Source organism: Nesoenas mayeri (assembly GCF_963082525.1).
Source record: "Nesoenas mayeri genome assembly, chromosome: 2".
NCBI lineage: Eukaryota > Metazoa > Chordata > Aves > Columbiformes > Columbidae > Nesoenas > Nesoenas mayeri.
Window position 1 is genome coordinate 72918185 of NC_137543.1, and position 72089 is coordinate 72990273.

The following is a 72089-nucleotide window of genomic DNA, read 5'->3' on the forward strand; positions in this document are numbered from 1 at the left end:
TGAATGAGATTGCTCAGATTCAGCTTCAGTCATGCCAGAGACAGTGGCAGCAGCCAACTCAGGCATGACCTGTCCATCCATGCTAAGCTCATTCACCTATACATATCCATTTCAAGAAAGATTGATTTATCTTAGAAATAACAGTTCTATTGACAGAAAGGACTGGGAAGTCATTAGTTCACAATACTTTTTTAGTGTTACTAAATAATGTCTGACTGCTGGATTATTTTCTCTTTCAATTTTTAATTAATGCTTGTAATTTCAGCATTACTTACTCATTTCAGATTTATGCAGTGCCTTGTCAAAGAACCTATTGCATATCAGTAAAGAAATACTGTTTATATTTGTATCCCAGATAAATCTACCACCTGGCAGGGGATCAGTTCTTACAGTTTCTTTAACATATATATCTTTTTTTCCCATGACTGACTGACTGATTAGCTATGCTTCCTATCTTCCTGCTGTGCAGCAGCATACCATCTGTGCATATAGACACATATGGATACTCCTGGATTAATGAAAGATTGCAGACTAGGTGATTTGGATAGATTACATGGATACATCAGAGACTCTGAGAAACTAACAAAGGGTTATAACCACATTATCCTACCCACTGCCACAGTCCAGGATCCCTGCAATATTTAACCTGGCAGACAAAATATTGGCATGGTGGTGGCCAGAAATACATGCTGAATTCAGAGAAGTTTGATTTAATCACATACAGTCCCTTGTTTTGTTTCCCATTATTTTAATGCAGAGTTCCACAACATCAAGTTGCCCTCTCTAGCTTTTTAAACCCCTAGAAGACATGAGGCCATTTATAGGGCAGCTTGATCCAATGCCTGACAATACTTTCCATGAAGAAATTTTTCCTAATACCAAATCTGAACCTTCCCTGGCACAATTTGAGGCCATTTCCTCTTGCCCTATCACTTGCTACTTGGGAGACCAACACCCTCCATGCTATAACTTCCTTTCAGGTAGTTGTAGACAGCAATAAGGTCTCCCCTCAGCCTTCTTTTCTTCAGGCTAAACAGCCCCAGTTCCCTCAGCTGCTCTTCATCAGACGTGTTTCAGGCCCCCCACCAGCTTCATAGCGCTCCTTTGAACTCTCTCCAGCACCTCAATGTATTTCTTGTAGTGAAGGGCCCAAAACTGAGCACAATATTTGAGGTGGAGCCTCACCAGCACTGGAGTATAGGGAGACGATCACTGCCGTGGTACTGCTGGCCACACTCCAAGATGCTGTTGGCCTTTTTGGCCACCTGGACACACTGTTGGATCATATTCAGCCAGTTGTCAACCAACAGCCCCAGGTTCTTTTCCACTGGGCATGTTTCCAGACACTCTTCCCCAAACCTGTAGCGTTGCCTGTGGTTGTTGTGACCCAAGCACAGGACCCAGCACTTGGCCTTGTTGAATCAAGCACATATATAATGACATATACAGTGATATTTTAATCTTTCTCTGTCTCTGAATATTGAAAAAGCTAAGATATTTGATGTAAATGTACCTTGGTGTGAGCTGGTGTGTATTCCCATTGCTAGTAACTTTTAATCAGAAAGCTTGATTTTTCATGCAGCTCTTCAAACACTTATTTCTACCTGGAAGCATGAAAATGTTACTTTAAAACTTCAATTGCATCAGTGTGTAGCAAGTTAGTCTTCCTAAATTTGTTTATTTCATCCTTGCTTTCCATTTCCATTTCTTTCTCACTGAATTGCTGTCACTGGCATGTTTATGATGTTTAATATGATTACGTAGAGATTGTAAGAAAATAAATTATGTGCATGACAGTGTATATCACTGTCATGCAACAGTGTTAATATGTGGTTTATCACTGATGCAGTTCCTAGAGGAAGAGAAGTTGCAAAAACAAAGAACCAGTGAATTATCATCTTTCATTCCTTTTTCTCCCAATTTATGTAAGATACTTTTGCCTATTGTCTACCCATGATGTCCAGTAATGTATTTCAACAATCATGTTAAATTAAGCACAAGAAATTGATTAAATTTCAGAGCTACTGGATTCAGACCTTCAGCGTACCAAGCATGTTTTGGAGCTTACTGAAAATTCAAGGGAAAAACAGTATCTTGTTTTGCAGTAATATTACTTTTTTGCCATCATCCTGCTTGGGTTGTGTAATCATCTAGCTTTTATTCATGACTCACATTTAGTTCGTTATTTTGTGGAATGCTTGAGGTTGGATGTTCTAGCCTGAAAAATAACAAAATCAAAATTTCTTACAAGTCTTGTATCACTGTTATGTGTGAAATGACATTATGAATATATGTCACTTGTTAGAGATTCTAATTTTCCAAAGAATTGTGTAGACGTGTACTAGACTTCACTTATTTTTGGGGTCCATATAAGACATGGTTGTACCTATCTATCAACATACATGTATAGCACCAATTACCTGCAGAGAAGACTGGAGAATATAGTTTTGTTTTGTGACAAACCTGAGGTTTAAAAATGTCCTCTGGTGCAGAAGAATTAAAACTCTTTTGTTTTGAAATATCCCTTTTCAACACATGAAGAAGCAGCAATATTTTACTTCATTCTGGAAGGGACAAGAGATTTTTATGAAAACAGGTTCAGTTTCAGTCCAGGTGAGGCACAATTACAACTGTCACATTATAAACAACATGCAGGACCAGACAGTGTTCGTGGAAAGTTTGAAGAGTTCTACTTCTGGGAGAGTACCCTAGTGGGAAATCTGTTCCTGTCTTCCTGAGTGGTTTGCTGACTAGAAAGCTGATGTTAGAGATTCAAGTTCACTCTATGTAGTTGAAAGCAGATCTTTTTTTCAGCTCAGTGCCCTCTCAAGCCAGACCAGTGACTTTGCATTCCATAGGTCCTCTCTAACCCTGGGGAATTTTCTAAAGGACCAACTGGAGAAGGGTTTCTCAAGATAACAAAAGGTATGATGAAGCAGGTTTCACTTCTCAGGCAACCACATGAACCGCTTGACAACTCCTTGCACTCAGACTCCCCTCTGGCACATTTTGGTTCCAAGACCAAACACAGATCCTTTTGGTAATAAATCTTAGAATCATAGAATAGTTTGACTGGGAAGGGACCTTCAAAGGTCCTCTAGTCTAGCCTCCTGCCATGAACAGGGACATTTTCAACTAGATCAGGTTGCTCAAAGCCCTGTCCAGCCTGGCCTTGAGTGTTTCCAGGGATGGGGCATTTACCACCTGTCTGGGCAACCTGTTCCAGTATTTTACCACTCTCATTGTAAAATTTTTTTTCCTTATGTCTAGCCTAAATATCCCCTCTTTCGGTTTAAAATCATTACCCATTGTCCTGTGACAACAGGCCCTGCTAAGAAGTCTGTCTTATAGGCCCCTTTTAATTACTGAAAAGCCACAACAAGGTCTTCCTGGAGCTTTTTCCAGGTTGAACAACCTCAACTCTCTCAGCCTGTCCTCATAGGAGAAGTGTTCCCTCCCTCTGATCACCTTGGTGGCCCTCCTGTGGACCCTCTCAAAACAGGTCTATGTCTTTCCTGTTCTGATGGCTCCAGAGCTAGAGACAGTACTCCAGGTGTGGTGTCATCAGAGCAGACGTGTAGAATCACCTCCCTTGACCTACTGGCCACGCTTCTTTTGTTGCAGCTCAGGATACAGTTTACTTTCTGGGCTGCAGGTGCACACTAACAGCTCATGTCAGATCTTTCATCCACCAATGCCCTCAAGTCCTTCTCTTCAGGGCTGGTCTCAATCCCTTCATCCTCCAGCCTGTATTGATACCAAGGGTTGCCCCAACCCAGATGCAGGACCTTGCACTTGGCCTTGTTGAACGTCATGAGGTTCACATGGGCCCACTCCTCAAGCTTGTCCAGGTCCATCTGGCTGGCATTCCATCCCTCAGGTGTGTCAACTGCACCACTCAGCTTGCTGTCATGCAGAAACTTCCTGAGGGTGCACACGATCCCACTGTCTATGTCATTGACGAAGATGTTAAACAGTCCCAGTATGGACCCCTGAGGGACACCACTTGTCACTGGTGTCCATCCAGACACTGTGCCATTGACCACCACTCCCTGGGTGCAACAATCCAGCCAAATCCTCATCCACCAAATAGTCCACTCATCAAATCTATAGCTCTCCAATTTAGAGAGAAGGATGTCGTGGGGTACCATGTCAAAGACTAAAACCGTTTCTTGGCAAAGATCAGTGCACAAAGTAAGTTCTGACCCTGGAAGTGAAAGGTATGTTTCTTCTCAAGCAATAGTTTTACCTTTTAGTTACAGAATTTATTTTTACAGATTCCAGAAATAAACTATTTCTTCTTCATGGCCATTATTCAGTTAATTTGTCATACAATATCTTTTTCTAGACTCTGAGGCCAAAAAAGACCACTACCAAAAAAAACACAAAGAAAAAAAAAAAAACAACCAAGAATTAAGAAAGAAAAATTTTATATCAGCAGAAGGATTTTTTTTTTCTCTAGTAGATTTACGCACCTGATTATCAATACATCACTATGATTTTGAAGAGAGTTAACCTTCTGCTCTGGTTATTCATGGATGTTCTGTTCTATCCCATGGGTTTACCATGTTAATTGTTTTCTCGTCATCATATTTCTATTTAGCATTAAAGCACTTCATGTTGCCTAGCTACCTGTTTGGACTTCATTGTACACTGTCATTGGATTTGGGGCTTCTTACAATCTGTCTTGTAGTGTCTGGTGGTTGCAATGTCATCTGAAGCTCTGGGCAAAGTGAAATTACAATTGCTAGAATAGTATGTAACATTTTATCTCACTTTGGAAAGAGAAACTGTTGAAAATAATGAGAATCTCCTCATTTACAAAGAGTCTTAACCTCTAGAAAGAGATGTATTAGAGACTTCTTGCTGCTTGACAGATAGCAGCCTCTAATTCCACTGAGATCAGTGACATTACTTGAGGTAAACATGATAGTGTCCAACTTTCTCCATTCTTTCTCAAGCTAGTCATCTTGTCAGTGGCCAGACTGAGAAAACATATTAGCCCCTCACTCCTGCTTTATAATGCAGAATATATTTCTAGGAGTGTGGTAAATAGATACCTTGTTTGGATCTTGTCACAAGTGACCAATCCAGACTATTTAATGTATCAATTTATGAAAATAAACTTAGATTTTGAAATGTATCTTTATAAAGAAAGAAAGAAAATGGTTAAAATAATTTTTAAAAAAATAAACATGGAAAAATTTTAACCTACATTATTGCACTTTGTGTGGTTGTGCAGGGGCTGATTCATATGCTTAAACATAGATGTCCAGTGCATTGAGAAGCTGAGATGTCTCCACAGGGAATGACAGACATGATATCTGGAAACTCTGCAGACTTCTGGAAAGGTACTTGAAAAACAGAAGCCTCAAATGGCAGTTAGACTTCTTCTTGTACGCACCCAAGATGCTCCTACCTCTCCTCCCTCCAACAATTCATTTAAGCACATAGGTGGAATGTGTACTTATGTTGTTACCTTCAAACCAGCCTGAGATTGTGAAATGGACCTTCAGCCTCATGTTTCTGTGATCCAAGTCCTGGTTTTGTGCACCTAAGCTGGGTAATCTTGGCAGTTTTACTTAGCAATTTTTTATGAAGATGTGAAAAGTAGTAACACATAAGTGTAATTGTTGAGACTGTCATAGGCAGCAGCTGACGATTCAGGAGGAAAAATACTGACATGGATAAAACATAAAATCAGAAGACTACAACTCAGCAACATAGAGGATCAGCCAACTGCAAAGCAAAACAAAAGTCACCCTTTTTGCCCGCCCTGAGGACTGCCTGACCAACTAAGACTTGAGGAGGGGTGAGAATATTTATGCTTCAACTCATAGCTTATCAGTCCTAGTACCTTCCTGTGTACTAGCCAAAACCACAACTGCTTTGCAGTGTTAAATTATATCTCTCTTACTTGTAGAACCTCTGTCTACACAGTGAAAGTCGCCAGGGAGGGAGGTTATTTTAACAGCCTAAAACTGTATTTCAACATTTGGAAAGCCTGCATTTCAGGTGAGTCAAATATTTGTACTTCCTATTGACTTCAGTCAATACAAAAACACATTAGTTTTTCAGCTTTGCAGTGAAAAAGGATGAGAGTAAAAGGTCAAGATATGCATCTGTGAAAATATTTATCCTGAAACCTGAGTTAATAATTCAGATAAGCCACATCTTGATGCTCTGAAAACTTAAGAATAGACTTTCTATAGGTAGAATTTCTCCCAAAGCTTTCTCCAGTAATCTGACTCTAGAATAAAAGTAAACTTAAGAAGGTGCATCACAAAAAGTAATTTTGCTGTAAAAAATAGTAAGTAATTTCCAAAGTAAATAAATGGAAAATGTAATCAAAACTCATATGTTGTCAATATAACATTAATTTACAAACTTTACCTTTGTTTCACATATGAAAGCGAAAGTGGTTATACGAAAAAGGTTCATAGAGAGCATGGAGGCCATTTGTGGTAAGACACTGCAGCAGGGTCATGTTTCAAATGCTGAATTAGTCATTTAATAAGGAAAGTGGACATGATGATTCACTGTTTCCACAAGATAATTGTTTGGTCAATACTGTTATATCCCAAAATAATATCCATTCACTTTAATGTCACCTATAAGAGTCTAGTACAATTGGAAATATTGATTAGAGCAGAGGCCATTTTGCCAACATATAGGCTATGAAATTTAGCAAGAATTGATTTATATTCTACTGTTTGGCTTTGTATGAATAATGGTCAAATACTCTCTAACCCAGCACATGCACACTACCCCTGATAGCTGCTCAGTACCAATAGTTTACACCTGGCAGCTACTGACTTTTTTTCAGTCTGTGCAACAATGGAAATCAGAGTAAGATATATACAGGAATTTATTAAGTAATATAAATATAATTAACTTCGAGGAAAAAAAAAAAGATAAGATCAATTTGAAAAGTTTGTGTAGCATTCAGTTATTGTGCCACATAGCTCCTGGTTAAATAGGTTCCTATTTCATGGCACCTGAAGTGTTTCAGAGAGTGTATTTCAGCTCAGTAATGCATGTATGGGCAAAGTAACAACAGCTAGAAACACTCAGAAGGTAAACTATTATCAACACATATTCATAGTTATATGCCCAGCTTTCTTTTAGTCATTTGCAAAAGAAATATAAAATACCTGCTGAAAAATATCTTCATTTTAGTAATTTATTGATAGCATATTGATAGCACTTTATATTGTTTAGCTTTTGTGTTTGTGTTTGTTTTTTTGGTTAGTTGGTTGGTTGGTTGATTTCTGGGAGTGGTTTGGGTTTTTTTTCTTTTCTTGTCTCCGGGTTATGCTTTAGGTATTGCCTTCCATGTGAAAAAAAAATTTGATATGTATAAAATACATCAACTAGTCAATAAAACAGGGCATGGATAAAGTCTACAGTGATTTTTCTATCCACAACTGTCCATATATGTATAAAAACACATATCGAAAAAAAAAAAAAAACCTTCATCTTTTGACCTATATGCACCCCATCTTTTACTTTTCCTCTTTTCTCTTTCTGATTGTATAAGAGAGTCTGAGTATCTTTGACTAGTATGCACTTTCGATGAGTTTCATCAGATCAACACATTTCATTAATTTTAACTTTAAATGAGCTTGACAAGATAGGGGAATCTTAAAAAGAATACTGCTGGTTTAAATTTTATTTAATCACTTGTGAATTGATGTTTCTGTTTTAATTTTATTGTATAGAACTCTTCATTGATTTGAGAGTTTTAGCAATCATTTCTGCAATATAAATGCATTGATAAGAAGCCTTAGCTTAGGTTCTAGCCTACAGCTATATTTCTCAGTAATTATATACTGAAAAAGAAATACATTATGTATTCCTCCTACTGTATGTTCATGACTAGTAATCTTTTCCCTTGTACCTGAAAGAAAGAGATCATTCAGAACTAATATTCTCTTCATTAGGGGAGAGTAACTATCCACAGTAAATGAGAAATCCCAGATGTGCTTTAGTGGGATATGTACAAGTTCTGACTGCGCAGTTCAACAGAGCTGTAAATCTGTATCACAGAATCATCACTGATGACTTGTTGCAGTGCTTCTTATAAGGATAATTTGATTATTAGACTGTGATGATGTCTCTCTTCTGACTCCTTTAGAATGATCTTCATGTATTTTTTCTGTATATGAAGGTACAAATAAAGATGAAAACAGAATTTTAATGCTATTTCTTATTATGCTGTTATATCTCCAGGAAACCAGTTGTACTCTAATTACCAGTCTGTATTTTAGGATGAAATTAATTGCATATTGTGGTTGATTTTTCTGTAATTAGCATGATCGTTGTTCAGTAGAGTTCAAATTGTCATTAGGATAGGATTTTCTTCTGGTGTTCATCTGTTACAATATATTCTGCACACTATGTATAATTATAGTATTGACACATTTGGTAATGCAGGAAGAGAAATATGCAGGCAAAGTGGAACATACTGATGATGTAAAGAATAAAGGATTTTAAAAAAGCTTAAAACTATATTTATAATATTGATGTGGTAGCCATGGTGATTAAGAAATGTGAAAGCTGTTTTCTGGGTGAATTAGTACTCTTAATTAAAGGATTGTTTCGTGAGTCTGTAATTGTTCAGCTCTGTCAGCTGACCACGTGATTACTACCTTTCCTAATAGAGTTTGTTTCTGTTTCATGGTTTGCAAAAACCTATTAATTACATCATAATGCTTCCATTATAACTGCTATCATGTGTATGATTTTTACTGTACATTAAACATATCAGGTTAGTTTGGCAAGAAGATAGCCTTCATGTCTGCAAAATAGTTGATATTTATTTCCCTTGAATAAAGCAATACTTATCTATGTGTATGTGTGTCTGTGTTTGCGTGTGAACTGATTCGCGAATTTCCTTGTTTCTTCCTTTTTTATGGACTGTTTGAATCCAGGCCAACTTAATTTCTTTCTTGAATCGAATTTCATATATTTCTTTACTAAGAATAAATTATTGGAATGTATGATAAACATTCAGGTGGGGTTTGAGAGTGTGTGTTTTTTGGCTTCGATTTGGATCTAGAGTATTTTCATGTTACAGAAGAGGGCAAATGTTTATCAACTTAGTATAAATGTCCACTTCTTGGGCAAAAGCCAGACTGAGAACATTACAAATCTTGTCATGAGTAAAAATTTAGAACCAAATCCTTACGTGGCACGCATGAGTACTGGGTGGATGAAATTAATCTCTTCTAACCTAAAAACTCAGTATCGTCTAGTCTGCTTCAGATGTCTTTTCTCAAGACAACTCCACAAGTGGTGAAGCACTGGAACAGGCTCCCCAGGGAGGCAGTCACAACCCCAAGCCTGACAGTGTACAAGAAGTGATTGGACAACACCCTCAGACACATGGTGTGAATTTCGGGGTTGTCATATGCAGGGGCAGGAGTTGGACTTGATGATTCTTCCAACTCAGGGCATTCTATGCTTTTATGACTCTATGAATAGAGGGAAAAAACAAATCTCCAATGGGTGACTCTGTGTTTCTACATGAAGACTTCTTTGAGGCTGAGAGGATGTGCCACTTTGGAAGGCCTGGTTTTCTGTACTGACTTCAGCAGTTTGTCTCATAATGACACAGCTCTGATATTTTACTTTTAGACACTTTTAAATAACAGACACAGTGAATGCTTACTTTGATGTTCATCTTCAAAAATAAGTCCATTAGAATGTACAATCTATCTTCCAATATCTGCCTTGAACATACTTAATCAGTTGGATTCTGCCTATAAATTTGGGATAGTCATTTCTTAAAAAGCATGTTAGAGGAACTTTTATGCAGTAATTTTGTATTTAGAAGCCAATATATAAAAGTCTCAGGTAGAGAGAGCTTTAAAAATGGTAACAGAAGAAGTAAATCACTCCCCCCCAACCCCAGCACTTTTATATTTCATTTAAGGAACAGCTGATATAAACATCTCCAAAGTCAGAAATCTTGGCTTCACTCTCAGAGGTGTTTATTTTGTCATGACTTTTCCATGCATTAAATTAATTTCAGAACCTTTAAAAAATATCTGATGGATTAATCTTCCTCGAGATAAGCTATAACCACAATAATCAGCTTCACAAAAAAACAGCAAAATATGTACAGAGGGATAATACTTATAAAAAACAGATTGGATTTGAGAATGCTTGTCATTAACTTGTAAGACAAGCTATAAAATCTTGCCAAAATTCAATTAATTGTGTTACAAGAACTTTAATTTTCATGGAATGAGCAAAGATGACATTGGCATTAGGCTCAAAGCACATCCCTCTGAAACCTGAATCCTTTAGTGTGAGGTAATGGTCATAAAAAAGAAAATAACTAGAGGATGTAAAAAAAATTATTAAAAATGAACCACCGAGAAAGTATATTTTACCTGAAGATGCCAAACTAAAATACTTTATATTGATTTGGTTCAATGCAGAAGTTGTCATTGTATGTTTCTACATAAACATACAAAGATTTATATGTGGGGATATACATTACTCACTCACCCATTCCCTACAGATGCAAACACACAGACACGTGTACCTGTACACATTTTGACTATACCTGAAAACAAACATTGCATATAAGTTCACTTCACCAATTCAAAATTAGAGAAAAGTGTCTTTTTCTCAGGGGAAAATAAAAGTTCACAGAAGTGACAGTTATAATACTACTTGGCTGCTTTTCATCTTCTCAGAATGGCTTGCAAGTATTTGTTGAGAACTGAGAGATGACATTATGCAAAACAGTCTTGATAAAGGTTAAAGCCCTATTACTTTCTCCGTTTCTTTTCTGCATGACTTCTGGACTGAGATCATAATTATCTGAAACTGCCCCTGAATCCAGTTTTGATTGAAACTCACCAGCCTCTACTCTGCTTTTTACATTAAAGAGATGTAGTATTTGAAGTGAACTTGTCAGTATGATGCTACAAACCTTTTTTGGCGATCACACTTATAGGAGCACAGTACATATTTAAAGAGATCTGCCATTCAGATACCTGCCAACCTCTCCTTGTATTCTGGCTTCCTTGAAACCTACATACCACTAGAAAAAAATATTCTTTATAGCTTTTCATGACATCATCAGAGGTATACATTGTTTTTTGACAGGTGCTACAAAATAAAACTTATAACTGTTCAAATCAGAAAAAGCGCACATACAAGTCACATCAGCAGGCTACAACTTTGTCAAAGGTGCATAGGACTACAAAAAGAAGACTGTGAAATAGATCTAATAATGTTTTAATCATCTCCACTGGAATGCTCAGTAAGGGTAAGTCCATCAACTGAAAGATTTCCAAATGTCGAAGTTATCCAACCAGTAGCTTATTATGAGAGCAGATGCTATAAGTTAGCAAGAGCAATGGAAAGTTTATGACCCATTTTTACCTTGTTCACCAAAATAAATATAATCATGGACGGTGAGGCAGTAAAGTGTTCATGCAAATCAGTTTGTAAGAGACTTAAGCCAGAGCTTTATGAAAACAAACAAAAAGCACCTTTACTCACTAGGAAGCTGAATATGCAAACCACATATCTTTGTAAAACTGCTTTATGTGACTGCACAGAAAATACTTGTGTGAATTGAGTCAACTGTATGTTGTATGTAAATAAACATATTATTGACACAATTTACTGAACTATTTGAAGCTATATCCAGGACAGGCAAGTCTCAAAAATAAAAACTGAACAGAAAGATGTATTAATATAAAAGCAGTCAGCATCTTGTAAACATTTTCCAGAAGAGAGAGATGAGTGGATCAAAACTAAAATTTGCAATGCAAATGCAAGTTGCAATGAATTATCACAATTAAGAGAAGCTTCTTACTAAGTGAGAGAAAAAAACTTCCTAACTCTTGAATTGTTCTTGGCATTCAACTTAATATAATAATTTATGAAAAATATGAGCCTATGCTATTTTACCCTTCTAAAACCATTAATACAAAACCAGCTATGATTACTTCCTAAATCTGGTAAAGTGTCTTGCTACTTTCTAAAGAACTGACATCCCAAGAGAAAAATATAAAACCAGCCAGTATAAGAATAATTTCAAGGATTTGTTTCATGATTTCTGGGGAGTGCTGCACAGGACTGGCAATATTGTTAGGAGACTTTTGAATTGGGCCCAGTGAAGCAGATAAGTTCACTGAAAACTTTCATAGTGTCTACGTTTATTTTGTCTCAGACTTTCAGTTGAAGAAACTATCTGCAACAAAATAGGGAAAAAAATATCTCATCTTTGCTATTCATCACCATTATATAAACAAACTACTCAGTACACAGATATCAAATAAACTTAAATGCTTCTGAAAACATGAAAAGATAAATGTTTCCATGTGTAACCATTATACATTTTAGTTGTACTTTTGAAAGCAAACTACTTATAGCTACAGAAAAGAAAATATTTGTACAATTTTATAATACTGCATTTAAACTACCCCTTTGAACGGTCATTGAGAGGAAAGAAGATGTCTGTTGCTAGGACATGGGCTTAACCACTGTAATTCTTTAGTGAACTATAATGTTGTATAGTATGTTGAAGTAGTATGTCTTGTCTTTTCTTAGATCACCCAGCAAGGAACTTTCAAGGTTTGCACATTCTCCTGTTTACAAATATGACTGTGGAGTCTTTGCAGCAATTTGCAAACATGCAATGTTAGTCTTCTATCTGAGTGTGCTTACCTGTCAAGCCAAGAAGTTTGTTGGTATTCTGTTCCTTTTTGTTTTGACAGCTAATAAAATTGTATATTTCTGAATTTCCACACAAAAGTCAGCAGTCATGAGATTTATCAGAAAAAGCAAAAATTTCAAGAAATATTATTATCTTGTTAATCAGAATGTTATACTCAAGAATAGCTTTAAAACAGGTGAAAATACATTTAGTTGTTCTTTTTACTTACTGTTAATTCTAGTTTTTCAAAACTTCCAGTAGAGTAAAACTATGCTGTGTGCATGAGTAGTTCTTTTTCAGTGGTTAGTGATACAAATACATTAAATAAGATTAATTTTTCTTTGGAAGAAAACATCATCATTCATCTTTGGATGAATACATCAGTGTAATTTTAACACATTTTAAACTGTAATAGGCTGTAAAATTGATTTGACACTAATATACCTTACATTAAAAATGGGGATGTATACACCTCACATACCAAAGAAAAAAAAAATATTGCATACAGGATGTTAATATATATCCTTTACCTGCTTACGTAGCAAATTCAATAGGAAAAATATGTTTTGCACATATGAATACTGGTAGAGGATGCTATAACAGAAGTATTAAACAATGTAAGTGGAACAGACTGTTTTGCCACAGAATTAGTGAAAGGGCATTCAATGGCTTTGAATTCTTTTATGAAAGCGTATATTCTGTTTCCCTACTTATGTTTTGTTCTCAGCTGTGCATATTTAAACTCAATATGTCTGAAGTACTCTTTGCAAAACAAGCTCTTTATAGATGTGGAAAATACTATCTTTTTCTACCATCTGAATGGTCCAATACAGCATATGTCAGTTGCTCTGCCTCTGAGCAAAGCCAACAGCTTTTAATCAACTGAAAAACAAAAGTCTTCTTCAGGAGCTGGTAGCAATGCATGAATGCAATGTGATATAATGAAGTGGAGCAAAATGAAAACTGTACAAATACTGCAGGAAAATTCACAACTGAAAATAAGGTTATTGCCATTCACTCAGGTCTGCTGCCAGCTATTCAATCCTCTGATATGAGAGAGACAGTTTCTCTTTTCTGTAACAGTTATCTTGACCTGATCCACAGCAGAGCTGCAGAAACAACACAAGGAAATGCCTTAAGGAAAAATAAAATCCAAGGGAAAAAAAAAACCTGCCTAATCACAACAGTAATGTCTCTCCTATATTAACACCATTACATTACTCACAGCTGGAGTTTTAAACGAAGTTAATTCTTTCCCTCATTTCCATCTATTTACAAGACACAGAGAATGACCATTAGCTTTTCAATTGCTTTGCACAAATATTGCTTATGTGCTCTCCCCTTCTTTCTGCCTTCATCATATTACCCAAGCAAATACGTATTCTTGCTCACAAGAACTACATTCTCTGGTTTACTCTGCCATTTCATACTTTATTTTGTTGCAATTTTTTGCATGAGATAAAAGAATTAATATTTTTTTGTTCTATTTCTTCTTTGCCCTCACTTGAATGCTTGAAAGTGAGTTTGCCATTATGTTGAATGATTTAGTTCGCAGAAAGAAAAACAATTATCTGCTAAATATGCTCAGCTAATATACTCACCATTTCTAAGTTCAAAACAAATGGCTGAAAATATGTCTGTCCTTCAAGGAACTCACTACTGACATTATCAGAGTCACAGAAATTTTCACATCAAGTTTCAACCTCCTCCTTTCAAGCATAGGTAGATAAATAAACATACATTATCCCTGCTGCAATTAGCATACAATATCTTTGCTGCTGTCCACATGCTTACACATGTGACAATATATAAAACAGAATTTTGGGGAAAGCTTCATTGGAAAACAAAACAAAACAAAACAAAACAAAAAACTCATTTAAATTGAAATCTGTGATAACAGCTTCCAAAAGGGGTGTTTTTCTAGCCATAGAGTATTATGTTCCCTCCAAAAAATATCAGAGAAATTGTTTTAAAAGTATACGTACTAAGACATGTTGTTATATTAACAAATAAAGTTATTTGCTAAAAGAAGTGTAGCTCTTAGACCACAGAAAAATTACTTTGACCAGGAAGGACATAGCTCCTCTACTCAGAAGTTGTGTTAAAATACCATCTTTGTTCTTCTGCACTGAAAACAAAAAAGTGAACCAGCTTGTACTTCATCATATGATATAAGAGACTATTGTAAAAAAAATCTATAATATTAAAAAATCAGTCTTTTTTTAATTTTTTTTTTTTAAAGGGCAGTTAGCAATGGATTGGGCCTTATGTGGGGTAAATGTCTATAAAGTATGTTTTTAAAAGATTTGGATTTGTCAACACTTATCCCAGTAGTGTTTATTATACCCATCCTCTATTATGTATCTGTAGTAAACTAGGAAAAAAATTCTCCACTCTTTGCAAAATGCTATAAATGCTAGTGGAAAGACTAAACTGTCACTATACAATGTATGCAATATCCACAGAGAGAGAAATTTTTTATCCTAAAAGAGTTTTCAATCTAAACTGACTTAGATGCCCAAAAAACATCGGAAAATATTCATCATTATTACTTCTTCCTAGTAATGGAATTGAGGCACAGATAGAGTAGGTCCCACATTCATAAAAGGATGTCTCATGCTGGAGTTTTGCAAACAATTTCCTGATCTCTTTAAAGACTTAGGATGCCTACCAGAGCATTGCAAAATGGGTGTGTTTGCAAATACAGAGGCAGTAGTGAATATACCACAATGACTGTACTTAAGAACACTGTCCAAAGTATAACATGTGGCATAACTGAAAAGTTAAGAGGCAAGTGGCATGGATGAACTGATGTACTGGAAAAGAAAGACACCAGCTGGTCCACACATGTGTCAACTCATGAGATGCAAACAATAATGCAGTGTACCCGCTTTACATTTTGGCAGGCTGTGTATTTATGTACTGTATGCTCAGTCTGAATATGGCCAGCTCATACTCTGCATCAGAAAATTATTGTTCTCTTGAATGTCATTTGTATAGCTTATGCACAAAAGATAGGCCAAAAAATAAGGGCGGACTACCATGATATTAACTAACAGGTACTGAAATTGTCACCCTGGTATTTCTTGCATTAAATGGCACTGAAGAAATGATAAAAAACAGTTGATACTACTCACAAACAACACTCACAAAGACTGCATCACAACAGAATGGAAGTTTGTGTTGAGTAAGTCACACTGATCACCTAGTAGAAACAGGAGGCCTCAGACTTGACCTGAGTGAAGTAAAACATCCAAGCAATTTAAAACATTTTCTCTAAAAGCATTACAATCCATGCCAGATGTGATTTAGCCAGGGAGTTTAATACTGAGATTAATAAAATTACATTATGTTTATAAGAGCTTAAGAAACAGGAGAAAAATGTGTAGTATTTGGATAAAATTTGGATAAAACTCTTTCCCCAAGCAGGAACTGTCACCTCAGGAACAAATGACAATAAAACAACACAAATTTTTTGCAGGAAAGAAACCCACTGATCTCAGAATCAATTATAGTAATGAAGTAAAATTAAATCAAGGAAAAAAAAAAAAAAAAGGAATGTTATTTGCTACTGCTGCAGAATTCTCATGGGTACAGTATGCACCTTGCTTGGATGCCAGGTACTAGCTGGAACAGTTCACAGCTCCTTAGAGAACATTCTTGACCTTCTGCCTTCTGAACTGGCAAGTCTACAGCACAAGATTGCAAAATTACAAAGGTTTGCTGTGAAAGTAATACAGAATCCCAGAAGAGAGGTTCCTGTAGCAGTTTCTCTTGCACCATTTCACAGAAGAGCAAAATATGAAAAATATTTCAGATGCCTGTGATATTAAGACATTTGCCAAGCATTTAACCACTATAAAAACCTTCTCTGAACAAGACTAACAAAGTACAGAAAGCCTGTGGAAAAGGTTAGTCCCTGGACTACTAGAAGCTACTGGGGTAAAAGAGCTGTATGTGAAGAACAAATCAGTTCTAAAAGAAGATGAATTGCTGATTCTAAAGATTATGTTTGCTGTCATTCAGAATAACACAGTAAAACAGTGCAACAGATGGGCACAATTCCTATGCTCTCATGGAAGCATAGAAAGAGAAAATGGACATGTTATTCTAAAGGTCAAGAACAAAACTGAGTGTACCCTGTTCATGATAGACCAAGCAAGGCTGGCTGCAGATCCCAACATGATTATCACCAACCCAGGTACTATCACAAGGTAAGACTGTGACTGTAGCTACAAAAAGTAAAATTCTGGGTGTCAAATTTAGCATGAAACAAGGAAACACAAACATCTTAAAGGAGTTACTCAGCAGGAACATAGCAATAACTACTCCAAACAACCTGTATTTACAGGAGGGATATGTTGCATCTCTTGGCAGCTAAATGGCAAAAACACTGTTCCTTTAAAAAGACTAATGAGAAATGCCTCAGATATAGCCTTACTGTCAGTCTCTGTGCTGCAAAATTAGATATATTGTGCTGAGACTGCTGACATCATCATTTATCTTTGAAAAACCTACTACTTAACCCACTTTAGTTTACCTGATGTAGTGTGGAATTCAATTGTGTCAAGTTATACAAACAAAACAGAATAAGTAGTAAGAGAAAAAAAAAAATAACACAAATTCTTTGACCTTACTCTTGAGGAACATAAATGGCAATAGGATTTTTTGAATAGAAGATCTATTTTTCTTCAATGTTTATAAAGAAACCTCCAAAACAAAAGCCACTCTCCAGTCCCTAGGAAAATGTAAAAAATGTCCAAGAAACATTTGGACAAACCAGTAAATGAAATGTAAGTACTTCCAAATGCAGGTAAGGTCAACAGATATCAATCTGATTATGTCGTAAAGACATGTGAAAAGCAGGAGGCCTTTAAAAATTATAATCTTCTGAGGTCTCAAAGATCTATAAAATCAGAGCAAATTAACTATCTGTTCAGTAGAGTTAAAAGAAAATCCTATTCAATATGAATTTCACGGGACAGTTCAACAAATATTAAGGAGTTCTTCAAATTTCTGAGCAGTAAAATGGCAAATAAAAGGCCATTTGTCTACTAACGAGATACTTGGGAACTGATGCTTGAAGATGTTAATTGATGTGCAATATCAAGCTAATTGTACAAATAAAGAGTATTTTCTGTTTTGAGTATTTTGCAAAATACTCTTTTTAAAATACAAGAGTGTTTTAAACAATAGTGTATTATTCAGTGATGACTCTAGTAGGTATCATATTACTACAACTCAAATATCTGTAATTCTCTACTGTAGTGGCTTCTCATAAATGTGTTATACCTGTTAAACATGGTGAAACAGATGATTCAAACTAATAAATATCCCTCTAATGACAGATTTTATTCCAACCAAGCTTCAAAAATGTTGGACAACTAGTGCTAGTTTCTTTTGGATGCAGCTTATTCATGAATTCGTGCTTTCCTGTGCCTGTGTTTCTAGGAGACTGGAAATTCAGTACAAGGAGGTTACCTCTGTTTTCACATGAAATTCTATTTCATTCACCTCATTTTTTTCTTCTAATGCAGATATTAGACTTGTGATTCACATGCATAAGAGAATAATCTGTCAGTGCCTATGCACTCAAATTCCTCCTAGACAGATTAATAGATTATCATGAGTGAGGCATCAGCTGGAAAGTTACAAACCCTACATTATAGCTATGAGATTAAAAAAACAAACAAACAAACAAACAAACAAACAAAAACTCCATTTAATTGTTAATGTGAAATGCACTGACGCTGCTTATAGCCAAAGGGTGTGAGCCCTTCCTGAACACTGCATCTTTTCACCATCTTTGCTCAAGGCTAAAAACCATATAGGTCATAGTGATGTAGATGTAACTTCACATTGAAGACATTTTCAGATGAGATGTTCATAACTATGAAGTATATTAGCATGTATCTCTTCTAATTTCAACATTTTGGATTTTCTGTAATATTTGGTTTCTACTTCGTGTATTTGTACCTCATCAAAATTTTTATGTGTCTTGATATTTTAATAAAAAGTAGGACTACAAAAACTACAACTCAATTTTCCATCAGGAAAAAGAAAAAGAACCAAAACAAAACAAAATTGTCATTGGATATTGCATTTACATAATCCAGGTAATTATTTCTGAAATGACACCATACAGTGGTGAATGTTTGACAAAGACCAGAATTGAATGGAAATCTCATCTAAGAATCCCTTGATTTCAAGAGCTTTTCTGATAGGATTAACCATACTTCATTATTACTGAGGTTAAGTACTTCTCAGCAGTCAAGAATGATTTGCTGGAACCATGTCCTGCTTCCTGTTCTCAGTGTCCCTTCCAAACAGGTGCCCCTCTCCTATGGTGAAAAACAAATGGTCATCCAACATGTTCTACTGGGTTCCAGTAAGTGCTCCTGATCATGAGAGCTGCTGAATACATTGGACCAGAAAACTGAGCAAATTTTGTAATCACTTGTAAATCACTAGAGAATATTAAATCTGGCTTTCCCATTTTGTCTGTACTCCTGACCTGTGTTTGGTACCTTCCTAGGATTTAGTCTGTATCCTTGTTTTCCATTGTGATGCTAAATGCAGCAGTGATATTTGCTGTATGAAATAGACACAAATACAGCCTGAAATAGATCGCAAAGACAGGAAAACTGAAAAAAATTCAATCACTGCAACAAAACATACTATCGTACTCTTTAACCATGATGGACTAGATGGCTGTTAATATTCATAAATTCTCAAAGTAAGAGGGGTAATGTACAAGAAGTATTAATGTTCTCTTTTGTACTTTATTAAAGAGAATTTTCCTCTAAGTTTCTGTTAATGCAATCTCTTTCTACTATTTTCTAAACGAAGATTTTTGTCGTATAAACAACAATATAGTTCAGAAGTGATTTTTGATTTTTGTCGTATAAACAACAATATAGTTCAGAAGTGATTTTTGTAATGAAGGACAGGAGTTATACATGCTTTTGCTGTTCTTCATCTAGGCAGTTCTCTCTACACAGTTTCCCTATTCTGACCCCAGAGATTCCTAGCTTAATATAATTTACTGAATTTCAGAAGATTATTGTAAGCTATTTACAATTTACTGTGTTCAGCTTATAGACACATACGAAGATAGATTCAGACTACTTTGAGAAGCTTTTGGTTCTTAATGTTTAGGCAAAAGATAACTGAAAATTAATCAGAATTAGATAAAAAATATCAAGCTTTGATCTAACCACTAATGTAGCCTCAACAACACATTAAGTTTGTGTGCTAAATTGTGTCTGAAAATTCTTATTTACTCTTTCACAGATGCCAGAATATGACTGACTGATGACCACATGGACTGAATTACCATGAGGTAAGACAATCCATAGGCACAGCCTTATGGTAAGTGAAACAATGAGGGTTTTCAGTCTGTGGCAGTTGCACATCCGCCTGAGATCCAGAGCCTTCAATAGAGCAGTGGATGGTTCCTTAGCCCCTTTTGTGCCCCATTGTGCCTGCCCCAGCCTACACATCTAGGGTGGCGCCAAGGAGCTGAGAGTCACATCCTCCCCTAACCCCTGCAAGGGTGACTTCACCTCCACCCAGCTGGGGGTGCAGGAGGGGTGGGACCCTCAGTTGATTGACAAGGTCCTCAACAAAGGAGGTGCTCAGAGAAGCAGAGAAGCTTCTAGGCCATGTTGTAATGCCCACAGCCAGATCTGACCAGGCTATAAAATGGGGTCTCCACTGAAGATCCTCTTCTCAGAGCAGAGTGAACTGTGAACTGGAGCCCTTGCCTTAGAATGGGACACCATCTAAGGAAATTTCCCAGGATTGAGAGTGATGGATTGCTGTGGTGAGTGGTTATTTACTGGATATATCCTTGAATGAGTCCTTGCCTAACCCAGGTGAGTGATTATTTCTTTTGAGTACTCTGGAGTGAGAGGCCTCTGGTTTTGTTTCTTGTGAGTGTGTGCCTGCACATTGTGGATCCTCATTATTCTTATGTTATTGTACCCCAGGAATCTCCTCAACTGATATCCAAACCTGTATTTTACGTTGTTGGAGCGCTAAATAATTGTATAAACCCTGTTTCTAGTCAGTTTATTGGCTACACTTTTCCAGCTAGAATAAAGTCTGTTTTGGAACTTGTTGTCTGGCTAAAATTGGCTTTTAGGGTGCCTCTGTGACACAGTCAGTGAGAGCTGAGTAAACTCAACATTAACACATACACTATTGTTAGAGCTAAGGCTCTCTAAATCTCTAATTGAACTTGCATTAGATTCCAGCTTAACGGTATGCTGTAACCTGGTGGATATCCTAATTCAAATGGACAGTCAGTCAAGCAAGAAATGCATGGACTTGCATTTGACACAGTGCAGAACTAGTATCTACTGAAAAACAATCTTTTTAGAAAGCTTCTTCAGGAAAATTGTTTTGAAGCCAGTGTGTTCTTGACCAGGGCAATGCAAAGTTCAGGAATTTTAGAAAATAAAGGAATTGAATAAACATGGAAATTATTGTTAAAGCATTGCAGTCACTTTTTAAGACCCAGAGAAAAAACTTGAGTGTTTCTGTTCTGACAGAAATGTGCAAGGGTAAACAGAGGACAATGATAATATCCAAACTTGATTTTCATTTAAAAATCTATTTTCATACCAAAGCATATGTCTATCATACTACAATGTATCCCAACTTGAAATACTTTAAATAATTTAGAAAATTACTTTCAACTTGCAGTACTGTTCAGAAAAAAAAGTCTCAATATTAATTTGTCAAAAATAACCGAAATCTTAAATTTGAGGTTTAATAAAATACATGCATGTCATAAGTCATATATTTAATGTACATTAACGCATTGTATTGCGTGATGCTTTTTTCGTGAGGACGTGTTACATTACTCTGATCATTCAAGAAATCTATCTGTTCTTTTCATCGTATACTTTCAACATCATTCATTTCTTATGACTTCTTCTACTTCCTGGTAAAGTTTTCTGATGATAATTTATAAATGTTAACATCCGAATTCTAATGTAGATGAGTTTTATGGAAAACTTCAATGATAAATTGGTGTTGCCACTTACAATAATATAAAGATTTCAAATTTTAAAATATATAAATAAACCACATGCTTTGTCACAATAAACACTAAAATTACCTGCTTTGAAGGATCAAGATGTTCAAGAGCCATCCCTGTGTGAATAACAAAAAAATAAATCTTAATTTACTCTTTTGTTATGATTTTTTTTTTGAGATGCAAAAATGGAACAAATGTGCCATGTGATGTGGAAGGCACACCACAAACAACAAGATAAAGGTAGCATATGACTAAAGAATTTTCATAAAGAATGCAATGTATGACTGCTTTTTCTAGGTAATTGAGCAAGTTTTTCTTCCTCTCTAAGAGTTTCTGACTGAATAATCATAGAGGTGCTGGAAATTAATATTCTTTTCTATGCCATAGTACAGAGATTCATTAGTTTCAAGCTACTGATTAGAGTCTGAATGTGTACTAGATTTGCCTGAGGACTTTTTGCTATGTCTGTTTTAAGTAGATATTATGTCTTCCTTTTCTATCCTCCCCACATGTATTGGCATTGATCTACTCTACAGTGCAACAGCATTGCAAATCTTTGCCCTGTTCCACACCCTTCTTGAATGAAATTCATACAGTCACTTAAAACCTAACTAATCAGACTTAGATTGAAGATAATCTAAAGAAGTTGGAGAAAAATTTACATTTATGCAGACTGATACTTCTATTCTAGGTGTTTCACCCCATTGTACACTCTATTTCAGCAGCAGATCTGCTCAACACAAAATGTTGTTGATGAGCTTCAATTTATGAAATATTTGGGATATAATGCATGGCCCAATCTATTCCATCACTATTTTATCCTATGTTTTTATAGTACTTTTTTGGGTAAACAAAATTGATTCTTGATAGCAAATGCAGAAATTATGGCTGGAAAGTATCAAGCAGAAGATATTCCGTGGCTGGAAAAGAAAATTGGAGTATCCAGCCCTCTGTGTTGCTTGTCTCCTGGACCACCTGGATGTGCTGTCCTTTCTATGCCTTATTTGTACAGTAAAAACAATGTTGTGATCCTACTCTGTAATGAAGGCTTCTGGGCTCTCTCAAAAAAAAAAAAAAAGCCAAAAATAGTAATATTATGGAGCTATAAGACATTGGTATATAGTTATTGCTGAATTATAATCTGATTACCTCTGTGGATGTAAATAAAGGCTTCTGATCTAGGAAATCAATGTAGAAATCAATCAGACAAGCCTCACCTCATCTCACATAAATTTCATAGACAAAATACCTGTAATGAAGAAAGTTGCTAGGAGCAAAAGAAATATTTTAGTAAACTGCTAAGATGAAGTGTCAATCTGTCTCCCCGCAGTGATGGAGACACTCAACTGCTATGTCAAAGTTTGAAATATGTTAGTATACCAGACAGTTATACAGCAAACTCGACACAGGGTAGTATATGACATGTATCCACAGGTGACTGGTTAATACAATTTCATTCATTTTCAATCAAGATATATTCAGTTTAATTTAGATAGCTGTTCCTTCTCTGCCACTGGGGCTTATGTCAAGCTTATACAGGGGATGCAGCAAGCTTTAGTAGCATTGATACTAAAGTAACAACTCATTATAAGTTATGTGGTCAAAGCAGGAAATGCAGCACTTTCTGTGTCATTAGGTAAAGCTGTGCCAAACTTGATCTGAAACTGTGTCTCTGTACCTGAAGATATAATAGCTACAAATGACCAGCATCACCACAGAACAGTGATTTAGATGCATTCTACGTATTTGTGCTTGTACTTTTACCTGTAGGGATATTCAATGTTAAAGAATAGCTGCCTATGTATTTCTCATTAATGCCTGTATTCTTCCTTGCCTCATCAAATAAACTGTGTTGTCATTCTGTACCATGGCAACGGCAAGACACTGCAGTCAAGATTAGGAACCTATTAACTATATACTTTACCAGCATTAAATGCAAATATTGAGAGGCAGTCATGGCCTAAAAAATCCTATATTTCCAGTAAACAAAACAGACAAATAGGTAGGAGAGGGACAGAGAATTAAAGGGTGATTGTGCTTGTTACAAAACAAAGCAAATCTGAAGTAATAAAAGAGTCTTCAGGTCACCTAGTTCGCCATCACTAGGCAATGATGTCCTCCCTCACCCTGAAATAAAAATTGATTTCTGCTTGTTGCGCTTGATGGCAATTCGATCAAATCACTGTTCTCCAGCTGTTGTTGCTATTTCTTTGTGGGGCAAGAATGAACATTCTTCTGTCATATCTAACAAAAAAAAGAGTTTGAGGATGCCTTTCATTAGTGTATATTAAGTGAAATTATATAGACAATTTACACCTGCATATTTTTATAGTATCTTCTAAGAGCTGGAGACAATATTTGTGAAGACTCCTGAATAGTGCTTGGAACCAACGGTCTGAGTTACAGAGCCATCACCCAGATGGTTAGAAATCACTAGCCATGATAAGCCATCCACATTTCATGTTAACAGAGAAGCACTTGGAAGTTCTTTTTTTGGATTTTGTTTGTTTGTTTGTTTGTTTGTTTTGTGGGAGGGGGTTTGTTTGTTCTTAAATAAGCTAACTTTCTTACAAAATTCTTTTTAAAGTCTAAGAGTTTATGTTACTGCAAGACTCTTCAAATTCAACCCTTATCTAATGTTACACTCACTGTCTTGTTTATGAGCAAAGAAGATACACATTTTCTATATGTATGAGTATAAAACCAAGAATTTACTGTTACTATAACTGCAGTTTTAAAAGTCTGATCATTATTAGTCTAGATCTAATTTCTACAGAAAATTAAAGAAAGAATTGTACAGTTAGTATACTTTTATACAGGAAAGGTCTTGCTAACAGTAATAATACAGTTAAACTTGTTATACACAGACTTCTTGGTTTCTGCCTCTTTCCTGGGATTGCAGTCGGTGGTTTCATTCTAGCTGGGGAGGAAGGTGATAGGGGGGGACATGCCCAGATGAATTTTCGCTATCTGGTGTCCTTCACTACCTCTGAATTTACATGGTTATCTCTAAATCCAGCTTTGTCCTTCTCCAAGTCTGCATGTCTTTAACAGGCTATTGATGCGATGTTTATAACCATGGGGGCTCCATTGTCAGCCCTGTACCCTCTCTTTTGTCATCCCATGCCTGCACTCCTATATGCCACATCCTGTCTCCGCTTTTCAAAGTCTTTGTCATACCAGACCTGTATAAAACTGTAGTGATATGATACAATGATAACAAAACCCAAAATGAATTAGCCATAGTCACGTGGCTAATTAGAGAATTTGCAGTCATGGCTAAATCAAGTAAAACAAAGCTGCAAGTTGATCAAGAAAAGTTCAGACAAAGCCTGACAAGTCTCAGTCATCATTCTTCATTACAAAGCTATATCGAGTGTAAATGTCAAGGTATTGATAGGGAGGATAGGGCTGCAGGAGTGGGATCCGTAGGAAGAGGCCAGGAGACAGCTAATTCCACTCATCTCTGCAACAGACCGACTGCATAACAAAGATGAGACCATCAGCCATGTGTGGGTGCTCTGGGAAAACATATTTAAGAAAGGGCAAAAAATGATGGACAGAGAAAGGAGGAGGTGAGTGAGGAGAGAAAAGCAGCAGAGGGAAGATGAGCAGAGGAACCAATATTTTCTTGCAGCCCATGGAGGAACCATTACAGAGTAGATGAATGTTCCTGAAGGAACTGCCACCTGTGGAGAGCCTATGCTAGAGCAGAAGAAAAGGATGAGTGCGAAGGAACATCGGAGAGAATCTGCTAAGTACTGTGTAACCCCATTCCCCTGCACTGCTCAAGGGAGTGATCAGAGGAATTAGGAATGAAGGAGTCATGTTGAACCCGAGAAAGGGGGCAGAAAATATGTTGCTTTAATGCTTTAATGTTTGCCTTTTTGTTTCTCACTACCTAGATCCATTTTAGTTAGCAATAAATTATTTTTCCACAAATCAAGCCTGTTTGGCCTGCAGCAGTGATTGTCTTAATTGCCTTTCTTAGCATTGACCCATGAGTTTACTTGTTCCTCTTTCTTTCTTTCTTTTTTTTTTTTTAATTTTCTTCCCCCATTTGCAATAACGTCTCTTCAAAGAAATGAAATCATTACTGAAAGTCTATGAGGAGGTACCATATTTTAAATTTATAGCAAGCTACTCTATTTCCTTAATGCACTGAAACCACAATTCTACTGATGTAACTGTAGAATAAAATAATTAACAGCTATTTTTTTGACTGTGTCATTAACCTTTTTTTTTTTTTTTGTTACTCATTGAAGCTTCTCTTGGTCCCAGTGTTCTACAATTCACAGTTTTGTCTTGAGTCATCTGTTTAGGCCTACACATTTGCCACTTTTAAATATCACTGCATGTTTTTCATAACGTTCATGTGTCACAGTAAATACGATGTACAATATATAGCAGTTGTTAAACAGAAGATTTCTATCTTGACACTTCACACTTTACATTTCAGTACGTCTTTGTTCTCAGTTTTCCAAAGACCATGGAAATTCTGTACACCGTCAAGGGCTGTTTCCTTCATGTTTGATACATAATTCTGTAGCAGGCATTGTTTAATCTATTAAAAACTCTATTCTGTAGAGGTACTGTAATTAAAAAAAAAAAAAAAAGGCAAAAACCAAACCAACAAAAACAAACAAAACAAAACAAACAAAACAAAACAAACAAAACAAAACAAACAAACAAAACAAACAAACAAAAACCAAAACAAACACAAAACAAACAAAAAACCACCACCAACAACAACAAAAACACACTAAAAAACAAACCACCCCAACTATCCAATACCTGTAGTCCACTCCTATGCAGACAAGACACTGTCTATGCAGTATGAAGGATTATGATGTGTCAGTAAGCCTCTAAGATTCTTTAATTCCTTACTGTCCATGAACTGTTTCAAAGAATTAGGATATGTTGTACATGCAAAAGCAAAAGGAAACCTGAGAAGGGCTGAGGATGTGAGATTTGCAGGCAGGGGATAGCTGTACAATTCTAATCTCTTTTTTGCCCTAGGTGTTCCTTCACATCTAGTTTTATCAGTTAATCCCATTTTTCTCTTCCATGCCTTCTTTCCCCCTTTCAAAAGCAATAAACAAATAAACAAATGGAAAAGTACTGAAACCACACAAGTAGCTCTCACTCCTTTTGCTACAAAGGCAGGTAAGCATATCCCCTGTATGTCCCCTAGATCTTGATTATCATCCTTTCTGATCTGAACATCCAGGTTCAGGTGGCAAGTAGTAACCTGATAAAAATTCGCAGACCTTTTCATTACCCAGCAGTAGGCTGCCCACGGTGATGTTCATGGGTTTTGCAGCTATGGAAGTAATCTTTGTCATCTAAATTATCCACAGGGTAATCTAATCAAGAAAATAAGCATATATTTTAATTCTTGAAGCACAAGTTTTAGCAAGGTTATTCACATGTTTATCTTAAATCTTGTGAAGCATATTCTGTTGGATCAGATTCGAGTTATAATGCCTTTAATATGTGTGCATACACACGGAGGTACATTTATTTTGAGAGGCAGAGAGAGAAAGATATTACTCAATCACGTGCTCATGGTATTATAAATAACTTCATTTTTAATTATGCTGTTGTGTATCACCTCTGGAAATGTGAAAATTCTAATACTACATGAAAGTTATTTTAACACAAAAAAATGGCCCATTTTGAGGCTCTAATAAAAGAACAATCAAGATTTTTAAGACAGGTAATGTGGTGGCCTAAATTTTAGCTTACTTACTAGTTAAATTTATTTATAACATTTTAAATTGGACAGTATTTTTGAAAGTACCTCAGATGATACTGAAACAGTAATTCACTATTCAAAGTGTAAAGTAGTTTTTAGGATATTTTTCACAATCAGATAATCAGCTCTAAAAATAATTGAGGAATTTTCATCAAGCCATGAGACAGAAACTGGGAACATGGACAGGAAAACATAATCTGACAAAGAAAAACCAATCTCTCCCTGACAGTAGAGACACAAAGATGCAGGGATTGTAGCTGGGTTCAGGAGATCAGAGAAAAGAATCTTCTGCTTTACTTTTCAGCCCTCCTGTGGAGCTCTTGTGGTTTTTGTCTGGGTCTCCATTCCAGAATTTCAGGATGATTTGCCTTTCCTGTCATGAACAAACCTACTCTAGCCCCCATTCCTTAAACTAATCACCTTCTCCAACTTCACTTGCCCAAATTTTCTTGCTGTCTGAAACTAGCTTTGTAGTGCCAGAGAATTACCTTGAATAATGCCAGAGGAGGTTACATCATTTTAAATATCAGGGTATTTGGAATACGATGTGGATATAACTGAGCACACATATTAATACAGTTCATTATATTAGGGAGATAATCTGTGCATATAGTTGCAAGAACAGAAGAGACACATTTTCCTGCCTGTTTAAGTATATAACCAAGGCCTCCTTAAAAAATGGCACAAGTTTCCTTTATGTAACTGATATAAAGCAAGTAGATTCCACTAAATGGTGCTAACAGTATTTTGTAACAGTTCTTCTAATTAAAAAAAAAAAAAGAAAAAGAAAAAGAAAAATCTCAGTACTGTATTCTAGACATAGTTGCATTTTTCTTCTAGGAACAAACAGTTTATCTGCCTAAATCAGATGAATTGTTTACAAATCCTTTCCAAGGTGTGAATATAGAAATGCAAGGTGATAGCTCTAGTCACAGTTAGAAACTTTTTCCCCCCTCCCACTCAGCAGTTCTCTCGGAAATCAATGTGATGGCAGATGTTTCCTTTGGTTGGGGAGCAATTTTTGCCCTTGATGTTCCTGTTGGGTATTTAATCCTTTTGTCAGTTTAGGCAATTGAATATGCTCTTGTCCTTTTTTCCTTTGTGATGAAAGGGGGTCAGCTTGCCAAGTTAATTTCCTTCTTTCATGTCTCATCTGGCTTTCTAATTTTTGTTGTCAGCTGTATAAGGGAAACACAGAGCTGAATCCTGTTAAGACTAAACAAGTCCTCTTTTTTTTCTGCACTCTTATACAGAAATGCCAAGTCCTAGAAAAGCACACATGTGTGCATGTGTATGTGTACTTTTCCTAAGCAATTCAAGGCTGTGGCTAGGTCACTGTGTACTTAGAAGTGTGTGTTACCTGATAGAGACGTGGTTCTTCCTCTCCAGAGTTTTGTGCAGCACAATATATGCACAGTGATTCCACTATTAAAAATTTACTCTCCATTCTGCTGCAGTGATTCCCACAAGCTGTGTCTTTGGGCTCTTGGCAGCTAGAACTTCTGTTTATTAGTGATTCCTCTGCTTCTGGTTTAGCAGTTTACTATATGCTTGGTATATTACAGGGACTTCTAGAAGGTCTGCTAAAAATTCCTTCTTAATATTTTTTTTTTCTTTCAAACGCAGTAACTAAAGAGTATGAATTTTTCTAAGCAGTCTAACAGGAAACTCTAGCCACTGAACATTCAGGTACATTGCTTTTAAAAGTAGCTCACAGATAATTTAAATCATTAATCACTGGAAGAGTTATCGATTGAATTTTCTTCTATAAATGATAGACTTGGCTAAAGAGTGTTGAAAATTTACTGAGTATACAGTCTGACAAAACCCAGAATGATATGGATGCTGAATAATGGGTATGTTGTAAAAATTCAGTCATTCTAGTCAGCAATGCCTTTGAAATATCAGAGAAAACTAGTCTGTGCCTCCCACTGGATTCCTATTTAGAGACCAGGGGTTTCTGATTCATAATTCTGCTGTGCGGCATTTGGGCAAAGAAACTGGCTAAAGCTCAACAGCTGAAAATGAGGAATTCTCAATTTTTGCTGATGCCAGTGCTACATTCTAAATACCAATTCAGCTAATAAAGATTATACTTCACGTTATGGGTGACAGGAGAGAAATAAATAGGGAAAAAAAGGTTTCTCCCAGTATGAGAAAAGCCAAATCATCAAGGTGCATTTCAAATTCTGCAGAGTATGTTTTTCCAGCCAGCATTATACTCAAATCATTTCAGTATCCACAACTATTTTTGATGCTTTTTGTGAAAAATCTGTATATTTTCTGTGAAGTATTAAATAATATTTCTGTACATTTTGTTGATAAATAATTTTTAAAAACCCAACAAAATTACAGAATATGTGGTTTCCCTGAATATTTGTGGTCTACCTATGAAGATATGTCTAAAAATTACAAAAGTCATGCACGCATTAATGCTTGTGAGTCTGACTGCCTACAGTTTTGATTTTGCAACCTGGCCTGTGCCATATTGCACTATTCTATAGTGGATGTGTACTTACTGGGGCCACTGGTGCATCTATTCCTGTTCACCACGGACATGAAGTCATAATCTCAATTGAATTCAGAGATGAATTAATCTAAGATAAATGAAAAAGTCAGAGGCTTCAAATATCCGTTTGGTACTATCTTACCAATAATCCTTTCACAACCTATTCCAGGTTGGTATATATTCCGTTATTATTGCTGCTTTTTGGAGAAGTAGAAAATCACATTTTAAAGGTTTGGGTTTATGGGTTTTGTTTGTTTGTTTGCATGATTACTTCCCTTCAGATGTCTTGCTTTGCAATAGTATTTGTGTATTTTGCCTTTTTTTTGTGAGATTTCAAATACTCTGACATGTCTGGCACTCTTAAATCTTTCAGGAGGGAGACAGAATCTGGGTCTTGCTTCAGAAAGCTACCATAGAGGCTGTAACTCCACACTTCCTTGCAGAGAGCATTCAAAATACCAGATTAGGTGCTGGGACACCTCTTCTGGCATAAATTCAAATCCACATGGCTAAAATAGGGTTTCTTCAGGTTTTATCCAGTGTACCACCAAAAAAAAAAAAATAAGGAAAAAATTTAAAAAAAAAATAAATATATTTTTCCTACCGTAAATCCAGGCAAAAATAAAATAGAGCTGCTTTACTAAACCTCAGAGAGAATAGAAGGGTAAAACATAAAAAAAAAAAAAATAATTCTTATCTACTTCGAGTCGCTTGCTGAGGCAGTCTTGACTAATGGATCCACTTTGGGCCATTAAGGTTTCTGTACAATGTAAACACCTTAAAAAGAAAATGAGGGAAAATAATACTGGGATACCTAAAAGGAGAGATCGGTGTAGAATAGTTGAAAGACTTGGCCTGGTTTAGCTTACCTAAATAAATACCACAAGAGCAAAATGGTAAAAGCCATTTATGGTGGAAAGAGTCAAGAAGATTGAAGGACCTGTATTGGAATAAGACACGAAAATTAAAAGCTCAGTTTGAAGGAAACATGGTGGGACAGAGGGAGAACTCAGAATATTCACATCCTAGCATGTTAGGTAAGTTAATATATTGAATAGAGGGCCAGTAAAGGAAAAGCAAGCCAAGGAAAAAATTAAACATTGAGTTAGGCTCTGTAGGAGAGCTACAGAATCAGTCGCTCTGGAGGCTTATAAACCTGATTAAAACAACACATAATCATCCTTCCTTGGGAACAAAGAAGGGTGGACTGGGTGATTTCGTGAAGTTCCCATATATACAATGCAATGACTATTCAAGTAGTGCTGGCCAGGACCAAGGGCTGAGCTTAGCATAGCCCTGAGCAAAGGGGAAGCCCCCAAGGGGGCTCCTTGCAGCCCTCTCTCACCCAGCAACCTCCCAGACATCAGGCCCGCACCCCATGGCTGCCTCTTGGCCAGGATGGCCTGCTGCCTCTTGCCAACACCTCGCCATGAGTAAATACTGAGGATCAATAGTTTATATTTTTGGTTGCTTGTTTGTTGTCCCCTTGACTTGTGTGTTTTCCACCCCCTGGTGTGTTATGATTTAAACCTTGCAGATGGTCTATGTAATTCTCCAAGCCAGCACTTACCTACATTCTCAATAACAGCCTGTGCTGACAAATTGCTGGAAAGGCCAGAGTGATGAACACTGTAGAATCACTACAGCATTATGTGCAAGCAAGATAATAGAGCCCATGTTTATCTCATTGAGTTGAAAAATTTACAGTGGAAGTTTGAACAGCTGCAGTACTTTGTTCAGTCACCAGTGCTGAAGTTTACATAAATCTTATTGAATCAAAGAAATATTGGCAAATATTTGTAGTTTTAGTTAATGGATAAAAGAGAGGAGCAGTGGAATGAAAATGATGCTATGACATGTGCTAAGGGTTCTGGATGGAACAACTCATAGGTATAAAGACAAGCCACCATCATATAGAAATATAGATGTGACTGGTGAAGAAAAATTGATTGTATTATAACTACACAGTGAAATATGCATTATTATTTCCCATTGAAAACTGACTTTAGGTTATGTGGAAATAGATACATATTTATTGGAAGGAGAGGCAAAGAGATATAATGATATAATGACAAAATGCCCAGCCCGAGCATAGTTATGAGTGTAATAATAAGCTATACAGAACAATTTTTTTCTAGGGGGGTAGGACCTGGTTTGGAATGTAATGCAGAATTTGGGAAGTTGCTGAATAGGTGAAATTAAACATATTTTTCTTGAAAAGACACTGTAGGAAAAAAAAAAAAAAAAATTGTCTATATTTCCTTTTGTGACAGGGAGCTCAGAAAGCCAGAAAACCTTTCCTATGTTCCAGATCTTTGATGGAGAGCATGGAAAGCCTGAAAGCAGCCATGTCCTACCTCAGAGCTCTGATCTTAGACCCTAAACTCTAACTGTAACTATATGCATATTAGCACTTTTAAACATAAAGTGCCAGTAAATGTTCTGTGGCCTTGAGACTACATATGCTGACTGCATTCATAATATCTAATTCTTGTCCCTGGACACACTTGGGACACACGTGGTGACTCAAGATAATAGTATTTTTTAACTTTTAAATTTCAGGCTGTCCAGGGAAGTGGAGTAATCACCATCCCTGGAGGTGTTCAAAAGACGTACAGATGAGACTCTTAGGGACATGATTTAGTTCTAGATTTAAGTTATGGTTGGACTCAATGATCTTAAGTGTCTCTTCCAACCAAATGATTCTATGATTATGTAGCAGCCCACCAGAGTGGAGTAGATCTGTTTGTTTACAGCTTTAATCTGAATGTATACACTGCATGTCTTGGGGCATTCAAAAGAGTATATTAGAATCTGCAAAATATATTATGGAATGTGATGGAGTGCCACAGAAATTGGAGAGCAATAAAAACAGTAGAACTTTTCCATACTACCCATTATATTGGTCCTTGAAATCTACAACTCACAAAACATCTATAGATATTGCCTACAAAAGTTTTAGCTGGCATGAGCTGAAACAGTAGCAGAGAGTGTGGTCAAGGACTCAACTCTTTGGCACTATTAGAAGTATCATGCCTGAGCTGTCTGTTCAGGAAGAGGAGGGGACATAAACACACATAGCTATACTCACAGGCCTGTTGGAAGCAAAATGTTTTGCCCTTCATAAGCCCAACTTTTCAACTTCATTTTTGACCACTATTACAAATGCTCATTGTTTGATAGAGAAGTTTTGTGCTATAGAGAGAAAAATAATTTCCTCAAGAAAAGTGGAGTGCACAATGGCTAAAGAAACATAGTGAACTAGAATTGCTGTTACAGTTTCCTCATAGAGAAATTAGGCAGTGACAGAGATGGCAAATAATATATAGGTTTGTAGTTAAGTTCTTTCCTACTTGGAGCCTGATCATCATGTTCATGCTGACCATGGTCTTATTTATATATAGTACCATGCAGATACTGAAACAAATCATCTGCTGTCATAAATTCCCTGATGTCAATGACCTCAGGAATATATGATGGGACTAAATCACTTCACTATGAACATGTACACTATTACAGACAAAAAATTGTCTTTAATACAGAGCTTATGATCCCACAGCCAGCAAGAATGAGTCAAGGTCTGAGTTTGTATGTATGTCCTGTATCTAATCTCCAAAATTTTTCTTCCAGACAAAATACTAAGGTCCCGTAGCAGGAAGGCTGGCAAACTAGCTCAACATACAGGAAAGACAAGAGGCATGGAAAGTCACTGATGTGCTTCTACGCTTGCAAAGAATTAATTGAATATTGATCAAAATGGGCTGGAAGGAAGGGGGATATTCATGTGAGGGAAGAAAGGGAGAAAAATGTAGAACTGCCTGATCTAGCACTAGTCATGCATCTGAGGATTCTGAAGAGATCTTTAAAAAACAAACAAATAAACAAAAACCACACACACACACAAAATAGCACATACAGTTTCAGAGAAGCAACAAAGTTCTCCCAGCCACATGAATAAAAGGATATAAATTAAATGAAAGAAGCAGTACCAGAGACACTTTGAGTATGTTGCTCTATTTTATTTCCCATTTGGGAAAGAGTTAATTTAGAAAATCCTAATCCCTCATATTGCTGGAAACATCACAAAAAGAGGTAGTTGATCACAAAGGCAAAACATTGCTTCATCCTTGGAACCCTCATGCTGTCTACTCTTGCTTAGATTCCACAGCTGAATTAGAAGTGGATGAGAAAGGGGTTATTACTTTTCTTTAATCTGACAGCACATTTTTAACTGTATTGGTTTTTGCTGCCAATCTTGGGAATGTAGGACTGGAAGTATCTATAGAGAGTAACTGTGTAATAAAAGTTTAATCCATAAGGCTCCAAAGAACCTTCATTCCAAAGTACAAGCCAACAACAAGCTAAAATAACCGTATGATTTCATAGTCCTGAGGTGTTTCTCTTTTTTTCTGTGCTTTTAAAGTGTAGTAAGAGGGACTGTGGACATATTTGCAGTTTCTCCTGTTGGTCTGTCAGATCAATATAAACTGTACATGGAGTGACGGAAGGGAAGAAAGAAAGAAGACAGCTTTTATGGATAACAGAGCCAATCTCTTTCTCTTCAGGAGCCCAGACTATCAGCTGAGTCCAAGCTCCTAAGCACAAGCAATCACACATAATACCTGCCTAATTCTACTTCGTAACAACCAGGTCTGATGAACTTAGATGGACAGACCTTCAACAAATAATGGCAAATCAGAGTGATTCTGACCAAAAAATAAGTACAAATAACCACAGTAATAACAATAGTGATGAATGATGAGCTAACAACAATAACAATAACAATAATAATAATAATACATATCTGCATTGTGAGTGTAATCACTACTGTAGGACTCACAAAGCTGTCAGCTCTCCTGTGGTCCAGGTCAGATCTTCACTCTTTTTCACATGCAGATGAGAAGCATGGAACAAAAGACAAGAAAGGGATATAAATACGAGGACAATAGTGCTGTTCATTCTGGGGGAAGATGTGATTGTGTGTGTTAATAGAAAAATAAGCATGATCTGGCCTAGTGTTTTGGAAAGATGTGAGATCTCTCAAAAAGTATCAAATTGCATTGCTTTTAACCTAAATGGATGACCTGCTACATTTTTTTTCGCAAGAATGTTCAAAACATAATGTAAAGAAATGTTATCCTGACTTTCCTGTACTATTTATTATTCTTTGCTAGGGATAGAGTGAAAGACAATTAATGAAAAACTTAACAGTTCTAAACTGTGAAAGATTACATACAGCTACATGGCATCATTTCCCCCCCTCTCCTCTATTCAGCCTAATGCTTTAAATCCTGTTTACATTCAAATACATACACAAATGTGTCTTTTTGGCCAAGTGAGTCATGCAGACCTTTTTTTTTTAATTTAGTTGTACATGATCTTTATTTTTTCTCTAAAGGAGAAATCATTAACAACAACAACAACAACAAAAAAGTGCTTTTATTTAAGTAGTCTTTAATCAAGATACTTAATTTTATTTTTAATTTTACTACCTTATTAGAGATATCACATTTAAATGTGACTCGTCAGTGCAGGTCAATGTATTGCACATATGATGAACAACAGTGTTCATAGATATACCATAGAAAATATATTTCTTTGTGGGTTTTTTGCTATGTGTTGTTAATTTCCTTACCAAAGAAATTTCCTTCAAGTTGGTTAATGCATATATATAATGTGTATATTCACTGTGGATCTGTGGTCTGTTTGTATTGTATTGTATTTCATGAATGATGAGAAAAAGAAGAAGAGTGGCACAGTATGTTTTCAGAGTACTTCAGAAGGAGATTTCCCACTGGAATAAATGCATCTTACAGCTACTATTTTTTTAAATAGAGATTTAAAAGTGTAGAAGTTTGTTAATTTCACCCCAATTCTTTATATTAAGTGTTATCATAATTATCACTTCACTGAAAGTTATCTTCATAGTGAGAAAGCCTGAAAAGATCACAAATGAAAGCCTGGAAGCAGCTGGCTTTTTGGTCTGGGGGTTGTGTTTGGGGTTTGTTTTGTTTTGTTTTGTTTTCTGATAAGGAAAAATCCACCATTTATCTTGCCTCAAACAACTTCTAATTTTTCTCCAAGGTTAAAACAGGATGCAGCTAGCACGCTGGCCCATCTGCATATAGTATAACTTATCAAAGTTAATAAAAGGCCTCATGCAGTTTCCCGACATTCTGCAATCATTATCAACTCCATTTACATTTCGCATCAGAGATGCACCCAAATGTGTGGAATAGTTTTTCAGAAATCTTTAAAAGTGAGATAGCCACATTTCATTTGTAAAATGAACTTTGAAAGGCTGGCCCCAGATTATGCTTTGCATAATCAGCCTAATGGATTAAGAAGCTCATTTACAATATAAAGAATCTAAAGCGTCTCTGATAAAACCTTGATTACAGTTACAGTCTGTGAAAGAGATGACATCTGTTTCTGCCTGAGACTAAACCTATGATTTGGGCCCAGTGGGTGAAGGAAGATGCTATTAGTGTTAAGATAAAGTGTAATAAAATGTGAGGTTGCTTCGGGTTCTGTAATGCATTACCTCACAGATTGGAGCTTCTTCTAGAAAAAAAAAAAAAAAAATAAGATTCATCAGTCTGTTTGCTTCATTTACCACTTATCCCTCTAAAGCATTGATTTTCTACTGCTTCCCATTTTTTTGTGCTGGAAGGTGCAAGTGCAGTGTAGACACAGTATTCATTTATACTGAGTAATGAACTACTCTGAAACATCCAAATAATGCACATGGGAACCTAAGAACCTCTAATTACTTCTAATTATCCGAAGTCTAGTAAAATAAAGATGCCTTGGTATGTAAAGCAAAATGAAACACTTAATTTTCTTTATACAGTGTTCTTATAGAACAGAAAATTTTGTTAAAAACAAAGCATTGCTTTCTATTAGAAAAGTTCTGTTAACTTCAAATATTACCTTGAGCTTTGGGCTTTTATTAAAGTCTCAAAGGGCAATTATTTTAAAACATTTGGTTTTCACTTTGTCATTGTTTGTAAAGAATGTGCTGTAAATTGCCATACATACCTACAATGCTGGGTCTGGGTTTTCTCTGGAGGTTTCCATTATCAGGCTCCAGTGAACACCAAGCTCTGCTTAAGGGTAAACTTTGGCAGGAGATTCTCTTTGGGAAAAATCTGCTATGCATATATCATATTTTCATTTCATTTCTCGAGAAATAAACAATTGCAACTTTTTGTCCTTTTGAAAAAATTCCAACTACTCAAAATATTTGAGGTTTCTTTTTCAATAAAACTTGAATCTTTATTTCTTAATTGTTAATTATCAGGAATATTTATCAGGATTTTTTCCTTGAAAAGTTATGTTAGTGTCACCTCCCCAAAAAGTGTTAAATTATAAAAAGCTTGCAAAAAGACATTTAAATTTAATATAAGGCTTTAGGTGAGTTTTCTTTTAGTCAGCAGTTCTTTTCCAGAAGGTTCATTTAAAGAAAATGCAAGGGTTTTTTTCAGTTTTGTTTTGGTTTGATTTTTTTGTCAAAAATAAAACACATGTAAGTCTGATGAAAACATTTTGATTGCTTATATTCTCCACTCATAGAGGTTTTATTCCTTGTCTAACCTCTAGACCATACCACTATCCACTGCCATATTACAGTCTGTGAAATCACAGGTCTTCTTCAGGCTAGGCAGTCAAAACACTAGACCAAGAGATGGAGTATGCACTTTATTTACCTAAATCTAGTCTTTCCTGCACACATTATTGCCCAGATAGCTCCTGGACTCATGATGTACTAGTTATATAAAACCTTTACAGCTTGGAAGCCAAATGTTTTCTCGAAAGAAGTTGCAAAAGCATGTATGAAGGAGAAAAGACTCAGAAAGATCTGGGTATACTGTCTCTGTGATGGAAAATTCCTCAAACTACATAGAGTGGTGTCTTGCAGCTGTTACCCTGAAAACCTATAAGGGACCTAAAAGGTGCTAGCACTGCAAGAATTAGGGTATTTCAGAAGTTAGAGATATTATTTTCATCCTTTAAACTAAGAGCTGATATTGATTGTTGCTTTCCAGACTTTCCTTTTCTCTCTTCTAGAGGGAGAAGCCATAATGCAAATGGTCGTCAAGGTCTGGTAGGTAAGAAACAAGGATGGTGCCTAGTTCTGTCTGTCAGCCCTGCTATGCAACATGGTAGCTGGCAAAAAAACAAGACTTAGTCTCTCTAGTGGATCCATAGAAGCAGTAGATGAGAAGCTGCATAAGAGAAGGGATGTCTAATCAAAGTTTACATTTTTAAGGACCTTTAGAGAAAAAAAAAACAAGATATAAAGATATTTCCTTCATCTGATGGTAACAATTGTCTTGATCTGAATGAAACATTTCAGTTAAAACACATCCAAGTTGTAGTTCAGAAAGCATACTTACAATTTCTAACAAAATCTACATCCTTTGTGCACAGCTGGCCTTGAGGCCACCATTTATCAACTGGATATCAGCTGGAGTCCTCCATCCCTAATGATGAAAACCACTGCACTGTAATCCCAGCTATTCTTCACACCACACTTTCACAAATGCCATATGAACTTACTGCACATTTAACCCACAGAAACTGTTCAGAGGAACAACATTCTCTTGGGGGCATGTTTGTGAGGCTCTGCCAAGGGTCAGATTGAATATACCTGATATTCAGTTCAATTCTGATGCCATTTTGGATAGCATAGGATCCAAAAATGCCAGAGCAATTTGAGTGATCAGTATATCTAAGACCACAGATATGAGAATATCTGCAAGACTCCATAAAGCTTTTTGTATTGAAGATGAAAATGAGAGGTCACAGTGTTCTTCCTGCACTTGTTCATTTTGAAGTAGTTATCTCTGAGTCTGCTGAAGTAGCAGAGATTTATATCTGGAAGCAATGTTTTGTAAGTATATATATTAAGATTTTTGCTTTCCTTTTTGGAATTGAGTCAATGTAATGCACTTAACTTTATACTTGAAACTTTATGTCTTCCTTAATCTTAGGGAAACAGATATCTAATGGTTTTAGTCTTTGAAGAAGGAGTGTTTTGCAATGTAGCCTTACTTGGATGTAAGGTTTCTGTAAGTCATTTTTGGTAATATAATGGTAAATTTAAATTTTCTGTTATTATTTCAATCAGGAAACATCTTGTGTAATAATGCTCATTATAGACCTTCAGGTCATTTTCATATATGTCCCATATATTACAAAAAGAGCAACAAAAAAAGAGATAAAACAAAACAAAACCAACCCTCCATTCATGGTAAATTTTCAGATCAATTCTGATGCAATTATTCAATTTCTATTAAAAAATTATTTCCCATTGAGACATTTACTCTTAGCTCATTCAATATTTTTTTCTGAGCATCTAGTGATGAATCCATTAATTCACTTATAAATTCAAATGAATTAAAGAATGTTTCTTTAGGATATTCACCATGTGTGTCAGTTCTTCATCTAAAAGGATTTTAGAGAGTAAATTATGCAGGCAATTACATCTTTCCATTAAATTAATTAAAATATTTTAAATAGGCTGTATTTTAAGTGGTTATTAAGAACATATTTTAATCTCAATTGTTGTATCTAATGGTTATAACTAGGTAGGATTTATAGGCTTTTGACAACAAATTAGAGAACTCTCTGAGGAAGTATTAAGACATCACAGTTATCGTTATCATTCAGTCCTTCCTATGTACATTTAATTGCTTATGGTAGCTTCCTGGATTCTGACAATCCTGTTAGAAAGAATAAGATAGCCCAGCACCTCATAAAGTCTAGATCTCAATAATACAACTTTGTTTATAATGTTAGAAAATGCAGCTCTAAAACAACAGCATATTTGCTAGATATTTTCTGTTCAAACTTCTTTAAGTGCAAAAGTGTGTTTTCTGCAAAATTTAAAATGAGCAAGTGCAGGAACAGACTGGAAGCATGTCACCTGCTTCAGAAAGTGTCAGCCAGAAATTCAGTAGCTCCTTACTGGCTTCCTGGAAAGAACAGGAGAAACAGCAGTTTATTTCATTTGTTGAAAACTGGTACCATTTAGGTGGAGCTGAACATCATTATGAGTAAAATAATTCACAGTGCAACACAATGTGGAAACCACATTGAGTTGAAAGTAAGCACGGGAAAAAACAGGCTGGGGTTAATGTGGTACTGAGTCAATCTGTCCTGATAGAAAAATGGAGTACTTATGGCATCTATATGTCATCAGATGACATCTATTTCCAATCCTTATTATAACCTAATCCTATAATATATATATATGCCTTCAGTTTATATGTGAAAGCAGTCAACTTCCTTTAACCAAGTTTAAAAGTAGAAATACATATTAAATCTACATTCATTTCTCTCCCCTTTCTCTCTTCAATTCAGATCATGAAGCAGCTCATTCAGCAAATAACTAGTGAGCTCAATATTTTCTTATATTTTGAATAGTCATTTTCTTTCAGTGACCAGACACTCTCAGAGAGTATGTTGCCAACAAAAATTAAATGTGTTACAGCCAGGCTGGTACACCTTAGACAATCACAGGAAGTTGATTCTTGCTGCCTATAGTCCGTATTGCAGCTTGTCACAGTGTGCAATAGTCATTCATTGTCCTCTAAACTGGATAATGAGAGAGTTTGACTCGAGCAACCTTTGCCCTTAAATATTCTCTCTGAATTGACAGGGATCGAAGGTTGTAGAAGTTTTTCCCCTGTCTTTTCATACACATGTTCAACCTGATTGAACTTCAGTAGAGATGTTCTACCAAATGCCTGCAGTTGCTCAGTTAAGGGTTTTTACTGCACATCTCCCTGAAGGCTTCCAGTAGACACTTTCTGAGAGCAAGAAATAACACTTTTCATTATGGAAATTGCAGCAACTTAATTTATTTTGCAAGGGGCTTTTTCAGCAGCATGGCTAACATCTTCAGTCAGATTCATAGCATGGGCAAAAACAAGTTCCCATCTCCACCTTTACGGGATGTTTTAGGTCTATTTTCTTCACAGCAATTGCAGTGTGAATTGTTACTGATAAGTCTCTCTTCAACTAAATTTTCCAACATCCAAATACCCTTTTATCCTGTTGACTCTGGAATAATTGTCTAACTCCTTTATAATTCCATTAAAAATCATTTTCCAACAGCCAAAAAACAGTCCAAAGTCCTCATTACTGCATTCCTGTAATTATTGCTTTTCATGTTCTCAACAGTGGAACACTTTTGCATCATCTGCATGATCTAAGAGCTTTGCTGAGCTCCTTTCCCTATATCAGCCTCCATACAGGGACTCACACACACATACATGCACACAGATAAGTGTATATACAATCATGTTTCATTCCCTCACTTTTTGATTGAAATCTTTTTCTAATAGATAGTGTGAAGAAATCAATTCCACACTCCTATAAATCTGAGCAGCCATGCCACAATTTCTGACAAGTTTCCATCTTCTCTCTGTCATGTTAATTGCACTGTCATTCATTTCATGGCTTCCATTGCATGTTGTGACTTATACTTTCTTCTTTCAGTTTATGACCCTTGGTTTTCTATTATGTATAGCTCTGAAGTAATTTTCCATGTCTGTAGTGAGAACCAGCTAAAGAGAAGGTTGTTTTAAGGGAGTTGTGCCATTTGGACTTCTTTTTATATCTGCCTATTTTCCCAGTGGCAAGTCATTGTCTGTTTAGGTGTTTTATTAATATTTTGAATGTTATGCAGTTCTGAAGTCAGAACTGTCAGTTTTTTCCCAGCATTACAGAATATGTGAGTTGACATCCAAAGAGTTTTCATATTGGTAACATGGATCACAAAACTGTGTCTCCTGCGAATCATAATTTTATCAGTATATATAAATATTTCAAGGTTAGTGCTTTGTTTTGTTTTAATTTAATTTTATTTTTTATTTAAAGGTGGAAAGTCAGGAAGAATTTAAATTTATCTATAGATAGCTTAGTAGGAACACAAATCTTATCTTGTAAAAAAATACCCCAGTAATTCCAGTTTTACATCAAAAACCAGGAAAGAAGTTTTCTCACCAGTCCATGTGTGAACATGTATTTTTATATTTTAAACCAAAGGGGAAATATTTCATAAGTTTTGAACATGTGATACTAGGAATCTGTAATACAGTTCCAAACAATTAACTCTGATTGTCTTAGTGTTGTACCTAATGTCGTACCTTGACAATTTAGTAAGTACATAGTATTCTTAATGGGTAAACTTTCACTTCTCTACTTGTTCATTACTTCCAGAGTGTAGGTCTACAACTAATATCAGCTTAGAGAAAAAAATCTGAGTACAGAATTTCAATTCTAAATTAACATATTGGTGTCGAAGTCTTCACTCTGCTTTCACTTTCATGCATTATATGTATTACATGTATTACATTACTTTTACACTGGTTTAACTTTATACCAACAGTGAAGAAAAATAGGCAGAACTTATATTTTTACTTTCTAAGATGAACTAATAATTTTTCAGCATCATGATTGTTAGCCATTTATTAAGAAAATATCTCGTGAGTCACAATAATCACATTATACATTTTTAGTGTGCTTGCCTGAGGTTGTCTGGTCAAACTGTTCAGTGGCAGTTTTCTTTTGTAATTTAGAGCAAGTCACATAGATTCAGTAAATTTTACTATTAGTAAAAAAGATGTAATTTTCAGGATTTTGAGACGAGTTATAGGCTAAATCTACTAAAGAAGGCAAGCCATTGAGCTATTGTGATTATTAAGAACATATAAATACAGAAGCATATAATTTCCTTTTCCCTTGTAAAAGCTTAGAGGATATCCAAAATCCCCTATAAGGCTAGATAAAACAAGCAGACCCTTGAAACAAACTTTCAAACCGACTGTACTGAATTAGACTCTTTAATTAATATTATAAAAATGATAAAAGTTGAGTATTCAGAAAAAATAAAATTTTACATTTCAGATTTCAGAAAAGTACTCTGTTTTGAGTTAGCAGGCATCCTTAACTGACAAAAGTTTCTCATTATTCACATGTGGCCATTTAATCAGATTTGTAGTCTATGCCTGGCACATCATAAAGATTTTCTTTCATGAGTTATTGACTGAGTCAGCTGAGAACCGAGATTTCAGCTCTTGAAAACTGAAACAACTGCAGCATATCACCAGGTGGCTTGAACTTCATGTTTTGTCTGCTCAGAAATCAAGCCAAGTCAATCCTTGCTGCAGACATAGCACAAGGAAAAACAGCAAAAACTGAAAGACTGGTAGGTAATGCAAACTGGGTAGTTGACATAACTGGTATGTAGCCCCTGTCAGGTTCTTGCTACATTATTTTGAAGCTATAATGCTTTACCCATTTTTTATTTGAGGTAAATGAAGTCTTAAATGGATAAACTGGAGCTTCTGAAGTTTCTTCTCTCTTGTCTATTTTTCCTTACAGTGCATTGTCATAGAACCTAGGAATAGCCATGCCAGGTCATTAAAAACCACCATCTAATCCAGCCTGAAGTTGATGATGGTCAATAATGGATATGCAGGAGAGATCGTAATGTGAAGGGAAACATGCTATGAGAAAATTTCAGAGCTTCCTTGTTCTTTTGTACCTGTGGTATCATTTTACTCCTCTCAATATCTGTAAAACACTATTACAATAAAATCTATTGCTCCATAAGATTTTTTTTTTAATTATTTGCTTTATGTAGGTCTGTCTGACCACAAAAAGAATCAACTGTATCTTTTGGCAGAAATGGGTGGTACTATGCATTTCTTCTTCATGTGCTAACAACTTTGTCACATCTGCAGTTTCTTTTTTCACAATGATTTTAACCACAATCTTAAAAGTTTAAGACAAGATGAATTCCGTCTTTTTTCATCTTATAAGAAAGCCTGTAAATATACCTTCAAGAAGTTCAGAACAGGAGTTGGTTCATCTTAAGGCTGGAAAGGACAAATAAATGTGAATACTCAGGCTTCAGACATTTTGCAACACATAGCTGTCTTATGAATGTCTCATTCTTAACTGTTACAGCCTTTGCCTTATCGTTAAGAATCTGACAATTTTTCAGTCATGTCTTATTTATAAAAAGTTACTTTTCAGTTTCAATCACACTTCTGAAAATCTTCAATTAACTGTGCCAGAGAAGAGCAGAAGAAATTATCTTAACAGATAATTTGAACCTTCTATTTCGCACAGTATGCAAGACTTTGTCCATAAAAACACTGTAATTATCCCTCTCTCTTAAAAATCTCTGATTTTAAATTTCATTTGCAAGGAGATGAAACTAAGCAATTGAAGTTCTTTCTGAGATATCTGATGTATTTATAGTTTTTTATTCAATGGGAATAGGAAACTGTCCATAATACTCTATGGAAGTTAATAGTCTGCTAAAAATGCATGGGGCAGTTTTTCCTCTCCTGACCTTTTCTCAGAGTAGTCTCCAATGAGAATGTCCCCAAATCTAATTAAAGAATCTGAGTAGATCAAGGTTTAGACCTAAGAAATTTCTTTAACTTTAAACATCCTTCTGGTGCTTTGAAAGACCTTGGGATTTAACCTTCCAGAAATGTCACTGATCTCTGACCTGAGAGGATCATGTTCATCCGTCTTAATAAAAAAAAAAAATAAAAAAATAAAAAAAAAAAAAAAAAAAGGAAAACCATCTCTCTATATTGACCTAGATAACTACATCAGAGGAAAAAAGCCAGGAGTACCAAATCAACAGATTATAAACTTTTGGATCTGGGTATTTCTGTTCAGTGAGATATCATTATGACTTTCTAATACAATGGTTTCTTCCATATAAAATTTGTCTAATTTCTGAAAGGGAAATTCTATTAAAATGAAGATATATTAAAAAGAAACTGAAGAGACAACTAAAAAGGTAGCATATTAGCAGGCAACATAAAAATTGCTTAAGGAAATTATATTAGAAGCTCAGAACACTTGTTTAAATGTTATAAAAAAATATTGTTTGCTGCAGTGCTACTCTCTATGACAGTGCTCCCCTCTGAATGCCTGTGTGAGTTACTGACAATGTTTGGAAGCAATTTTAACAAAAAGTGAGGTTAAATCAAGTCCTTTCTGTGTATCTGGGTTTTCATCTTACAAAATCTTACAGTGACACAAAATGACCCTTGAGCACATGGTCTTCCAAAATACAATTAATACAAAAAGCTGAGATTTAGGCTTTCAATTACCTGATATGATAAAAAAAAAAACTATTCAGAGAAGCTGACATACTGAGAAAGAGATCTGTACATTTATATTATTGTATGTGAAAATATTTTTTTTTACCTGAAAATATCTTTTTTACCTTGATGAAGAACTATTAAGTAATTTAATTTGTAGTGCTAAGATATCTTCTATAAGCATATTACATAGAGCATATAGAGCATATTGCACATAAATGCAATCCTATAAAGCAAATTCATCAAGTATAACTCTATATTTGTACAGAAGATTAATAAACTCATCAAAAACCTCTTACAAGACTGAGACAAAATTAAGATAGAAGTAAGGAATGAATGGGAAAACAGAAAGAAAAGATGTATTTTAAGTAGAATAGGAAAGCAGTGCTAATTTTCTACTCAAGTTACATAAAAGTGTTAGACACTATGGATTAAGAATAAATATTTTCTAGGAATTTAATCATCAGCAAACCTTGTGCTTCTGTAATATTTGTAATATGAAATGAAAATGGTAACAACCACAATCCCTGATAAGAATAAACATCAACAATCTCTTATTTCATTGAACATAAATTTCTTAGAAATTTCTGAGCAATTATCTTCCTGAGAGACATTATGTTACGTGATGAGCTGATAAGTTTTGTACAAATGTCTGAAAGTCAAATATCTGTGTTAGTCTGAAAAGCAGATAAGTCTTCGTTAAGTAAATTCCACTTGTCTCTCAGAGGGGAGGTTAATGACTTCCTCATCTCAAACACCTGAATTTATTGTCAAACTATTTAGCTCACTGTTACAATGTTTCAAATACGAATGAAAGAAAATAAAATGGCATTAAATAATTTATCCTGAAAATGCACTTTATATTATAGCACTTAATAAAAAATAGACCTTTTTTAGATTAAATAAAATGATTAGCTGTATCACTATAAACTTCTATCGAAGCATTTTTGAAGATGTAAAAACTTCTATCTCAGAGCTTTAGTGTCTATGAAATAATAATTTAAAACCAACGTCATGTAACTCATATCTTCCCCCCTCTGTGTGATAATTTTCAAATTGAAATCTAGATATAAGAGCAGACTCAAGTCCTGATTGACATGAACAGCTAAGATTTTTTTTTTTTTCTCCTAGAATATACCTTGTATAAACTACAGCAAAAGTATCTCTTTCGAACTAAAAATTTTCATTCAAAAGCTTTGATTTTCACTGAAGAAGCTCTTCTGGTTTGCTTTCTAGTGGTCATATACATAGGGCGGCTAAGTGCAGTTTCAAAATTTTCATCTTTATAAAGCACAATGGTAGATACACATGCTTAGATACAACTATCAAGATCATAACTATTGTATCTATAATGCTAGATCAGAAAGTCCAGAAGGAAGAGCTATACTCTCGTTACATCCCAAATCCAGGTTAGGTCTAAAAGCACACACAAATTCCTACGTCCTCTTTGACTCAGACTGCCTCCCCTTCATACTTACACTATAATTGCTGTAAGAGATACTACAAGGCAATGCAGTACGCTTAAGAGACTTCTCCAGACTGGTTATTCAGTGAAATAGATTAGGGAGTATTCAGATATGATTGCATGTGTTGGCAAGGAAATGCAAATAGCTGTGCTGTAGAAACTACAGACACTGTAGTGACTCCTTCCGTGTTCATTTTGAATGACTTTGTTGTATTTTGTTAGGTATTGTTCAGCTATGTCTACATGTGGTTAAATGGCATGTTATTAAGAATTTACTTAATGTTGCTTTCCCTTGCCAGTCATTAGATTCAAAGTCTGTGGGTTCTAGGTGTTTTTCAATTCATTAGTTAATTAGGTTGGATGGTTAAAAAAGTCAGAGCAAAACCAGTCTGTAGCAATGCTTCTCACATGAATGTGTCAATACAAATATATTTTCTAAAACAATTTACCACAACATGGAATTGTTCCCCAAATGCAAGATGATTTCCAAAGTGAGTTTCTTCCCACTAAATTGAGACTTTTAAAGGAAATTAGCATACTTTTTTTTGTTTGTAAGTTTTGTTTTTCCTAGAGTGCAGTTTGGGGGACAAGTGGTGTCTTGATGTGTCAGTTATATGCAGATGGATGGAAAGTTTAACATAATCTTTAAAAAGGAGGGAAACATCTTTGCTTGTAGAAATAAATTATCTTCTAATTCAATATATTTAAACTTCTTTTTTCTCTGATTCATTTTGATATTTTCGTTTCCTTTCACATTTCATTTGTCTTCTTTTTGAATTTTGATTTATTTTCTACTTTATTTTTTTTTCATTTGTATCTTTGAGTTGATCCTTTCACTACTTTTTAAAGGTTGAAAATTATCTTTTTTCTATGAAGACAGAGAGTTTCTATCCTCCCTGTCTTTTCATTGCACCCTCTAAACTTTTCCAAATAATTTAAATGAACTTTTTAGAATTTAGAATTAGCTTTTCAAAAGAACTTTCAGAATGCTTTTATGTATTCTATAACTAATGCTAAAAGTACATATAGAGTATTTTAGAATGTTTCAGATACATCATCGTCTTCAGATCAAATGTAGCTAGTCAGATCTGTTCAAATTGAAACTGTCACCTTGTAGACTTGCAGAACTTAAGAAACGGAACATTTTGCTCTTTCATATGGACTCCCATGTTTGTGTATTTAGATGTCAAGATGATAAAATCTTATTTTCTCACCATGTGGTGTTGTATTCAAGGTTTGTTTGGTTTTTTTCATGTCCTTCTACTGCTTCTTTTTCTACAACTCTTTCATCAATTCTTCATTTTCATTTGCAAATGTGTCCTGAATCATTTTGTGATGCATTCTGACTTGTTTCTTCTCTAGCTAGTAATACTTTTTCTATGTATAGTCACAATCTCGAATGTTTAAAAAAGAAGTAAAAAATATGATGGCATTGTGTGCCCTTATAGTATATGTAAAGACAGTATAATTGTGATAATTGATTTGTAAGACAGTGATACCCAGTTGATATATTGATGGTAAGATTTCAGGTGCGGTTAAAATTTTTATAAAATTTGCTGGATTTCTGTGAGATTTCATCTCCTCGCTAGCCAGGAAAATGAGTCAAAATCCTCCCTCAGCCTCAGCTGCTTTTGGAAGTGTTACACTTGTCAAGTTGCATTTCTGTTTCCCCATGCCTGTCACAAGCATGTTCATTATTCGTCTCCTCTTATGTCTTCTTTGGTTCCATATGGCATCGCCAAATCAAGTGCAAATTCAGCTCTGTTATGGTTCTTAGGGTCAGATTTATTTAGGTTCTCTGATTTGTAAGCACATGAGTTCCAGTCTCTCCAACTATTTATATGCCCATGTGAAAGACATTAACATAACTACATAACTGCAAAACAAATATAGGAAAAATCTTTCAAAGGTAAATGTCCGAGAAGGGGTCAGAAATTGTTGTGCTTTCTTCATTAATCTAGCTCTTTCTTTTGTTCTGAGTTTTTTTGCTGATTTGCTTTTAAAATGACTAATGCCTTCAGTTCTTTTACCATTAAAAAGAATGTTGGCAGCACTTGAACTTTAATCCTGAAATAACAATATGATTAAATACTTTTCAAAGCTTACTGCTACTAGGATGATTGCCACAAAAAGACTGATACACTTACTTCACCTAGCTTGTAGTCCAAGACTCTGGTCCTCAAAAAGCTTACTCAGCTTTCATCAATCCTGACATCTAATTTCTTTTTTTTTCTTTAAACACTCTCAAATGCCTCAGATTCCACTCCAAGCCCTTCCCTGGAGTATCTGTGACCTCATAGTAGCAATATTTTATCTCAAGCTTCTGTAGTTCAACAGTTATATCATTTGCTTAAAAACAAGTAAACAAACAAACAAAAAAAAAAAAAAACCACAACAAACCAAACCAACCACCAAACCAAACAAAAGCATATTTCAATGTTAATGCTTATCTCAACTTATTTCAGCTACTTTTCTAATACTGTTAACATTATAAGAAAGCTATTTTACATTGCCTGGTGCTAAGTACTGCTCTTATTAACCATGTGTTTACTTCAGAAGGAAGTCAATATTTCCCTTTTATTCTTTGCCTAGAAAATCTTGTACCATGAAGGAGGTAGTAAAACGGTAAGCTTGTCTTCCAGGGGAAGGATTTGGGGTGGACCACAGGGTGTTAGAGGTGGGAGATAGCTGAGACCACTGGGACCTCTCTGGGTATCCATCACCTTTCTGGCCCTAACTGCCCCAGGCTGAGACACTGTTCCTCTCCCTTCTCTGAAGCTGGGTGGAACATCTCCTCTGAGCAGGAGATTGTCCCCTAGCAGCCCAGCCAGGGCCACCTGTGAACTGGGCAGCAGAGGTATCACCAGCAACTGCCATATTAAATCATCTTTCCTTGCCACAGAGAATAAAGCAGGTGGGAAAAGGGTGGTAAAGCAAAGAGCAAATGCCAGTGGTTAATCTAGGCTAACCCTCTATTCATCATCAGCTGCACTGGCTGTAATGCCTTCCCATGGATTCATTACAGAGGACAGCTGGAGGGGCTAAAGATGTGCTGCTGATTCACAGTGATACCCCTTGACTGATCAGTCAGAGTACTAATGAAGTTTCCTAGCAACATTAACACTACTTCATGTAAAACAGAGACTCAGGAGACCATAGCCTCATAGCTCTAGTCCTGGTTTTACACACCCTGCCCTCTCTGGCAGGCTGTTCCTCATTTGGCTCCTTGAATTCGTCTGTGGGAGTCAAGAGGACGTGTTGGAACAGTAAAGGACTCAGCATTCCGATTCAATGTGAATCATACAAAGCCATTTATTACAGAAACAAGACTCCTTATATATGCAACTATTCTTTGATCACGTGTCCATGCTCCAAGCATGCATTCGCTAATTGGATATCAACTATGTGCACGAGCTGTCCATGTGCTGAAGTCTCACTGCTGATAGGTTCGCTGATTTACACCACGCTGGGGCCTTGTTATTTCGGAGTTGCTTCTCTCTCATGGTAAGTCCTGTTCCCACCCTTGAAATTCCTGGCTGGTTCAGTAACAAATCTCCATCTAACAGCAAGCCCTTCACAAGGACGAAAATAATGAACAGAAAGCTGAGCCCTTACATACCTCTTTTCAAAATGTGGTCTTCCCTTCCTGAAGCTGTATGGGAAGGCACTCCACACAGAGAGGAAGGCAAGTGACTGAGAGGAGAAAGGGAGGTTGTCTACTCTCAGACACTGAATGTCCAAAATCAAAATGCCCAGAGAGACATCACCAATATAAAATCCAGGAAATATCTGAAGAGACTTCCGGAGAACTTTTCTCCTGATCTCAGGACTTTTTATAGGTGCTTAGGAACCTGAATCTGAAATATCTGCTCCAGCTACTACAAGCTAGTAGCTGTCAGGCTAGATGTGAGGAAGACATGAGGAAGAAAGTTTTTGCAATGAGAGTGCTGAAACACAGGAACAGGTTGCCCAGGGAGGTGGTAGATCCCCCATCCCTGGAAACATTCAAGGCCAGGATGGACTTGCTCTGAGCAACTTGATCTGGTTGAAGATGTTCCTGCTCATTGCAAGAGGGTTGGATTAGATGATCTTTGAAAGTCCCTTCCAACCCAAACTATTCTGTGAATCTATGTAACAGAGGTTGTTAGCCAGTACTCTCTGTCATAGGCTAAGAAGAATACCTTATTCAGTGATAGTCTTTTAAAATAACAGATTAGCCCTTGCTTTGACTTTAAAAGAAGCTTACATACACAACTCAAAATCAGGAAGGAGATGGTCGTGCAGCGAGAGGAAAGTCTGTAGCCAGGGTTATGTAGGATTTCAGGCACACACTGCAGTTCTCAGTTCTTCACCTCTGTACCTTGGGCTCCCTTCTCATTAGGCTGTCTGCTATGATTCTAGCAGTTGTTTCTCAGTTGAGGTCCAAGGGGCTTTTTGCAGGATTCAGGACTTGGTCCTTCCTGATGAAGTGACACTGCTCAGTACAGCCCTTGAACTCCCAAATCAGGGTCCTTTGTCCTCTTGTGAGTTTATTGTATTTCTCAAAATTTCTATGTGCACTTTTAGGACTCATAAGTAGTATTAAGAAAACTATGGACACATGATAAGTAGTATTTTCACTACAGTCAAATGAATCTCTAAGGAGTACTAGACAACTGTGCCAATTAACGACAGTCTTGGTATACATTTATCTACCACCCCAGTTTCACTATTCTTACCCTCATTTCAACAGATGTCTAAGTATATCTTATCTAAATTATGTTAATATCTGGAGATTGTTCCTGTGCTCATATTCCTCTTCCATTCTCATCAAATGTAACGTTTTATGGTATGTATAGTGAATCCTATGATAGAAGTGTTTATGGAAGGCCTTTAATATACCTTGCAATAGGCTTACCAGCCAAGAGAGAGGCAAAGTTGCTGCCTCCAGTTTTTTCTGGAAGTGCTTCTCAGTGAAAAATAAAATACTCCTTTAACATAGCTCCTGATTGGAATATATTATAGTAGTTTTCCTTGAGGTTTAAATTTGTTAATAAAGATTGAATTTCAAACTCCAATATTAAAATGTATACTCTTTCACATATGACTTTAAGATGTGTTTGAGACTTTAAAATATAATTTCCATACTGAATTCATTAGTTATATTACAATGTTTGCTGCTTTTCCACTGTCACTGAATGAGAATTTCATAATCCCAGGTTCATAATTTTCTGCATATACTGGCATAGTGACTGGTTTGCACAACTACAAGATTGTGATTCATTCCAGTTTAGTGTTCTGGTCCATGCTATTAACCCAGATATTTTTGTACCAAAAAACATGTATTTCTTCTGGTTTAAAACCAGTCATTCCTTCAGCATGAGTAGCCATGAGTGAGATCAACTGATGTAAACATAAGAGATATGTAACTTAATTCTGACTATATTTGTACATATAAAACTAGAATCTAAGAAAGGTAAGCTTAAATGAATCATAGTTTTCTCTTTTTTTTTGCATCAAAGACCACCAAAGGTCATATTTAAATTGCCAATTTTACCTTTAATATTTTATGTATAGTTATATTCATATGTATGCATATATAGGGGAATAATTATGGAAAAAATGTAGGCCATGATTCTCACTGAGAGTACACTACCTTTAAGAATAATTAACCAAAAGGAAAAGTTCACTATTTTGTGGTAGAGTTAGACAAATCTAATACCTACATACAGTAGCTGTGGTTCTAGCTAGGTGCTCATTTTGCACAAATAGTAATATAAGGTCCTTCTCATCTGTTAAGCCCTGAGAAACTGCCTGGCATAATAATAATAATAATAATAATAATAATAATAATAATAATAATAACAACAACAACAACAACAGCGACAACAGCGACAACAACAATATAAAACCTGTTTCTATCTCAACTGCTTAAAGGCATCTGTAAGTTTGCATATTCAAAACACCTATTTGCATACACAATTATAATCACCAGTTGCTTAAACATTCATGTAATTACACACCTGTCTTGGGCTTTGAACTTTGGCTTTTTTACCAGGCACAGCAGAGACAAACCCAAGGGTGACATGCCAAAGTTGAGGGAAAAGGTGAGGTCTTTTGGTCTGCCATCTCAATGGAGACAGGGGATGGAGAGCCATGTGGTAGCAAAGACACAAGGGTTATAGATGTGTTAGAAATCATGGAAATGACTAAGAATGGTCACAAAGGAATTAGGGCTTCTCACAGCAAAAAGGTGGCGGGATCAATGGCCCAGCTGAAGTGCATCTATACCAATGCACACAACATGAGCAACAAACAGGAAGAGCTGGAAGCCACTGTGCAGCAGGAAAAAAGATTTAGTTGTCATCACAGAAACATGGTGGAATGACTCCCACAACTCTTCAGAATGGATAGACAAGGAAGAAGAGGAGGTGGGGTAGCCCTGTATGAATGGTTTAATTGTCTACAGCTTGATAAATATGTGAATAGGTTTGAGTGCTTATGGGTAAGAATCAGGGGGAAGATCAACAAGGCAGATATCCTGGTGGGAGTCTGTTACAGACCACCTAACCAGAATGAAGAAGCAGACAAAATATTCTGCAGGCAGCTGGGAAAAATTTCACGATTACTAGTCCTTGTTCTCATGGGAGAGCTCAGCTTACCAGAAAATACAATACAGCAGAGAGGAAACAGTCTAGGAGCCTCCTTAAGTGTATGGAAGACAACTTCCTGATAAAGCTCATCAGTGAGCCAACTAAGGAAGGCACCCCATTAGACCTGATTGCAAATAGAGGACTCATGTATAATGTGAAAGTCTGAGGTTGCCTTGGGCATAGTGATCATGAAATGAAAAAGTTTTCTGTTATTGGAGCAGTCAGGAGGTTGGTCAGCTAAACTGCTACCTTGGACTTCCAAAGGGCAGAGTTTGACCTGTTTGGGAGGCTGATTGGCAGAGTCCCTTGGGAGACAGCCCTGAAGTCCAGGAATCCAGAAAGGCTGGTTGCTATTCAAAAAGGAAATCTTAGAGGTGCAGGGGCAGGCTGTCCCAGTGTGCCGGAACACAAACTGGCTGAATAGAGAGCTGCAGCTTGAACTCAGGAATAAAAGAAGAATTTAAAACCCTTGAAAGAAGGGGCAGGCAGCTCAGGAGGGCTGCAAGTATTTCATGAAGTTATGCAAAAAGAAAATTAGAAGGGCCAACTAGAGCTCATCCTGGCTACTGCTCTAAAAGGCAACAAGAAAGGCTTCTATAAATACATTATCAACAAAAGGAGGGCTAAGGAGAATCTCCACCCTCTGGGGGGTACAGGTGGGAAACATAGTGACAGAGGACGAAGGAAAGGCTGAGGTACAAATGCCTTCTTTGCTTTAGTCTTTAATAGTCAGACCAGTTGTGCTCCAGTTACCCAGCCGCCTGAGCTGGAAGACAGGGATGAGGAGCAGAGTGAAGCCCAAATAATCTAAGGGAAAATGGTTAGCTACCTGCTAACCCACCACTTATACATGCACAAGTCTATGGAGTCAAATGAGATCCATCCAAAGGTGCTGAGAGAGCTGGCAGAGGTGCTCACCAAGCCACTTCCCATCCCATTATTTAACAGCAGTTCTGGCTAAGTGGGAGGTCCCAGTTGACTAGAAATTGGAAAATGTGACACCCATCTACAAGAAGGGCCAGAAGGAGGATCCAGGAAATTACAGTCCTGTCAGTCTGACCTTGGTGCCAGGGAAAGTCATGGTGTGACATCATATGGCACATATATGATAACTAAGTTATCAGGCCCCGTCAGCATGGGTTTATAGAAGCTAGGTCCTGCTTAACCAACTTCATATCCTTCTATGACAAGATGAACCGCCTGGTGGATGAGGAAAAGGTTTGGATGTTGTATACTTAGATTTCAGTAAAGCCTTTTGCACTGTTTCCCACAACATTCTGCTGGAGAAACTGGCAGCTCATGGCTTAGAGGAGCATACTCTTCAGTCAGTAAAGAACTGTCTCTGAAGCTGGGCCCAAAGACTTATGGTGAATGGAGTCAAATCCAGTTGTGGCAAGTCAAGTTGGGTGGGAGTCTTGATGTGCTGGAGTTTAGGAAGGCTCTACAGAGGGATGTGGACCAGCTGGATCATTGGGTTGAGGCCAGTTGTATGAGGTTTAACTAGGTCAAGTGCCAGGTCCTGCATTTGGGTCACAACTCCAGACAATGATACATGCTTGGGGAAGAGTGGCTGGAAAGCTGCCCAGCAGAAAAGGATCTGGGGAACTTGGTCAACAGCCAGATGAACATGAGCCAGCAGTGTGCCCAGATGGCCAAAAAGGGTGTATCAAGAATAGCGTAGCCAGCAGGACTAGGAAAGTGATCGGCCCCATGTACTAGGCACTGGTGAGGTGCAATCTTGAATACTGTGTTCAGTTTTTGGCCCCTCGCTACAAGAAAGACATTGAGATGCTGCAGAGAGTTCAGAGAAGGGCAACAAAGCTGGTGAAGGGTCTGGAACACAAATCCTATGAGGAGCACCTGAGGGAGCTGGGGCTGTTTAGCCTGGAGAAAAGGAGGCTGAGGGGAGACCTCATCGCTTTCGACAACTACCTGAAAGGAGGTTGTAACATGGAAGGTGTTGGTCTCTTCTTCGAAGCGGCAAGTGATAGGATGAGAGGAAATGGCCTCAAATTGTGCCAGTGGAGGTTTAGATTGGATATTGGGAAAAATTTCTTCACAGAAAGGTTTGTCAGGCATTGGAGGAGGCTGCCCAGGGAAGTGGTTGAGTCACTATCCCTGGAGGTGTTTAAAAGATGTATAGATGAGGTGCTCAGGGACATAGTTTAGTGCTAGAGTTAGGTTAATGGTTAGACTCAATGGTCTTAAGTGTCTCTTCCAACCAAAATGATTCTATGAAATAAAGGAGAACCAAAATAGTCATCAGATTCCCATCTCCACAATCTTTTTTCCAGAGGTTACCTTGGTTGTTCAAAAAGAAGTTTCTTTGAAGCCTTTTATTTTTAAACTGGGAGAAGGGGAAGAGCTTGTCAGTGCAAAAGAAACACCTAAATATATTTTATTTTTCAGGAAAAAGCTATAGATCACTAACTGTATAAAGACTGCATTTTTGTATGCAAAATTACTGTGAAAAGTAATCCTATTAAATAATCCTGAACTTTTCTTCTGTGCTCTTTCCTTCCTTTAATCTGATGTTGAGAAGTTCATTGTTTTTTGTGGAAGAGACAAATAGATAAATTCATCTTCTCTAATGCAAGAATTTAATTACTTTTTCCTTTTTTATTTTCCTTTGTTTCTGTGATGTGCTTCTGATATTGCCTGATCCACTAAGAAGCTAGAAATACATCTAGAAAAGAACTTTCATCTGCTTGTGCTAACATTTTAGCCTCACATGCACAGAAAGAAATATCCATCATTGCAATATGAACAGGAGTCCAGTCTCTTTGGGATCAGACTTGTAAAATCCTACATGGCCCGTAGAAAATGTTCTGTTCCTTCATCACGCTTTGATGTTAGACAATAATTTATTAATGAGTTTACATAGCCCATTGTGATGCCCTGAAGAGGTACTCAGGATGTACTTCTCCAGAATCTCACAACTACAATAAGCATGGTTAACCAAGCCGTATTGTTTTATTCCTTAGTGTTATTAACAGAACAAAGAGTATCAAAAATTTATTATAAAAACATAGTTCATAGATTATTGAGGCTTATGAACTCTTTGTTTTAAGTTTTATACTCACATAAAATGTCTAAATTAATCTAGTCTTTTAGGTCTGACAATATGGAGGTAAAACAAGGTGAATTTAACAAATAGATTGGAGAAACGCAAAGAAAACTGTCTGAATATTTTCTTATAAAGAAAAAACAAACAGGAAAAAATACAAATAAAATATTTCTCTTTCAGTATGATGCAACATATTTTCCTCTTGACCATGCTTTGGAAGAACATATAATGTTATGACTGACATGAAAGTGAATGCTGTAGTACTGAGGAGAGGTAATATAACACTAAAAGTAATGTAATATTAATATTTGATGTTGTTTATAGAGGATCCCAGTGCTTTGACCCGTTAAAACAAAGTAATGAATTTTGAAAAGTTGGATGGAAATTTGCAGATAAGAGTTTAAAGGAAGAACAAGTGAAAAGGAAATGTTATTAACTGTGCTGGGTTGCTTTTTCTGAACAAATCCACAGTGTAATGGAAAGGTGGCAATAGAAGACATGAATTTTTCTATAAATGCTCTGAACATTTGGTACGGAGTTCCAATTTTTTATTAGCTAACCTTAAAGGAACCGGTTGGTACGCTTGATACTTTTTTGAGCTCATATTAGCCTTCATCTTCTGTTATTGTTGAGGATAAGGACAGATACGGGACTTTCAAAATCCCTAAATATACTTCCCTAAGGGAAATAAGTCATTTACTAGATCACTTAATCTTAATTGACTCTGTTGATATTAGCGTTTACCATCAGCATTAGCCTAAAGAATCTTGTCTAAAGAGAAATCCTAAAGTTTATGAATTTTTCTTGTCAGGAAAAATTAAACTCTCAAAGGAGCCAGATTCAGAAGTGTGTAGTATGTGGTTTTTTATCTTTGAAAGTATATTGAAACACCTTAGAACTTGCAGGGTTGTTTGATTGATAGATCTTTTTAATTTCAGAAGCCAATAAAACAAGGTATGTCCAATACGCACAAGTCTTGAATTCAGTGTCACAGTTGAATCCCAGACAGAAAGTCTTTTTTTCAAGTGTATTCATGGAGAAGATTCAAAAGCTTCGATGGAAGTTGAAACAGACCCCTACTCATCTCAAGAAATGAATTCAGCATTTCTGGGGCAGCATCATCCTGTGCACCAAATAAGATATATGGTACAGTCTTTCCAACGTGACATCAGCAGAAGTGAAATAATGTAGCATGCTTATTATCATTTCAGAAATTAAACAGAGAAACTTTTCATTTGTGAGTTTATATTTAAAATTCGCATATATGTTATGCATGCTAACTACAGAGTTATTTAGGAAATACAGTACTTCTTTTACTGTACTCTCTTAAAAACCCCTGAGGTATTACTGGCTACAGATCATAACAATAGTATTAGGCTTGTGGACAATATCCTCCACCCATATCATTCCAGAAAACCTTAGCAATGATTTCCATAGTCATTGTATGCACTGTAAGGTACTGTAGCTTTTCTGAAAATAGTAATATAATTTTGTGAGGAAAATTTTTACTACATTCTAGTTGCTTGTTAAAATGATTCAGCAGCTCAGGAAAAAGAGAGTTAGCATTCAGTGATTAATTGTCATTATGATGGCAACCAGTAATGCTTCATGGGTCAGCATTACACTGTGTATTACAATTAGACATCTTTGACTGTAGAGTATGGTTCTTAAAAATATTACTAATAAAGAAATTCAAACTGTTGCGTTTCACCTAAGGTTCAATTACAGAAAAATGGGTGCTTCAGACTTAAAAATTTGCTTAAAGCAGAAGATACTTCTCAATGTTGTTCTTGAATAGAATGCTCTTCAAAATCAAGGCCTGACAAAATAGAAGTATCTATCACAAAATTCAGACTTAAAATAACTAAATGTCAGCTGAGAGCTATAGATATTACAAATTATTATTTCTTTTTAATCTGTTTGGAATTAGAAATAACTGTGTTGATAGTTCTTTAACTTTATTCCAAAGCACATAATGAGCAATTATATCACACATGATAGATTCAGCAGTGAAATATCATCAGTTGACAGCTGGGTCTTTCACAAACATAACAGAGTATGAACATGAAAGAGACTAGAACTAACCATCTGCTTAAAGACTGCATTACAAATTTAAAAACAAAACATAACAGCAAACTTTAGAATGTAATTTATTTTATATCTCGATATTAATCTTCTAGGACATGCATGAGGAGCATATGCAGTAGGCGATGGATTATAAAAAAAAAAAATAAAATTAACTTCCATAATTATACTCGAAATACAGTTAGTTTTGGTTTCATTGCCACTGTAGTTTTGATAAATTCTTTGCATGCTTTATATGTACACTGACGCAGATTGATTGTTGACTTTAAAGAAAGCAGCTCATATCAATTTGATAGCAGAATTTAACAGTCCAGGTTCTACCAAATGTTATTCAGAAGAGCTGTAAAAAAAATACACTGGTCTCAGCTTAGGATAGGTGTTTCTTTTAGGTGGACTACAAGATCCTATGGGGATCAGGAGAGGTAAGAATCCCAGCTGTCTTTTTGCATTTCTGACAGCTGTCACAAGGATTTCAGTGAGAAAATAATTAAGATTATAAAGATTAACCAGCATACATTCCCTCCTGAAGAAAGCAGAACAATGTTGAAGATAGTGAGATGAAATTTTACATTTTCCTAGATGTGGTACCTCGTAAACCTTTAAAGAAAGTGATATTATTTAGTATTAATGACATTATTCAATATAAGAGAAGCAGAATTACCAAAGAAATCATCAGTCTAGGGCAGGACTAAAAGGGAGACAAGTTTGGGCAGTACAATGAAGAGCAGCATTCAGTTCATGGCGTTAATATTGAAAATCCATCCTACACATACAACTCTCTTTTCTCAGATTTATATGCAATGGCTGAAGACATGCTCATAATTGTCTCATTCAGATGATGAAAAGTACCGTTTGTGTATGTCTGAATCTGCTTATTCAAACCTTGAGCACAACATTTGTAAAGTCTTGAACTTAAATTCTCCCCTCATTTCAATTCTTCAGTTTACCTCTGAGATTAAATTGTAGCTTGATGTATGCTTAGCAAGTACACCTGTCATTTGTAATAAATAGAGCCACAAGTCTTTCCCAGGTTGGCTTCTAGAGAATGCATGACAACGAAAAGGACTCACACTTAAATAACATATTTTAAAAGTCTATCTGAACATGAAAGTTCTATTCGGAGCTCACTGCATTTGTATAGTACATGATATAGAACTTCCCACCTTCCATTCAGGTAAAACATGTGTAAATGATTCATAGAACAGCATGTGATCTTTGCTAGACTAGAAGGCTTTAACTCCATAACAAAGCAGTTTTTCATACATTATAAAAAGTCTCATCTGCTTATTTAATTTGTGTTTGATGTGATATAATCACTTTTCACAATGGCATTAGTAGGATTAGAAATTTTCTTGAAGGCACATTCAGAAATCATATAAAGAGCTTCCAGGTCTACAAGATTAGTGGAAGGAGTCACTATATTATAGGCCCAAATTCTCACAGTATTCGGTGCTTACATATTTGCATATCAGACTAGAAACAGCTGGAACTAATTTGCAAGGATATCGAGCACCCATAATTCTGGTTACAGTCATAATGTTAGTGGCTGGCAAACTGAAAATCTGTTTCTATGCATAGAATAATCTGATCTTCTCATAGGCCTTGTGTGACCAGCAACGAGTCTTCAAAATTTCCACATCCATTCTGTAACATCCTGGTAGCTTGTTTTGTTTTGCTGGTGTGTCCTCACAAGTAAAGTCAATTAATATGTTATTATTTTCAGCCACTGCTGCAGCCTTGCTCTCCACATAATCTTGAGTGATGCTCAGCATACCAGAGAAAAGTTTGGGAACCGTAATTTTTTTCTCCTCTAGTCCGAGTACCTGATCCAAGAAACAGGTGAGTCACTGTTTGTGGTTAGGTTGGTGATAAACAAGTGACAGGCACTCCTGTTAACCTCTGCTCTCCCCACTACGGAAAGGAGAAAAGGGAGTGTCTTGGATGAGTGATTTTGCTTGCCACAGAACTATGTTTAGACCACTCAAAGAAAAGTGCCACTTAACAGAGTTCAGTGGCAATGTTTACTCTATGGTTTATTGCATGGAGGAAACATGTCAAGCAGAATTGAGTGAGAGCTGGTTTAGAGTGATTTCTGTGGGGACAGGAGAAGCAAAAACGTAGAGGGAGTCAAAAAGTTTCGAAAGGATCCCCTTGCTTTCTAAACTCCATCTCAGAGAGGAGCCTAGCTGCAGCTGGATCCAAACTTAGCCTCAGACTTGATCAGTGATTTAAGTCTAAGATACACAGAGGGTAAGGGAAAACAGGTAATGGATTCCATATTTTTATAGCCAAAGGGTTACATGTACACACACAATCCTTTATATCCTTTATGGCTAGGATTTCAAAGTGTCGTTATTCTGCATCTCAACCTGTTTACCTCCCCTCTAGGAGCCTGGTGTCAGGTTGCTCCGAAGTCTGGATCCCAGATCTCTCACAGCAAATGCTCAGGTATGAGGGTTCATAGAAATAAATTATTTAGTGGAGCAGCATAGCAGGAGGGTTGGCTTGAGCTGGCTGCCTTTGCAGATGTCCCACCAAATATAGAAATCCCTGGGTTTTTATATCCTTACAGACTATTTACCTGCCCCTCACACAATGATTCAGCGCAACTGAAATCTTTGAGTCTGGAGTGTTCTTGCTTCTCATTAGATCTCTTTCACTGATCTCAGATGGGCCTCTGTTTTGCTTAACTGTAGATATTGTTTATAGTTCATGGCATTGAAGATGATTTGTCTGAATCAATACTTTTATTACCAGCAAAGTATAGAATGGGCCCTGTCTCACAGACGTCTATAACATCTTCATGCTAGCCTTGAAGTCATTATTTTCTCCCCAGTCAATTCCATTCTTCCTAGGAAAGTGCAAGCCAGACCTTATCTTGCAAATGTTCACTATAATCTGTAGCCACTTTTGCTTTCATGAAGTAGATACAAGTTTGGTACATATAAGCAGAACTTCGCAGCATACAGTTTAAGATTTCAGCTAATTCAGCTTACTAAGTAACATGAATCAGAGAGTATATTAAAAATTTAAAAAAAAATCACGCAATCTTATAATTCTAAGTGATTCATTCTATTTAGTATGCATTTACTTAAGCTAAAAGATTGATATAAAACATAAATTGAGCTCATCCAGTGATCTGTGAGTAATAAAAGATCATCATTATAGAGTCAGATTGTTTAGCAGAGAGAGCTCAAAGTAGGCTCACTCAGGCTGTTATATTTATAGAATAAAGTAGTTGTCTCATAGGCAAATTGCATACAGTGGGAAGAGTATGCATGAGACTCCCTGTGCCCACAACTTATCAGTGTTCAGTACTCTGTTCTGCTTCCTTGTGGGTTTCCTCAAAGGGGTTCTTGGCCCAGCTACAGCTCAGACCTTTACCTCCTTTGGAGCCTGTACCAAACTGCTGCTAGTTTGGGTGAGGGGTGTCGAGTGCATCCACCACAGGAAGGTATATGTAGCCTAAAAAAGATGTCACACCTTTGGATGATTATTCAAGTTCTGCCTGCTACCTGATGAGGTCCTACCTATTTTTGGTCCTCAATGCAATGCCCAGAAAGTAATTTCCTGGAAAGACAAGCAAAGGAAAGGAGATAAACCAGAGACAGATAATTAAAGATTTTTGCAACATTTACACAAAGGCTCCTTTCACTGGGATCAACATATTTTATCTAGGTTTAGATGAATCTAAGAAAATAGAACTATTCCAATGTAACCGATGTCTATCTAAACTCGTCTCTTGATGCTGATTCTGATATTTGGCTCACATTCTCTAGTTTATCTTAATATGTCCAACTCTGCCATCAGTTAAAACTTATAAATTCTTTAAATTTGAACATCTTTGCTTTAGCAGACAAAGGAACATGTCAAGCTGTGGTTAGAAACCAGTTTCCAAGAGCAATGCTTCCGTGAAAAGTTCTGCTACACCTTTTTTGTTGTTTTCTGGTCTATTGGTTGAGGGTTTTTTTGCAGTTGGCTTTGTCAGACTACTTAAAACTACTCCAGGTTAACTCAGGAATACTTCGTTCTCTAAGTATATTATAGTACTGTAAACTTCACCTAATATTTCAATTCTATGTTTAATTTAACTTCTAAGTAGCCAGACTGACAGCAAATAAGTAGGTGTTAATATGTGCTTAAATGCTATCATCAGTGGGGACAGTGAAAGAAAAGGAGCAGGGGTAACACAGTACATTATCTCCCAAGGAGAGTGTTTGCTGATGATTTTTTTTTTCCAGTAAAGACTGCTTTTTAAACTTCATTTTATTTTTAAAAGATATTCTTTAATTGAAAAGTTTACTTTCTCTAGATTTGTGTTGGCAAAAAAAAAACGGAATACACAATAGTACACAAAAATACAGTTCTGATAAAAGATCTTTTTTTCTGTCATGTCAGCATCTGAGCATAAATTAGCCTTCATTAAAAGTTTTAGTACATTTTTTAATAAGAATGAGCTCATACAACCTACATGTTTAAAAATGCACATAGTTATCTATATAAAAAAGAGTGATTTAATTAGAAACATGGCAAATGAAGAGCCTTATTTTGACCATTTTCAAAAGTATGTAGTCTTACAACTATGTGTTTCATTTTTCAGAGTAGGTGTTTTTTATTTGCAGCATGATAAGAACTTCTTAACTGCTGTATGTTCCTGCTGGAAGCAGTGGAGATGACATAAATAAGTTTACATTGGAAGAACAGCTTTAGAAACGGCCACCATTCTCGTCTCCTTTCTTATTGTTTTTACAGCTTTGTACTAGATCTTGACTTGAAGCCTACATTTTAACATACTATTCTTTCTTTTTTTTCTTATTTTTCTTCTTTTTTTTCTTTTTTTTTTTCTGTAGCAGAAAAAGGAGTGAAAGTCTTTATTTTGGTCAAAACATGAATCACGGTTTGAATAGTAACATCTGAAGCAGGAAAAATATCTGATGAAGAAGAAAAGTTGGAGAGATGGAAAGAAGTTAATCTTGAGTGCAAACATCAAACTGGAGCACACACATTAGTCTTTTTTCTTCTCATTTAATAGGAATATTGTAAGAACTGGCTGTTTGTGTTTGCATTGGAGAAACAGGTAGAGATCAAAAAGATAAAAGCTCCCTAAGTAAAAGCAAAGGGAGAAAAGGTAATCATTCAAATCATAGTACCTCATGGAACAGGAGATCTGAAGAACAGATGAAGATCTTCTGGTCTGGGAACTATTTTATATAGTAATATTAATTTCTCTATATCTCAGTTTTCTTGCTTTCTCCCTTTTTTGAGATCCTATTTGGGTCAATAAAAATGTTATTCTAATATATTAATGTAACATGCAAGCCTGTGAGACCCTGATCATGTCATCATTATAGACACTCTTGTAAAAAATCTTAATACTATAACAGCTAGGTCTGTAGGGATGTTGAATTACTGAAGTCAGAAAATACTTTGGGAAACACTAGAAAGGATTAAACCTTGCAAGTGGTATCTCAAACCTTGCTTCTCTGAGCTATAAATGGTACAGAAGATTTAAGGAAAGACAATTATCTCATTGGAAATTATTTAATTATTTGTTATAAACTTGCACACTGAAGTGATTACAGACAGCTATTAAGCTTTTTTTTTTTTTTTCCTGAATTTAAGAACTGATTTCTATAAATAGAAAGGGAAAAACAAATAAACAAATGATCACAACCTTACTGAGAAGATACTAGATTACCATTCAACATGTTGAAAACTGCTTACATCTACCAATAACATTTAAGTCTACAAGCTGAACATCTTTTAACACAAAGTTAATGACAGGTGGGGGTTCTTACAGGTTTCTCAGGGTATATCACAATGGTTCCCTGTTTTTTTGAGTGGTAAGATATCAAGGGAATATTGCTGGACTCAGTTCAAATAATTATGGTAGCTTCTTCTGTCACGTACATGGGAAAGTGTTCTCCTTTTCAAGCTGCAGTACCAAGACAGTACCATTAATGGTTTCCAAAGATCCTATAAGTACAGGAGACATGTCTGCCTACTTCAGAAACAAATTTGTATTGTTTCATTATACAGACTTTTATTTGCTTGTAGACTCATACAAGGATGTACAGATGATGTGCAAAATATTTTTGTCAGTGAGTGGATAGCAAATTGCACTGCTATCAGTGTTACTAAGTAGTTCATTCAATTTCATTCCTGCTCTACCTTTCAAGTTCCTGGTCAGGCATACTGAGGAGTGTGTCCTATTCCATGCAATGTTTTATATCTGTCATGAACTTATTCTGATTTTTTTACATTATTAAGGAAATTAATTGGAACATCTGTGGTCCTCTGATGAGACACAACCACTTCTGAGTGATGTGTGGAGAGGAAAGTACAATAAATTCTCATTATAGAAAAATACCCTATAATACACTCAAGCAAAATTAAACTGGAACATAATTCTACTACAGAAATTGACGGTCTCTATTGGTTTCAATGAGCTTTGAATCAGATGCAAAGATAAAATCTACAGCATAATTGCAAATGGAGTTAGAACTTCATCAAATATGTCACTGCTGTTGCTGTGAGTTGTGAGCATGCCCTGATACCATAATATACCTATGGTAAGGAGGAAAAAAAAAAATGAAACCTAAGTTGGGAAGAAATATAATGTAGGGAGAAAAGTAAAAAATAATAATAAAATGCCATGGGTGTTTCTTGCTGCTAACTTTAAGTCTTGAAAGAGGAGAGACCAGGAATACAAACAGTTTTGTGGCATGACTGAACTGATAATATATGAAATATGTAAGCTCTTATTTGCCACTTACATGCTGAAAGATGGGAACATTTGTTAACACAAACAGTGAAGGCATCGGTAGGAAACTGCTTCAAATGGCTTCAGAATAGATGCAGATTAGTTAATTTATTTGCTGTAAAAAATTAAATGGCTATTAAGGCACAATCTGTTAGATAACTCTTTGCAGACTGAAATTTAAGTGAGTTCCATGAACAAGAAAACAACAAGAGTCAGGGAGACCTAAACTAAGATACAAACTAGGGAAGACCTTTGAACGTGTTGTTCATGAAAATGTACTTTATGATGGAAGAACACAAAAGGTGAGAATAAAGGGCCTTCTGAGGTGAGTCAAGGCTGATTCTCTGCAAGGGAGGAGATCATCGTGTGGTGACCATGAGCAGAGTCAACCCATCTCCCATGGGTAAAACCACAGGATTTTGTAGACAGTTAAAAAAACTATATATAGTATTCCAGATAATGTGCAACAAAATTTGGAGAAGGAACCAGAAGTACTTGCAGAACAAATGGTCATTTAGGTTTGTCACTTAAGAAACGATAATAAGTAAATCTCAGCAGGCCTGGAAACAAGGGATGTTTGCCAAGCTGAGCTGCAGGAGGTTGATCCAGATGGTAGAATTAAAAATTATTCCCAAGCTCCTTTTGTTCATCTTACCTCTTTAGTTTTCACTTGCTGAGCTCAGCAGGCATTTCCAATTTCTTCTTCACTAGCATTATTTCATGTTCTGTAATCGCTCTGTAACAAGGTACAGCTTGGCAGGTGGGCACTTCTGGGAACTTCAGGTGAGATGGCAGGGACAGTTATTTGCAATTGAACTTGGGAGAAAAGCCATAGAAATCTATGGACAGACACTAGTTTGTCAGATATTTTTGATCATTCTTTACCATTTCTGAGATGATGTATGATATGCTTAACTTTGTCTTGCCATTATCCTCTCATGAAGAATATATCTTTTTCAACTGCAAGCCCCCAGGTCCTACTTTATACTCCTGGTGTTGCCCCTAGAGCAGTGATGGCACCTCTACACTAACCCTGCATCAAATCTGTCACTGCTTGACTGAGTTCATGTTACTTCTGCAACTGATCAGTGCATGCACCACATTGATTTGGTGGTGAAAAAATTTTACGCAAGACTTTACTTCTTCTAGATTTTCACTTCTTTGTTCTCCTAATTTTCTTTTGGAATATTACTGTGAAGTTACATATTGACCTTAACAGCCACCACTGTGAAAACTACTGATGTTTTTTCCTTGATATAGACAGGGTGTAATGAAGTAACTGATGTCATTAAAATCAATATATTTGAAGGAATGGAAAAGTGGAAATCTCTTATGCTCAGAATTCAGAATACTTTGTGGTCACCTTTTTTTTTTTTTCCTAGAATTGGAAATTGTAACATTTGAACTTCAGTGTTAAAGGAAAAGGCCATGAAGGCAACTCCGAAAACATGATTGCAAGTGTGTATAAAGATGCTGTTCCTAGTTGCCTCATCGTGCGAAATAAAAGATAACACAAATTTCTAATTGTGCTAATTACTATTCTAGCAAAAACATCCATCATTTTTTTCCAGCTGCCTCTCATTCTTCCCAAGCATCAGAATACCTACGTATCTCTTAATTAGACATCAGTAACTCCATTTTTTCTCTGACAGTTCTGTGACAAAAAACATAGCTTAGAGATGACTATTAGCCTTTCATCACCACAGGTTTTCAAGCTAAACGTGATCTGACATCATATAAATGTGTATAAAGTTGATTGAAATTAATTGTCTCTACTGGAATAAAATAGAGTGTGGATCAGGTCCAAGAAAAGTATATTTGGAGATTGGAATACATATTCTGCACAGTACTAGTATGATAGCATCTGTATATCTGATCTTTCTTCTGCCCAGCTCTTTGGCTTGAATTAAAAAAGAACTTTCAAAATGTATTTACTTTTCTGCCTTCCTATCCATAACTCCAATAAATATTGAACATCCATTTGTATATCAAAGATCAAAGACTCACATGATACATAAGTAAAATCCATATACTTTCAGAAAGGCCAGAGTAACGTGTAAGTCAATAGAGACAGGTCCCAAGAAGAGCCAGTGGCCATGAATGCAATTGCAAAGAGCAAATTTATTTTAGTTACCTCACTACTGGGGGATCTCCAAAGCAGCAGCACTTACGCTCCCGGGCAGAGATGATACAAGCTGAGACACAGGCGTTGTAGAATTCAGCCCTGGTAGAAGATCACTGGGCTTGCTGTTTTTACCTGCTTTTCAAGGCTTCAAGTAGGTGCAGCCTTGCCCTGTGCTCTGCTTTTTCTCCGAAAAAAACAGGAATCTCAGGCATAATGATAAGATGCCTTAGAGTTTCTCACAGGCCTATGTTATGTAAAACACAGAGGTTCTACTTGTCAAGCACACAAGGTCAGTAAAACAATTAGTGTGATGTATGTGCTTTTTCTACACCACAGCTGCAGCCACTTGAGCATATTTACAACTAATCTCCTTAAAATTCTTATGCTATATTCCCATATGGTATTTTCCTTAGTGCAGAAAAAAAACATAGCACTCTTATATGTACATTTGCAAATATTCTTAACATGCTTTCTGTTGCTGTGGAAGGTCACTATAAAATTCTATGAAAATCACAGAATCATTTTGTTTGGAAGAGACCCTTAACATCATTGAGTCCAACCATAACCTAAATCTAGCACTAAACCATGTCCCTAAGAACCTCACTAATATGTCTTTTAAACACCTGCAGGGATGGTGACTCCACCACTTCCCTGGACAGCCTGTTCTAATGCTGCACAACTCTCTGTGAATAATTTTTTCCTAATATACAATCTAAACCTTCCCTGGCACAGCTTGAGGCCATTTCCTCTTGTTCTCTTACTTGCTACTTGGGAGAAGAGACCAACACCCTCCAAGCTACAACCTCCTCTTGAGTAGTTATAGAGAGTGATAAGGTCTCCCCTCAGCCTTCTTTCCTCCAGGATAAACGTCCCCAGTCCCTTCAGTCAGTCCCCATAAGACTCATGCTCCAGACCCCTCACCAGCTTCATCACCCTCCTCTGAACTCCATCTAGTACCTCAATGTCTTGAAGTGAGAGGCCCAAAACTGAACACAGGATTCAAGGTGGGGCCTCACCAGCACCGAGTACACTGTCACAATCACATTCCTAGTCCTGCTGGTCACACTATTTCTGATACAAGCCAGGATGCTGTGGGTCTTTTTGGCCACCTGGTCACACTGCTGGTTCACGTTCAGCTGGCTATTGACCAGCAACCCCAGGTCCTTTTCTTCCACGTAGCTTCCCCAAATCTGTAGCACTGCCTGGGGTTGTTGTGACCCAAGAGCAGGACCTGGAACTTGGTCTTGTTGAACCTCATACAATTGGCCTCAGAACAATGATCCTGCCTCTCCAGATCCCTCTGCATGGCCATCCTACCCTCCAGCACATCAACACTTCCACCTAACTTGGTGTCATCTTCAAACGTACTGAGAATGCACTCAGTCCCCTCATCCAGATAACTGATAAAGTTATTAAACAGAACTTGCCCCACTACTGAGCCCTGGGAACACCACTCATGACCAGCTGTCAAAGACGGCATTTTGTACCTCAGCCTTTGCCTCATCTTCTGTCACTATGTTTCCTCCTGCATCCATCAGGGAATAGAGATTCTCCTTAACCCTCCTCTTGTTACTGATATATTTATAGAAACATTTATTGTTGTCTGTAACAGACTCCCACCAGGATATCTGCCTTGTTACCCTTCCCCTTGATTGTCTCCCATAGACACTCAACCCTATCAATTTTGCTGTTGTTCCAACAAGTTCAAATATTAGAAATCTCTTACATTCTCTAGGCAAGTGTGAATGTTTTCTTAGCTGTACAGGAAACCTTGGAGTTGGATACATCAACAAGTGTAACCTCACTATAAAAAGTCTGCTTTTTTATGCTTTTTGTTAATCCTAAAGCCTTCATAAATAACACTGTGCAAATATATAGTGCATGCCTTCAGAAAGAGCAGAAGAGAATATATAGCAGAATAGTATCATTTATGTAACGTGACATTTTTACCACTTAATTATTCATGAAGTTTTTAAAAAGCAGAATGAATAACTTCATAATTATTCTTAATTCAGCATAATATTAATATGTTATTCTGTAATAAGTTACCACTTGTTTAATAATTTCATGGTTTGCTATGCTGTTTAGGTGTTAGCCACCTTAATTACAGTAAAATACAAGCAATCTGCTCAAGATAGAAATTATTACCAGAAAAAGTGTGGGTACATAAAACGGTAAATAATCATTAGAATACTCACTTATGAAGAAATAATATAGGTGTGATCAGCAGGAGAAGTGTAGGGAGATTAGTCTAATGGGTAACATTATGTTATAGTCTGTTTAACACCTAAGAGCTAGGAACTTAATTCCTCATCTCAGATTAGATGTCCGGTTTTGCTCTGCAGGAGGTGATGCTGAGAAAATCATAATTATCTGATATCATATCTTTTTTGTCTGCCTGAGGAGAATGAGGGGGACATAAGTCTCTGGGCTCATCACAAATGGTGGAGGAGCTTGAAATCTGCCTCCATGGACTGAAGCTGCTCATGGGTCAGGGTCCAATGGTGGCTCTCAGTTCACCATACTAGAACACTTGCATAGATGTGACAATGGAAGGTGATGCCTGTTATAGGATGTCAGGACCATGGGTATCTATTCCAGCCTATGTATAGGCTCACATAAAACACAAGCATGGACAGCCATGTCCTATTCCTCTCCAGCTGGCAGAGGCACGTCACTAGTGCAGGCACACACACACAATACTCTCCATGTTCCCAAGCACACACACATATTTGTGGATCTCCCAAGCACTAGCATGGCCCCTCTGCCCAAACAGCTCCGCTGCCCAGCTCCTGGTCCCCTCACCCACCCTACAGGTCCCCAGTCACATGTTGGTCCAGCTTGATACTCACTAGTAAACTTACACACACACTTGTCCAGTTGTACTCCACATTCTGAAGTCCTTCTGGGTGTACCAGCACAGACCCATGCCTGTCTGATACCCCATCGTGAACCTGAAGTCCCCTTACTCATTGGAGGGTCCACCTTCAAGTTTGTCAGTGAATACAGATGCACACACTCACACACAAACCAGGTCTGGGGAAGATACAGACATTCACCTCCCAGCAGCTAGTACCCAGCACTCAGGCTGTGACCTGCAATCATGCTCCAGCCACTGACACCAAGCCCCTTAACTCACTCCTACTGGTCTCTCCCAGTAGCTAGTTTTCAGGACAGACAATATTCTGACCCCAGAGGCTGGAAATTGAAGATGCCACTCACCCCAGTCACTGGCACGGAGACCCCACTCACTCCAACAGCTGACACCACATGACAGGGGTGCCCGCACCCCCGCTCTGACTCCAGGAGCTGCCACCAGTTTTTGCTTACACACACAGATCTCACCAGTAGCTGGCAGCACACATACATGTGGGATAGGAGGTGAGATTATGCAGAGAGATCATTAAAAAAAGAGTTAATAAGATGATAAGACACATAGTGATGATCAGGTGCGGGGCTCAGCCAGATGAGCATACCAACCGGTGCTGATTTACATAAAACAGTCCCCTTTCACACCCTTTTCTGTCTACCTTTGTCTTTGTTCCTCCCTGCTTCCCCTTCTCCTGCACATCCCCCATGGGTCTGTACAGCTCCATCCACTCCCCCACCCTTTCCAGCCTGGGTCTCTGCCAGTTTTCAGTCTTATCAGTTCCAAAGTCCAGGTGGATCTTACTAGAAGTGCTACCTGCCTTGACAGCCCATCAATTAGGGTGACTGGTGAGGTTCATTTCTTGTCATTGTCTCCATCTGTGTTTTGTCAGTTCTGCGTGTCTGTGTCTTTTGTTTCTCATCTCCCCATTTCCCCTTAGTTTCCCAAGTGACATGTTCCCTGATCAGATAACCTCACTGGAATAATATTTCTCACACCCTCACATGCCCTCATCAATTAGTGTCACTGATCAGATTTAGGTCTCATCACTCTATCCCTTATCATTTGCCCATCAGGTCTGTGTCCCTGCGTGTTCTTGCTTATAGCTTCCTCCTTCCTTGCACCAAAAAAGATCCCTGACCACACACTCTTAAAGGAGCAGCCACTCTCTTTCCACATACTCTTACAATATCATCTTGTGGTAAAGCTGCAGTGCAAGGAAGAGAGTGTTGCACTACTACAGAACAGATTGTAAGTCAAGGATGAAAATTACCATATCTACCTCTCCTTAATGTAGACACCAGGCTGCTGTGCCCTGACAGATGGCTCTTCCTTCATCACCTACTCAGGTCTTAGGCTCACAGTGAGGTCACTTAAACCCAGTACAGCAAGATAGCTGGACCCCAAAAAATCACTTTGTCCTAAAACTGAAAGGGATCTTCTCTGTGGTAAAGTATAGCAGATGATTTGGTAATGTTTACTATGTGTAGTCATTGAAATGCTGGTTCAGCAAGGTATTTAAGAATGTACTTATTTTAAACTGGTCCCGCTGGAAGGTGCTTAAAAAAACGGCCCAGTCAGGGCCATGGGGACAAACTAGATAATACTGTTCAATTAAAAAGTACATTCCTCAATCTCTTTTTAGATGTAGTTTTGTTAAAATATACTTGTGTTTGAAATACTTGTGTTAAAAAAGTTTTGAATCACTTCAAGACTATGATCATAATGTACTAAATGCAAATTCAGTTTTTGATTTTCAGTAGGATTCTTTGCAAAGTAACTTGCTGGCAAGGCTTAAATTAGTGTTTTCCAAAGTAATATTAAAACACATAGCTATATTTTAACAGGAAAAGGGTCTTCTAGCTCTCAGAAAAGTGTGTAAGCAATAAGCATACCATCTCAATATTTGTGTTTCACAGCCATTCATTAGGACCTTCTATTT